Source organism: Helianthus annuus, chromosome 6 (genome assembly GCF_002127325.2).
Source record: "Helianthus annuus cultivar XRQ/B chromosome 6, HanXRQr2.0-SUNRISE, whole genome shotgun sequence".
Taxonomy (NCBI): Eukaryota; Viridiplantae; Streptophyta; class Magnoliopsida; order Asterales; family Asteraceae; genus Helianthus; species Helianthus annuus.
In genome coordinates, this window is record NC_035438.2 from 32,924,383 (window position 1) to 32,996,471 (window position 72,089).

Sequence of the window (72,089 nt, forward strand, 5' to 3'; positions counted from 1 at the left end):
ACATAGCAAAAGATAAGTTTGAAACAATTCCTCATAGCAAGCATGTGATTCAAGATAAACATCTAAACATGGTATGTGTCTAACATATCAAACCAAGGAAACGCAATATGCTCATGACATAACCGAAGATAAAGAGGCGGGTCGTTAATCCTATAGCGCTACATATGTCACGGTTTGGCTCGTACGAAGTTAATGATAAATTCGACACATAAGATTAATCCAAGTTTAAAGCATCAAGCCATCACGTATACAAGCATGTTATAGGAATGTTCATGTGTTTAAGCAAAATGTTCATGTGTAAGTTTGTTGATAGATAAACATGTTACACCCCAAAAGTGGTAAAAGTAAAAGGGGAAAATACGAGTATACTCACAATGATTGCGTTGCGATTTCTTGTAAGTAACGCACGAGTAAGATTGGGTATCCAAGAGAACGAACGAGAGTGTTTATCCTAGATTTTTAAAATATCACGAACTCGTTATTATTCATTGGTTAAAACAAGAAATCCTAATATTTATTGTTTATAAATTAATTACATTTTTAGATCGTTAGAGTAGAATTATAAAATAATCTCCTTAAATATTTGGTGTTATAAAAAGGAACTTAATATAAACCACATCTTAGTAGGTTTTATTATTGGAACTCGTAATATGATAAAAAGAAATATAACAACAACTATTTTGAATTGAAGGAGTTTAACTTAAAAGTGTTAGATATAACCGAATGTGGAATTAACAATAAAACAAAATATAATAATTTTTAAAACAATAACTCCATATTTATTTAGAACTTATAGAATTTATAGATTTATCTTATTAAGATCTTATATTATAAAAAGGATTAGAATAACTCATCAATTATTTGAGTTTTATAAATAGACCAATTGTTGGTGTTATAATTAAATCTTAATCTAAAACTCAAATTATTAATTTATTATTCTAAAGTTGGTTTGGCATGTATATCTTCTGCAAAACCCATTCGAACAGAACCATAAATAAATCAAAATCACAACTTCTGATGTTTGTTTCATTATTATGTGTTATTGCTCATTAGCATAAATAGAAGAAAGAACAAACTCGATTGAATGAATAGAATTTACCGAACAGTCGTAACGAATTCCGACGTGATTCCCGTGTCGAAATCTGACTGAACCGAAACCCAAACCAAAGCTGACTTCGTTGACTTTGCTGGCCTAACCGAGACTGGCCCGAACTGAACGCGAGCCGAGACTGAACCGAAGCCTGACTCGAGCCGAAACTAAACAGATCGTTCATGAAACCCGAACCGAGTTAGGATCCAAAACAAATCAGAAACCTGAACTCAGGCGCGCCAGACCCGAGACGGTCACCCCCTTCCGCCGCCGTCGCCGGCGCTGCTGCCGTTGCCGGTGACTGAGAAGACGACCGGAGTTCTCATGTAACTGCGTCGAGGAGAGAGATAGGAGGAGGCTGCGAGGTGGGTGATGTAGAACGTATGGAGGTGTGGGTGTTTGTGTCTGTGCCGTCGGCGGAACCGACGCCGGATAGGGAGAGGCTTCTGGGGGCGGCTGTCATGTTTTTTTTTTAAAGAATTAGGGTTGAAGTTAAGAGGGTATTAATATAAGTTGGTTGGAAGTATGGAGTCTTAAAATCAACCAATGGCTGATCGAATCGAAGCTGGCACGGATTGCCTTTTTGGGCGTGCATGTGTTGGCCGAGACCAGCTGACTATCCTCCATTTTTTTATTCATTGAATATACTCATCTATATATAGGTTTGTCAATGTCAATTTTTTTTTTTTTGAAAGGCCAACAAATTTTATTAAACTTGGACTAACAAATGTTAGACCACACCAAGAAACATACAGTACATAAAAGATCAAAAACAGAAATTACAATCTCATAGCTGAAACCTCCATATTGCACCATTGAAGCCATGTCACCTCTTGCCTTTTAGCACGATTTTTGAACCATAAGTAGCTCGAATTTCGGATATCTTGCTTCACACCGTCCAGGTTTGGCTCTTTATTCTTGAATATCAATTCATTCCTGCATCTCCATATTCCCCAAAAGGCTACAAGGATAATTAGGTGTATCATCTTCTTCCATTTGTGAGTACCACGGGTATTGAGATGATAATACATGACATCCTTAATGCCGAAAGCAAACATACGTGGGCATCTACACCATTCCGCAATGAAGTCCCACACAGCCAGCGCGAATTGACATCCTACGAATAGGTGCTCCACGGACTCCTCTTGATCGTCGCAAAACTTACAAATGTATGAATCAAGCGTTACGTGTCTCCGCCGCAGTGCAGCCATGCACGGAACCCGCCCTATAATAATCCTCCAAGCCAAAAAATTAACTTTTATCGGGGCCCAATTATTCCACACAAAACCGGCTGCCTCGTTCAAGCTTTCTACCCGTTGCAGTTGTCTTCTGAGGCTGCTAACAGAGAAGATTCCTGATGCGTCATGACTCCACGTCCACGAGTCCTCTACATCCCTTAAGTTCACCAACGTCAGCTCATGAGATAACGTCTCGAGCTGGTATAGTTCCTCTTCGGTCGACGGAGATCTTTGCCAATTAAACTTGATAATTATCGCTCCGTTGTCTTTCACCAATCTCTCAGCCACCTGCACATTTTTATTAACTTCCAAGTTGTACATGTTAGGAAATTTAATACACAACGGTTCCTCAAAGATCCAGCAGTCCTTCCAGAAGGATATACAATGACCATAACCCGCCACCCCTCTAAACGCTCTGTGCAAGTCAAAACCATATTCTTCCAGGTCCTTTGCCACCCTGTTGTAACACCTCGAAATTTTTGCGTCCAATAATGTGCCGACACGTGTCCTAAGTTTACACGTGGCATTAATATTAAATAAAGGACTAATGTTGACAAACCTTGAAAGTATATAAATTCGAGGGTTATAAATGTCAAACAAAGATAAATATACTGTATAGTATCCCTAAACGATGCTCGTACCTTCAAACGAATAAATCACGGATCGTACGGAAGCGGAACGCAGAAGAAAGTGAGAAATTACAAACCACAGGGGTTAACTGTGTCAACATGTTTAATTATACCTCTGAGTGACCCTTTAACGTTCCCAAGGCTTCGTAACAGTATTATACGCTCACTAGAATATACTGTAAAAATTCCGCGAAGTTCCGTTTTAAAACGAGAGGGTTATACTCAAATTCGTATGAGAAGGGTTAAAAGCGTCAATAATGAAAGTTAAGGCTTTCTGAATAATTAATAAACTAACCGGGGACTTAATAACGCGGGTAAATATCACGAGGTCCCTAGTTGTAATTAACCGAGGGCCAAACCGCAAAGTTACCCCTTCAAACCCGAAAGGTCAGGTAAATCATTACGAAAGATTTCGTTATTAATTACCAGATTTTGTCATCATTACAAAAAGATTTAAAAATCCTGAAATTCTAACCTCAGGCGGCCCGCGTGAAGTTTTGGGTTAAGTTGAGGCGGGCCGCGAGCCTCCTCTTTTTCTCGCCTGATTTTTAAAACTCAGGCGGCCCGCGTACAAAAGCATGGATTCCCCCATGCGGGCCGCGTCAGGCGCCCAGATGCAGAAACATGCTTAACTTGGCTGTTCAGCCTTCCAAGAGCCATGATCTGCATTTAAACACCTCCAAATGACCCCTAAACGACCCCTAACACTAAGGACAAGTGTTGATCAGTTGTGGTGTGTGCTAGACTTTGTTGTCAATAAATTGTGGTGCTTGAAACCACTATATAAAGCCTAAGTTGCAACCATAAGTTCACACCCCATCATCTGCATCATTTGGTCATTTCTGGAGCTCCAACTTCCTCTCAAGTGGTCACACTTGGTGCATAGGACCTCAGTAAGTGTTCCACTCCTTTCCCATTTGAGCTTTAACTTAGTTTTAGCTTAAAAGTCGATCCGTCGTAACTAACGGTCGACTTAGCGATAACTCACAAATGATTCAGTGAATTGTCGAATCAAGAATGGTTATTTGTTGGTAATTATGTGGGTAATAAACCTCTAAAAGGGTTCCCACTGATCACCACTCTAACTATGTCAAATGTCGAGTCAAACGTGCACCCAAAAAGTCAACAGAATGTCGTTTTGACGAATCTTGCATAATCTGTAATGTATATACTATGGAACCTGTTTTGATGATCATAAAACATGATATTAAGTATATAAACTTGTTTGCGCTCGTTTGAATCGACCATTTGCTATATTAACCCGGTTCGGAGCCGAATGTCGCAAAAGTTTGACTTTTGCATTGACTTCAGTTCTGACCCGTTTTAGTAAAGTATAGGTATGCCTTAGGACTCTCTTAGGACTAGGTCACGTGATGGTATAACCCTCTGTGACCGGTTCATCGTTTGTCCGAGTCTTTTACGCATTTCCGTTAATCGCCTAAAAGTTGACCGTAACGCCCTTTTTAAAATTAAAACGAGTATTTCGGACACGTGAACGGGCCAAAACCTTGCTTGTTAAATTATAAGCATGTCCTTAAAGTTTCACGTCAATCCGAGGCCTAGAATGAGAGTTATGTTAAAAGGCGCACTTTTAAGAAAGTTTTGTAATTAACGGCGCAATTAGCATAACGCCCATCTAACCCAAGTTTTCGTCACCAAAACTTTTACCCACTGTGGCAAAATAATATTTTGAGATTTTTAAAGATTTTTAATAATTTTTACCTTGCTCATAACCTGCGGTTATGGCTACGGTTCGGTTAATACCGAATATGCCCTTTTTGGCCATAAAATGAGTTCTACAAGGTCTTTTGACCCGATTCCAGTTGCTACTAATTTTAAATAATAAATAAAGTATTTTAGACTTTATAAACTGTTCGGGAAACTCAGATTTCCTGTAGAACTCGAAAAGCTCTTTAAAAGTCTTTGAAATGACCGAAAAACCCCTACGGGGCATAATGTTAACTTAAACTCGTTACGGGCATCACGGAAGGTATCCTAATGATACCGCAACCTCTTTAAGGTATATTGACTTAGGAAGCAAGCGTAGGACTCTCACGGTTACCCGTTACGCCTATTGCGTGCACGGTTCGGCTTGTGTAACTAGTTTACATAAATTAGCCGATACGGGTCAAACCATATCATTTCGACCCCGAAATCCAGAATGTGAATATTAAACCCATATAAAACAAGTCTCCAGACTTGTTGGGTCGGAATCACATTCCATTCACGGTTTTCGCCTTTCCGCGCGATTAAACCGTATCCATCTTTTGAAACCAACCGGTCTAGGCTACGGCTAATATAAAGACCCGTTAGGATTCTAATAGGTTATTTTGAAAACCTTCGTTCCAGAATAAGGAGCCCCAGTAAAAGATATCGGTGATTTAATTGATTAAGGAATATACATTGCAAAGGTAAATACTTTTAACTTATTTTCCCTTATACGGGCTTGGGATACGGTATTTTAAATATACCGCTTGGTCGGGTGTAGAAACCTTTTAATCGGAGATGATTAAATTGCATAATCCCGTTTTAATCTGTATTGATTGATAACAAATAACATTGGGGGTTAATGACCGTGTCCTGGATATCCTTGGCTCATTTTAAAAAGTGAATGGCCACGACGTAAGCACAAGGTGTAGGCAAAACACCTCCTGTTGCATATGTATAACGTATACTCACTCGTGAGAGTATTCTTCTTGTGAGATTATATTTGTGGTGTGTCGATTAATCTTGTCCGGCTTGTATTGTATAATCACCGGCCCTAAATGTTGGACAACCATGTAAATCGGATACAAGATTTTTATTAACAAAATTGTCCCAAGTATAAAAGATTAATTTTGCCTTTGGGCATTTTAATCAACGTGTCAAAATATTTTGTGCCTTGTGCATTCAAATCAATTTTAAATAAACATTTCCAAATGTGTCAGTTGAATGTATTTACCAGTGTAAACTGACGTATTTTCCCCAAAAAGATTAAGTGCAGGTACCTAAACGTAAATTGGCTGGTATTAGCTCCCTAGCGTCGTGATAAGTCTCGCAAGCTTGATTGCAGTATCTGATGGAACAATATTTTATTATTATTTTGATCCGCTGTGGATATATTCGACTTCTGTAATACATTTGATATTACAACCAGAGGTTGAAGTATATATTTATCTTTAAGCTTCCGCTGTGCATTATATAATTGTGTGGTTTGACTATATTGTTGCCAACATCGTCACGGTAATCCCCCACCGGGCCCACTGGTGAGACACGTGGAAATCGGGGTGTGACAGGTTGGTATCAGAGCCAACATTGAGTGAATTAAACACTATCCTAATGTGTTTAATCTCAGTGACACAATTGCACATACTTGAGTCTAGACTTAACATAGGATTACTCCCGACTCTAATCTGAAATTTATTGCTTCCAATTATTTTTATATATTGGATACGTCGCCAAGAGAAGAAGCCGTAATAGGAGTTCTCCACACCCGGGGTCCTGAGATGCTGAGCTTCGTACCGCGACAAAAATGAAACGAACACCCGAGGAGAATGCAGTCAAAAATAATAATGAAGAAGAAACTCCTCTTACTGAAAATCGTTTTCTTATTAGTCCCTATAAGGACATAATTATCCTTCAGTCCTTACGGGCCATGCAAATTTTCATATAAGACAAAAGGCAGTGGTGGTCTATGACTCCCTGTCAGAAAAAAGTAATGAACTAGGTTCAAACCTCAAATACTTTGATTCTCTGAAATCATAACATATAAATTATATATGTCTGTGTGACTAAGCCTTTTGTGCTATTATTAAATGCCTCGATCCCAGACGATCATGGCTTATAAATTAAACTTGTCCACGAGACTAAGCCTTTTGTGCTATTACTAAATGCCTCGATCCCAGACGATCATGGCTTATAAATTAAACTTGTCCGTGTGACTAAGCCTTTTGTGCTACTACTAAATGCCTCGATCCCAGACGATCATGGCTTATAAAACTTGTCTACGCGACTAGGCCATTTGTGCTAATATTAAATTATAAATTAGGATTTATGATAAAATCCTAAATAAAAATAAATATCCTTCCTTCCCTGCCAGTAGGCATTTTTAAAAGGAATCTTAAAGGTGAAATCTAGCCTACGCGGCCAAGAGGGTGAAACCTACCCAAGGGATTCAAATCCTTGTTAACACCTAAAAACATGTTAGCACTCCTGACAAATGTGATTCGATAAAATCACAGCAGTCATCCTTATATTGGATTCTTCCAATTTTCTTATCTAGTCTAGTGATCTTGAGATCATGGCTTGTGTCATCCTATAAGATGATCACGTTATAAACATCCGATAGTGATGAAGTGCCTACGGGCTAAACTTGTTGTCCGATAAGACAACGACAGTGGTGGTCTGTGACCTCCTGTCTGAAAGTGTTGGACCAGGTCCAAGCATAATGGTCGGTAGGATCCATACGATCTCGACTAATAGCATCTGAGAAGATGATCATATTATAACCATCCCTCAGAAGGGAAATGCCCACGGGCTATACCTATTGTCCTAAAAGACAAAAGACAGTTGAAGTCTACAACTCCCTGTCAAGAGAAGGTAATGAACGTGATTCAAACCTTAAATGCCTCGATTCTCTGAAATCATGGCTTACAAAAATTTAGAATTGTCCTTGTAACTAGGCCTTACGCGCCACTTCAATATCCTTAATGTTTTATAACTAGGATAAATTAAAATGGAAAATACTAATTAAATATAACTAACAAGTTAACCAATATGGTTTATATTACCATGGTTGATAAATCGTCAAAGATGATGATTCCATAATAATCTCTGAATAAATCATTGTTAATATTTATGTAGCAATCAAGCTACATGGCTGGATTAGATGAAGCTAACAGTCACTTGAAGGGCAACAATGATGCTACCAGAATTAATGTAACTGGAGCAGAACTGCAGGCAATAATAGATTATGCTGTTACTCGAGCTCTTGATCGACAGTATGATGAACCAAATGATACCCACTCCAAGACTCTATCTATGGCTTGTAATAAGCCCACTCCTAAAACGCATGAGTCGAGGGAGGACGATGTCCATGACTTGTCAAATCAAAGGAGTATTCCGTCTAGACAAGTTGTGTTTCATCAAGAGGCATCAGTTAAGACCTGTTCATATAAATATTTTGTCTCCTGCAAGCCCAGAGACTTTACAGGAGAAAATGGGGCCATCGATTGCATGACATGGCTTGATGAAATGGACGCTGTTGTTGACATCAGCGATTGTGCGGAGCAAGATGTTGTGAAATTTGTGTCACAATCATTTAAAGGAGAAGCGTTGGCATGGTGGAAGTCATTACTCCAAGCCACGGGGAAGATTCTACTCTACAACTTATCTTGGGGCCAATTTGTTGCATTAATCAAAGAAAACTATTGCCCTCAGCATGAAGTAGAAAAGATAGAATCGGACTTCCTGACCTTGGTCATGGAAAATTTGAACTGTCAGGCATACGTGACAAGTTTCAACACTATGTCCCGCCTAGTTCCTTATTTAGTCACCCCTGAACCTAAACGCATAGCGCGTTTCATTGGAGGCCTAGCACCAGAGATAAAAGGAAATGTTAAAGCATCTAGGCCAACCACATATAGGTCCGCGGTGGACTTATCCCTATCTCTCACCTTAGATGCAATCAGATTTAAGTCTGTTAAGGCTTCTAGCGAGAGAAGAAGAGAAAGAGAGGAGGAGAACTCTCATCAAACTAACAAGAAGAAGAAGGGAAGCTCGGAGCGTGGGAAAGATTCTGAGTTTGGAAAGAACTCGAGTCCGCCTGATAACAAACCCAAATGCAGTAACTGCAAAAAGCAACATTTTGGAAAATGTACAATCAACCCACGTGCTAAATTGTGTGGAATTTGCAAGACCAAGGGTCACAAAACCTTAGATTGCAAGGGGTTAAAGAACGCCACATGTTACAATTGCAACGAGGAAGGGCACATCAAAACCAGCTGCCCGGAGCTTATAAAGAAGCCGGGAGAGGCCAGGAAAATAAACGCATGAATCTTCAGGATGAACGCCCAGGGGATAATGCAGTATGATATATATATAGCAGGTACCTTCCTTATCAAACAGTATGCAGAAATTAATTACCACTGGCACATATAACCCTATAATGAATAATGATTGTTGAGAATTATTGTCTCCGTCTGATAGGACTCCTATCGTTTAATCCGAGATTAAAAATTTGTCGTTAATACTTAAGAAAACACTCCAACGAATCCTAGATTGATGTCTGTATCTATTAGGAATCGCTCTTTTCTAATATCCTTATGGCAAGCTTTCGAGCTATCCAAAATTCATCAATATAACAAAGACGGATGTGACATTTTGATCCCCTGTCAACAAGATGATGAATTAGGCCCAAACCTTAAATGCCGTTGATGGTCCCTCGTGACCTAGGCTAAACATAATGAATATATATTTAATAACATTCATTGAGAATGTTAGTACTATATTAACCAATATGGTCTATAAATGCCATGGTTAGTATATGTTAAGGCCATCAGGATGAAGAATAGCAGTTGTTGGATTGCGACTAAGAAATTGTTTTATTGGTGTTAGGAACCCACATCGAGTATGGCAAACTCGGATAAGAAAACAGTCAATCGCGCCATTGATGACGCGACGCATGCTAATGATGCTGAAATTGTAAGCCTTAGAATTTCCAAGGATGTTCTTCAGACCATGATAGACGCAGCCGTTAGAAAAGCTGTGAAGAAGGCTGTGAAAAAGTTAAAGGAGCCCCTTGTGGCTCGGTCCAAGTTTTACCTAGGACCACCTTTCCTTACTCCTAAGGAGGATCTTGTTCATGCCTCTGATGCAAAGGATGAACTAAAAAGGAAAAGGGACGTAGACAACTCCCAGAGTTCCAAGAAAAAGAACAAACAAAAGTCCGACCAGAAACCAGAATGTGAGACCTGCAAGAAGCGCCATTATGGGAAATGCAGGTTCGAACCAAAATCTAAATCACAGCCCAGGACTTGTGGAATCTGCAAGTCTAAGGGACATAAAACGTTGGACTGCAAGGACATGAAGAATGCCGTCTGTTTCGGCTGTAATGAGAAAGGCCACATCAAGACTACGTGCCCTAAAAATGTCAAAGGAAATGCGGCGGAGGAATTAAAGCCTAAAATTGAAGACGCCTAAAATGCCTGAGCTAGTCCATAAATAATGGCAACAGGTATATTCCTTGGCATTTTATCAGTAATTTAAATACTAAGAGTTTATTTTGGTTCGGATACCAGTAAATTCTTCATAAACAGTAATCTTAGAGAACTTTTATATTAGCCACAAGGTATAAGTCATCGAGAAAACCTTAGTAACCTATCCTTCTAGTATCGACAAGGAATCCTTCCGAAAAATCTAAGAGTCCTCTTTCTTCGCATAGAATACAACAACATATGTTATTTTTATTTTCTTCCTTCATTTTTTTTTCTCTCTTCTATCGCCTGCGAATGCCAAACTATGTTTGATAAAAGTGCCATATGAGGATTGGCGTATTCTAGTGTGTTCCATAGATTACTTCCATGCCTGATCAGTATGGAGGTTTAATACATGGAACCCCTGAGATATCCCAATGGTTATATTGTACTAGAGTCGACTAGTAGTATTCAAGGAAGATATCCATAATATAGTTATCTAAATAAATATTCCCTAGTAACGGAATATGAGGACTCATAACATAAATATGTGTCACTTGTTTGGCACAAACAATAATGAATGAACTGGAGCCTGAGATATGAAAAATCTCGGTAGTCTCCCTGTATCTAGATTATCTTCTCTTAAGTTTTCCCTGCTTACCTCCTGGAAGGCAGGTAGAATTAATTTTAACATCCCGCTGTGGGCTGGAGTATTACGAAAACTCCATAATGCTTATAAAACAATCGAAACCTTGATTAAGTAGGATTTGAGATATAGGCTCATATAGCCTGACTCAATATTCAGAAAGTTTTATGTTATTAAATAAGAAAGACGGTTCATATTGCTTATATATTAGTGACCGCAACCCTAATTAAGCAAAAACTGAGAATTGCCATAAGATGCCCAGGATCTAAAGGCAATTTATTGGTGGATAGGCTTGAAAAAGTCTGTAGCCGCCCATGTAGCAAAGTGCTTGACTTGTGCTCAAGTCAAGGCCGAGCACCAAAAGCCATCTGGCTTGCTACAACAGCCTGAACTTCCCGAATGGAAGTGGGAATGCGTAACTATGGACTTCATAACCAAGTTACCCAAAACCAGGAAAAGAAACAATACAATATGGGTCATAGTCGATAGGCTGACTAAATCAGCTCATTTTCTACCCATCAAGGAGACGTATAGCTCCGATATGTTAGCCCAACTTTATGTTGATAAGATTGTAGCCTTACACGGCATACCTGTGTCTATTATCTCCGACAGGGATACTAGATACACATCTCATTTCTGGAAAAGTTTCCAGCAATCTTTGGGCACGCGTTTAAACTTTAGTACGGCTTACCATCCACAGACGGACAGTCAAAGTGAGCGTACTATCCAAACGCTAGAAGACATGCTTCGTGCATGTGCGGTCGATTTAGGTGGTAACTGGGATAAAAACCTACCCCTGATCGAATTCTCCTACAATAATAGCTACCACACCAGCATAAAGGCTGCGCCTTTTGTGGCATTATATGGTAGGAAATGCAGGTCGCCTGTTTGTTGGGCGGAAGTAGGAGAGGTTCAATTATCAGGACCAGAGATTGTTTTCCAGACAACGGACAAGATTGTCCAGGTCCGGGAACGTCTCAAGGCTGCCCGTGATAGGCAGAAGAGCTACGCTGATCCAAAGCGTAAGGATTTTCACTTCGAAGTGGGTGAAAAGTTATTACTTAAAGTATCACCCTGGAAGGGGATGATGCGTTTCGGCAAGAAAGGCAAACTGAGTCCGAGATACATAGGACCTTTTGAGGTCATTGAACGAGTCGGATCAGTCGCCTATAAGTTGAACTTGCCTGAAGAGCTCAATGGAATTCACAATGTGTTCCACATCTGCAATCTCAAAAAGTGCTTCGCCGACGAGTCGTTGGTGATTCCACACACAGATGTGCATATAGATGAGAGCTTAAAGTTCATAGAAAAACCTTTGTCGATTGAAGATCGACAGGTGAAGAAGCTTCGCAGAAAGCACGTACCGATTGTAAAAGTCAAATTGCTCGTAGAGGTCCCGAACATACGTGGGAAGTCGAAGCTACAATGAAAGAAAAAATACCCCTATTTATTTGAGTAAATCTCGGGTCGAGATTTATTTTAAGGGGGTGAGGATGTAACACCTCGAAATTTTTGCGTCCAATAATGTGCCGACACGTGTCCTAAGTTTACACGTGGCATTAATATTAAATAAAGGACTAATGTTGACAAACCTTGAAAGTATATAAATTCGAGGGTTATAAATGTCAAACAAAGATAAATATACTGTATAGTATCCCTAAACGATGCTCGTACCTTCAAACGAATAAATCACGGATCGTACGGAAGCGGAACGCAGAAGAAAGTGAGAAATTACAAACCACAGGGGTTAACTGTGTCAACATGTTTAATTATACCTCTGAGTGACCCTTTAACGTTCCCAAGGCTTCGTAACAGTATTATACGCTCACTAGAATATACTGTAAAAATTCCGCGAAGTTCCGTTTTAAAACGAGAGGGTTATACTCAAATTCGTATGAGAAGGGTTAAAAGCGTCAATAATGAAAGTTAAGGCTTTCTGAATAATTAATAAACTAACCGGGGACTTAATAACGCGGGTAAATATCACGAGGTCCCTAGTTGTAATTAACCGAGGGCCAAACCGCAAAGTTACCCCTTCAAACCCGAAAGGTCAGGTAAATCATTACGAAAGATTTCGTTATTAATTACCAGATTTTGTCATCATTACAAAAAGATTTAAAAATCCTGAAATTCTAACCTCAGGCGGCCCGCGTGAAGTTTTGGGTTAAGTTGAGGCGGGCCGCGAGCCTCCTCTTTTTCTCGCCTGATTTTTAAAACTCAGGCGGCCCGCGTACAAAAGCATGGATTCCCCCATGCGGGCCGCGTCAGGCGCCCAGATGCAGAAACATGCTTAACTTGGCTGTTCAGCCTTCCAAGAGCCATGATCTGCATTTAAACACCTCCAAATGACCCCTAAACGACCCCTAACACTAAGGACAAGTGTTGATCAGTTGTGGTGTGTGCTAGACTTTGTTGTCAATAAATTGTGGTGCTTGAAACCACTATATAAAGCCTAAGTTGCAACCATAAGTTCACACCCCATCATCTGCATCATTTGGTCATTTCTGGAGCTCCAACTTCCTCTCAAGTGGTCACACTTGGTGCATAGGACCTCAGTAAGTGTTCCACTCCTTTCCCATTTGAGCTTTAACTTAGTTTTAGCTTAAAAGTCGATCCGTCGTAACTAACGGTCGACTTAGCGATAACTCACAAATGATTCAGTGAATTGTCGAATCAAGAATGGTTATTTGTTGGTAATTATGTGGGTAATAAACCTCTAAAAGGGTTCCCACTGATCACCACTCTAACTATGTCAAATGTCGAGTCAAACGTGCACCCAAAAAGTCAACAGAATGTCGTTTTGACGAATCTTGCATAATCTGTAATGTATATACTATGGAACCTGTTTTGATGATCATAAAACATGATATTAAGTATATAAACTTGTTTGCGCTCGTTTGAATCGACCATTTGCTATATTAACCCGGTTCGGAGCCGAATGTCGCAAAAGTTTGACTTTTGCATTGACTTCAGTTCTGACCCGTTTTAGTAAAGTATAGGTATGCCTTAGGACTCTCTTAGGACCAGGTCACGTGATGGTATAACCCTCTGTGACCGGTTCATCGTTTGTCCGAGTCTTTTACGCATTTCCGTTAATCGCCTAAAAGTTGACCGTAACGCCCTTTTTAAAATTAAAACGAGTATTTCGGACACGTGAACGGGCCAAAACCTTGCTTGTTAAATTATAAGCATGTCCTTAAAGTTTCACGTCAATCCGAGGCCTAGAATGAGAGTTATGTTAAAAGGCGCACTTTTAAGAAAGTTTTGTAATTAACGGCGCAATTAGCATAACGCCCATCTAACCCAAGTTTTCGTCACCAAAACTTTTACCCACTGTGGCAAAATAATATTTTGAGATTTTTAAAGATTTTTAATAATTTTTACCTTGCTCATAACCTGCGGTTATGGCTACGGTTCGGTTAATACCGAATATGCCCTTTTTGGCCATAAAATGAGTTCTACAAGGTCTTTTGACCCGATTCCAGTTGCTACTAATTTTAAATAATAAATAAAGTATTTTAGACTTTATAAACTGTTCGGGAAACTCAGATTTCCTGTAGAACTCGAAAAGCTCTTTAAAAGTCTTTGAAATGACCGAAAAACCCCTACGGGGCATAATGTTAACTTAAACTCGTTACGGGCATCACGGAAGGTATCCTAATGATACCGCAACCTCTTTAAGGTATATTGACTTAGGAAGCAAGCGTAGGACTCTCACGGTTACCCGTTACGCCTATTGCGTGCACGGTTCGGCTTGTGTAACTAGTTTACATAAATTAGCCGATACGGGTCAAACCATATCATTTCGACCCCGAAATCCAGAATGTGAATATTAAACCCATATAAAACAAGTCTCCAGACTTGTTGGGTCGGAATCACATTCCATTCACGGTTTTCGCCTTTCCGCGCGATTAAACCGTATCCATCTTTTGAAACCAACCGGTCTAGGCTACGGCTAATATAAAGACCCGTTAGGATTCTAATAGGTTATTTTGAAAACCTTCGTTCCAGAATAAGGAGCCCCAGTAAAAGATATCGGTGATTTAATTGATTAAGGAATATACATTGCAAAGGTAAATACTTTTAACTTATTTTCCCTTATACGGGCTTGGGATACGGTATTTTAAATATACCGCTTGGTCGGGTGTAGAAACCTTTTAATCGGAGATGATTAAATTGCATAATCCCGTTTTAATCTGTATTGATTGATAACAAATAACATTGGGGGTTAATGACCGTGTCCTGGATATCCTTGGCTCATTTTAAAAAGTGAATGGCCACGACGTAAGCACAAGGTGTAGGCAAAACACCTCCTGTTGCATATGTATAACGTATACTCACTCGTGAGAGTATTCTTCTTGTGAGATTATATTTGTGGTGTGTCGATTAATCTTGTCCGGCTTGTATTGTATAATCACCGGCCCTAAATGTTGGACAACCATGTAAATCGGATACAAGATTTTTATTAACAAAATTGTCCCAAGTATAAAAGATTAATTTTGCCTTTGGGCATTTTAATCAACGTGTCAAAATATTTTGTGCCTTGTGCATTCAAATCAATTTTAAATAAACATTTCCAAATGTGTCAGTTGAATGTATTTACCAGTGTAAACTGACGTATTTTCCCCAAAAAGATTAAGTGCAGGTACCTAAACGTAAATTGGCTGGTATTAGCTCCCTAGCGTCGTGATAAGTCTCGCAAGCTTGATTGCAGTATCTGATGGAACAATATTTTATTATTATTTTGATCCGCTGTGGATATATTCGACTTCTGTAATACATTTGATATTACAACCAGAGGTTGAAGTATATATTTATCTTTAAGCTTCCGCTGTGCATTATATAATTGTGTGGTTTGACTATATTGTTGCCAACATCGTCACGGTAATCCCCCACCGGGCCCACTGGTGAGACACGTGGAAATCGGGGTGTGACACCTGTTCACCTGTTTCCAAGGCCCGCTAAGAGTTAACCTGCAAGGAATAAAGTTCCAAGATCTAGAACTGTTATGTATGCACCAAATAACCCTTCTCCATAGACTATCTCTATCCGTCTTGAAACGCCACCACCACTTAGCTAACATAGCCAAGTTTGCCTCCTTAAGCGACCCAATACCAACCCCTCCACATTCCTTCGTGATGGTAACATTTTTCCAACGAACCCAATTGATCTTGTCATACTCTGGGGTGGATCCCCAAAGGAAGTCCTTCCGAATCCTCTCAAGAGTCTTGATAACCTGCGCTGGAGCCCTGTATATAGAAAAAAGTAGGTAGGTAATGCATTAAGGACAGATTTTATTAAAGTTAATTTACCCCCGAACGAAAGTGTTTTCGCTTTCCACGACGAAAGTCTTTTTTTGAAGGTCTCGATTACCGGTTTCCAATGCTTGACAAGGTTCATGTTTGCGCCTACTTGTAGCCCCAGATGAATGAATGGGAAAGTTCCTACTTTACACCTGAGAATGCTTGCCATGTCCATGATGTTCGCCTCGGTGGTTCCAATACCAAAAAGACTACTCTTGCGCAAGTTGACCCGTAACCCTGATGCTAGATAAAAGCACCTCAAAATTCTATTAAGATTTCGGGCATTTTCCAAAGACCACTCGCCCAAGAACACCGCATCATCTGCATAAAAGAAATGAGAGAGAGATGGGCCGTTCTGTGTACACCTAATACTTTTGTATACCCCAATCGAGCTTGCTTCTTTAATTACCCCGGATAAAGCTTCCATGACGAATAGAAAAAGAAAAGGTGACAGAGGATCCCCTTGTCGCAACCCTCTATAACAGTTAAACTCTTGAGTTAGGGACCCGTTAACCAGAACCGACGCTCGGGCATTGGTGACAGTAGCGAGCACCCATCTAATCCAAAGTGTCGGGAAATTCATTTGGGCCATTGTTGAAGAAAGAAACTTCCAGTTCACCATACGCCTTCTCTGTATCAATTTTGAAGATGAAACCCGACTTCTTGTTCCTTTTCATCCACGGTATAATTTCATTTAGAACCAGTGGGCCGTCTAGAATGCTCCTATTTGCCAGGAATGCGGTCTGCTCCTCTGAAGTCAGCCCCGATATTAACGGTTTTAATCGATTCGCCAAGACTTTCGAGATTACCTTATTTATACATCCAATTAGACTAATGGGTCTGTAATCCGCTAGACCCCCCGGGTCAGAGCACTTGGGAATTAGAGCTAGAAACGATGATGAACAGCCTTGACTAATCCGCCCCTCTTGGTAAAATTCTTCGAAAACCTTAACGAAATCACCTTGAAGCCAAGGCCAACATCGTTTAAGGAAACGAAAATTGATCCCATCAGGCCCCGGTGCCTTGTCTCCACCACAGTCCCAAATAGCTTTCTTAATCTCCTGTAACGAGAAAGGGGTGGTTAAGCTAGCTGCCTCTCTATCTGTTAGAGTTTGTAGATTCGGGCATTCCAAAACTGGCCGAGACTCGTGAGGCTCCAAAAATTTACCTGCAAAAAAAGCACATACAGAATCTTTAATTAAAGAAGGTTTCGTTACCCACTCCCCATTGATGTTAACCCCGTGAATCCTGTTGTTGCTGGTGTTTGCCTTCAGCACCCCGTGGAAGTAAGCCGTGTTTTCATCACCTTCGATTGCCCACCTAGCCCTCGACTTTTGTTGTACGTCCATAGTTCGGCTTCTATCTACCTCCATAATGAATGTTTTACATTCGGCCCTAATTGCCAGTTCTTGATCGGTCAAAAGCCTTGATTCCGCAGCAACTTCAAGGTTTTCCAATACCTCCATCTTTGAGGAATACGCGACATCTCTAATCTCCTTGTACTCGGCCACCCATTTTTTAATTTTGAATTTTATCCACTTTAACTTCGTAGCTAAGTGCAGGTCTGCCGGCCCATTAAACCTGAAACTTAAACACATTTGCTCCACAAATTCCATGATACCAGGCATTTCCAACCGTGAGTTAAAGATCCTACAAGGGATTGGTCCAAAATCTGTCTCAGTGGTTGTTAATAATAAGGGACAATGGTCTGACACTACATTAGATAAGGCTAACAATGATGCTTGTGGCCACTTATTCATAAAACACCTACAAACCAAGTATCTATCAAGCTTACTCATCCCAATCCCATTGTCCGCATGATACGTGAATTTACGCCCCCCATCTGGTACTCCACCAAGTCAGCCGACTCGATAAACTGGTTAAAAAATGAGGCATTTAACGCTATAAATTCAGAATTGAATCTTTCCGAGGGTTCCCTCACCTCATTGAAGTCTCCTAACATCACCCACCACCCGGCTAACGATCTCCTAAAGAACAGTAATTCCAACCACAGAGTTCTCCTAGCCACCGCGTCATTATATGCATACACGTTCACCACATTCAGCAGTTCACCCGAATGTTTGTCCACCCCAGATACAATTAGAAAACGCTGCCTTTTAATTACGTTTACTTTATTGAAGAGAGACGGGTCCCATAAACTTAGCAATCCCCCCGACCTTCCCACTGCATTGACTCTTTCAGCTTCAAAACTAGACCTCCCCCAAAATTTGTTGACCATGAAATCAGAAGTTTCCCCCAATTATGTTTCCTGAATTGCTAAAAAATTTACCCCATGTGACGTTTTTAAACCTCTTACCCAATCCACTTTTCTTTGGTCCCTGACCCCCCTTAAATTAATAGAAAGAAAATTCATTGTTGACCGTTTAATACACCTTCACCAAGAACGACTTCACTGACCTGATTACTAAATCCCCCAAGCTTGAAACCCACCTTTGACCCTACTGTAATTGTGGCGTTAGTTTCCTCTCTGATTGCCGCATCCATATGAACTTGTGTGCCTCCTTCGTCGCCATTAAAACCTCCATTCGACTCATCTTGCATGTCACTCATAACTTCATCTTCAATGCCTTTGCTCGTGATGTTACAAACTGACTCCTCCTGAGCCCCATCGTTAACCAGGGTATTAATTCCCAGAGGATTGTTTAGGTCAAACGATTGTGCATCATTTTTATCTTCCTCGGTTGTAATTGGCTCAGGGAATAACTCTTGTGGACTAATGGTTATTGGGCTGCGTTGGCTCCAGGTCCTTTTCCTAGTACTTCTAGCTGGGCCCAAATTTTGGCTATTCTCCAGCCCACTAGTTTTATTAAATTGGGGTGTATTATTTTTTGTGGCCCCACTTTCTGACACAACATCCCCAGACCATTGCCTAGTAACCTGCATAGCTTCCATCCTCGCCGCCTCCTTCTCGAGATTCTGGACGTTACCACCATGCACGTTTCGAGATCCGGATAACGACGTTTCTTTATCCGATACTACCAACGGTTCGTCTCCGGTCCCTAAACCCCGGTGATTCTCCGATGATACGATCTGAGGGGAACTCCGATCATTGACCTCCGGTAACTCTTCCTTATCCCTATTGAACTCACCATCCTCCAGCTCCTCTTCAGATCCAGTACAGGAATCCACAGATTTGGCTGGAGATACCCGATGGGTGGAAGACATCTCCTTTACAATGGAGTCGAGCTTTAAATTTTGGTCTTCATATACCCATACCCTATAGCTATTCCCACTCCAAGTTACTGAGATTTCTTCATTGATGCGACATCCCTCCTCCACTAATAACCAGCACCTGCCACACGAATTATCCGACAACGTCCAAGAAAACTCTGACCCACCGACCACCGTCCCGAACCTTGCTCCAATTCTATCGAATAGCCTATTATCACGGAGATGGATTGGAACGCCTTCTATTGTTAACCAGACTAGTCTATTATATATCAAATTCTGCCCTCTCCAAAGAACTGCTTCCGCTATCACACTACTCCATAACGGTGCTTCCTTTTCGATGAACTCCAGAGCTTGCCGCTTTTCTTTAAAAACGATCATGCATTTTAGGCCTCCAAGATAACTTACTGGATTGAACATGTAACCGCCCAAATCCAATAATGTTCGTATTTCCTCTAGCCCATTGACGTCCTTGACTTCGACGATAACCGATCTCATCATACAGTGATCTGGATAAATAGGTATCTTCTCGTCTGCCGCTACAACCATATGCGGTTTCCGGACCGATTCCTTATCGCCAGTGAGGATGTCTCTGTATGTAACACCGCCGTTCTGGACCTTCGGGACATATTTGTAAGTACCCTGATGCTGAAGATTCATGTTCTGGTTCTGATGCTGAGAATACACATTCCTGCTCTGAGTCGCCTGTTTGCTCGTATTCGAGCCCCCATTCGGGTTATTGTTACTAAAACTCTTGTGACCCTTGTCGAACTTTGCCAAGAAAACGCTGAGTTTAGCCTCGTAAATCTTTACCGTATTCATACTTCTTAGCAGTGCCTCCACATCTTTTACTCCTTCAAACCTAACGAAGCCGAAATAATTACCCCTCGCGTCTCGTTTTCGTGCTACATACGCATCTTTAATCACCCCGTGTTGTTGAAATGCATTCCACAGCGTATAGTTTGATACTCCACCAGGCAGCTTAGTAACAAAAAATGTTGTCCATGGTTGTTTTCTTTTCCGGTTGACGGTGTCCGTCCAATCCCCCTCTCGCCGCCACATGGAGAGAATCCGCTTTGAAATCAATCAATGTCAATTTATTTATGTGTACAGTTTATAAGCTTTACACTGCCATTAAATTATTAGAGTTCTGTAGATTTTAATGAAAACAAAAATATATATATCACTTTAAATGTATTGGTTAACATCATCCAAATTGGACATTAAATAATAACCCATACATCTATAAAATAACATACCCTCTCGGTTTATTTAAAATTACTACTAAATCTCTTGAATTTTTTTTTATAATATAAAATAATATTTTTCAAGCTCTGAGTGTTTAGCACCCGATCCACTATTTGAAAATATTTTTATCATTAGGCAACTTTAGTCCTTGTACTTTTGTATTAGGTATAACTTAAGGTATTCTAAGTATGTTAGACATATTAATAGGTATATTATACGTGTAAAAGGATGAATCAAGTGTGGTGTATATTTAAATGAGTAAATGCATGTATAAATCGTATAAAGTCACGTATTGTCGATAGTTGTTTGTAAGATAAACGTATGTTTATGAAAATAACGAATATGTATCACGTACGTATATGATTTGAATATAAAACAAGTACGATTAATCGAGTTATAATTTAATTAAAGTGGTCAAGTTTTACTATGATAAAAGTTGCGAATTGTGAAAGCGGAGTGAACTACGAATATGTTGCGGATGTAAGTTTCTAAAAAAATAGGTACACGAATAATCTTTCTAATTAAAGTAAGTTTCAAAAAGCGAGGCGTTACAGATGGTCCTCGGGATCTTCAGTCCCATCATACGTTCTGATGTGGGTTGGCATCTTGATCTTTGATTGAAAATCATAATCGGCTATCTGCCTTGAGAAGCATGAAAGGTTGCTTGGCTTATAGGGTTTAGCCAAGTCCTCTTCAGGCCTTGTATCTATATTGTTACTATTGTCGTGATTCCCCTGAGTGGCTAGTACTTGATTAATGAAGTGTTGCCATGGGAAGTTGGCCATCATCTGGGTCATCATATTGGGTATGAGGTTGAAGCCTTGCAGGCTTCCTGGACCAACCGAGCAGTTTATTCCGAGAGGGAGGCTAGTAACAGCACTTCGTGCTAAAGGGAGCACGGACAGAGCTTGCTCCCATGTGGTTGTTACAGAAGCTGGATAGCTTGTTACTGGGGACTGTAGGAGCTGGTCGAGGGTTAGCTCGTGTCCCAAAGGAGCACCACTAGTAATCGGTTGGGAAGAGAGGATAGGATGCACCGTAGGATTTGCCATAGTGGACAGATAAGGGTGAGGGTTTGGAGGGTTGCTGGGACCAGCCTCGCTTCTTGTAGTAAAAGGAGGTAGGGGTGGTCCGGGAGACAGCGTTGGTTCAGGTTCGTCATAGTCTAAACGAATCCTTATACCCTTTTCCCTTTCTTTACTCACATGCTGGTTAAGAAGTGATCTTAACTCAAGGAAATTATTTGCGACTCCCTCGGGGGTAAGTTCAACACGTGCTGGGGTGTACGATACACCGACATTGGGAGATGGAGCCCCAGATCTGGACGGAGTTGGTGTGTTAAAGGTAAGGAACTCGGGTGTGCTCCCCGGAGTCGAGAAAGATGTTGGTATAGCCACATGAGCTTGGCCACTACCCGGGGTGGAAGTGTTTGGAATCTGATTTACTTCTCCCGGAGATCCACTTTCAGACATGGTGACTTTAAGTGAAGAGAGCTACACTACTAGGTCTTTTTTGAGAAGAAATAGCGGCGTAGCCCCACGGTGGGCGCCAACTTGTTGATGTAACAAACACGAGACCAAAGATAGTAGCTGAGTTGGTTAGGCAAAAAGGTTGAAGGGTTCAACCTTGCCTAACGCAGGTCGCGGGGTCCCCCCACGTTTGTAAGACGTGGAAGGAGGTTTACTAGTTTGTAATTGTTATTTGCTGAAGGTTCTTTCTCCGAGACGTACTCGGATCCAGAAGTGAGAGCAAACAGAATGTGTGTGGTGGATGTGATAAGGAGTGACTTGGACGTGAGCAAGTACTCCACGAATGACCAGAGATGAGAGAATCTCAACTGATCAGAGGATGTCTTTTGGAGTAAATGAGATGTCTTTTTATAAGGGAAGACATCTCCCAAAGTGGCATGTACAAGACTAGCAATCCTGCTTGCAGTGGAGGGTTTCCCCTTTTGGGGTTGAAGGCTTTTGACCCCTGGGTAATAGCGTGTATTGTGCAGACCTGTTTTGCTTTTGTGGGCGTGGGTTGGTGAAGCGAGCTCCGGATGTGATTGATTACTGTTTACTCCTCGCTTTTCCCATCTTACAGCTTTTCAACCAGTGAACCATTTAACCATTTAAGCATTTGCATATTTAGTCACTTTATTTAATCTTGGGCTACCCCCGTCATCAGTGTCTAAAATTGTCGGCCCAATATATACACATGCATCTAGCTATTTAGTCAAGAAAATAGCCGACCAACGCGGCACTTTCTAGACGAAATGTGATGGTGCAAGATAGTCGGTGCAGAATGTGTGGAGAGGAAGATGAAACATCTCTACATCTCTTTGCCTCGTGTCGGATAGCGGAACAAATTTGGGAGTTCGTATCTCGGTGGTGCAAGATACAACCTGTCTTTGCATTGGAATTAAAAGATTTGGCAAATATACATAAGTGCAACAGAGGTTCAAATAGATGGAAGAAAGTGGTTAATTTGGTGACTCAAGCGATTATTTGGGTTATTTGGAGAAGCCGAAACGAGGCGGTGTTCGAAGGAGAACAGTCTTACGTTAACAGGATGAAGGAAGAAATTAAGATGTTTGGATATATGTGGCTGAAAAGTCGAGTTAAAAATGCTAGCATTACATGGGTCAACTGGTGTAACTTTGATTTAAATAGCTTTGGTGTATGATTGTTTAAAACTGCTGTATGATTTTGGTGATTCATCTGGCTAACAGTTGATTGCTCAGATGGTATGAAATAAAATTTTTGTTGGTCTTTAAAAAAAGTAACAAATATTAAGACCACCCGTAGTGGTAAACAAGAATAATGTCCCCAACATGGGGCATTATACGACACGTGGCATCCTAGTCACACATGGGGCATTATAGCAAAATAGGCGTAGTGGGGCATTATTCCAATAACGCCCATTCAATCATTTGACAATTATTTTTTTTAATATAAAACATAAAGTCTTCATTAATTTAAAATAAAAATTACAATACTTGAAAAAAAATACCAAAAAAAAAACAGAAAATTAAAAAAACCGAAAAAAAAACAGAAAAAAAATTTAAAAAAAAATAGATGATCTAAAGTCCATATTTTTCTCGTATTTTTTGGCGACGCATTTGAGCCAAGATCAACGCGTCGCCTTGGAGGTGGTCGATCGGTTTGGACAAAAACTCAATGTCCTTTTCCATTTGTCGCGCCTCTTGCAACTCATTGAACTTTTTGGTTTCAACCACTCGGTCTTTCATAATCTCCCAACGTTTGTGGCCGAGGTCGCGAATGTCTTGGAGACGACGGTTCATCTCCTCGAAATCATCCTTTAGGTCGAGATCGGAAGACGACTCGACCGTTTTTTTCCCGGTTCCATTTCTTCTACCGGTGGGTCGGACCAACTCTTCTTGAATTCCCTCGTCAACGTCCACCGTTTCATTTAAATCAACATTACGGGCATCGGATGTCGGAGTTGACGGGTCAGCGGAGGATGATGTTTTTGACCTTTTAGCCCGGCGTCTACTACTTGACGTCATTGGATTAACTAGCGCCCACTTTGGACTTTTTCGTAGTAGCTCCCAACACTTATAGTACGTGAAAGGGCTTTTCGTCCTATCGAACTCCTCCAAAGTCTTTGTTAAAACCCCGACGTCACATTCACCGCTCGGGCGATTATCGTAGTTACGTTGGTAAACTTCTTGAAACGCGTGACACTTGTTGTTGATGTCGGTCCATTTGCTAGAAATTGAATCCTTGTCCCGATGTTCGCCTTGACCCCACGAGCTAAAAAAGAGTGCACGCACCCTATCCCAAAAAACGGGGCCGTTTGAAAGTTTGCTACAAATTAAAAAAAATAAAAATATAAGTTGAAATTAAAAATATAAAAAAACAGAAAAAAAAAACAGAAAAAAAAACAGAATAAAAAAAACAGAAAAAAAAAACAGAAAAAAAAATTAACTTACCGGTATCTTCGTCCTCCGAAATATCGAGCCACGCCCGAGTCAACGTGTATTCCTCGTCCTTCGTCCATTTAATGGTTGTTTTTGTACGTCGAGGTTCATCCTTTTCCTTCTTCTTATGCGACCTTCTGCCGCGTTTCGATTTGTCTTGCACCGGTTCGGGTTGCGACTCCGGCACGACATCGACATCGGGTTCGGATTCGGGTTCGGGTTGTGACGGTTGCGACCCGCCGGCTTGACCATAGCCGTAGGTGGGAGGAACAAACGGAGGGGCGCCACTCAAGTAAGCCGCGTAAGTTAAAAAGCTCGGGTCCATGTCTTGTAGGTTGTACGGGGTTTACGGTTGGGTTGTGTTCGGGTTCGTGGGTCTTGCGGGGCCACCAAAAGGGGTCGGTATGGATGCATGCTTGTAAAAAAATAGGAGAAAGTGGATGTTTTTTATAAAGTAATAGAAGAGAGTGGGAGAGAAAGTAGGAGGAATTTTATAAAAAAATGGAGAAAAAGGGTTGATATATATATATAGTGGGTACGTTTCAAAAAAAAAAAAAAAAAACGTTTCAAAAATATATATATAGTGGGTAAAATTTTGAATTAACTTTTGACCGTTTGGCAATGGTCGAATCTCGCAACCCGGAGCAATTTCAGCGTTTTTATAATCACGCCGGACCAATTTTTTTTCAAAAAAAACGCACGGTAACGCCGCATGTAATGGATGTGCGGGCGTTTTCCGGCGTTTTTTTTGAATTTAAAAAAAAAAAACGCCCCATTACGGAGGACTAATAAATTATAAAAATAAGAATCAAAGATTGGCACGTCAAGTTACTTAATCAACAACTTGCAAATGATGGACATTTATCAAGTAATTATTATTTGTAGACTTGTTTTATCTGAAACGTGGACAAACGTGAGGGTCGTGATACACGAAACAACCCAGGCGTAAAAAGGGCCCAAACCCACCTGCAACCAACACTTTTTGCCTCTAGAATTAATTGCATGACCTAATGAAATAAATTCACATCACCCCCTTTACTACCTTTTTTAAGTTTTATCTTTATATGGTTTATAAATATTATTTAAAAGGTCATGGAAAACTTATTTAACCATTACATATTAAAGGTAAATAAGGTGAGTGAAAACTCATATATACGTGATAGTGATCTGATAAACATTTTATGACGTTCCAATTAAAAAAACAGGACCATTACAAATAAAATAAGCTAATGTGTTTCAATAATTATCCTTCTATTAAATTGTGAAGCTTTTGAACAATAAATCCTTCTATTAAGTTGTGAGGCTTTTGAACACCAGCCCTACATGTCAGGGTTGGTTTGTTTTTTTTTTCTTTTTTGTCTTGCGACTTTTCTCTAAAAGAGTTTTGCTCACAGTTACTTCACATCTGGTCTTTTGGTATACTGGTTTATGGTTTCCTCTGCGAATATGAATGTCCAGGGGTGTGATTCCCCCATGTTGTTTTTTTTGCCCTCAGGTTTTTGATAACGTTTTTCATTGCCTACACATGTTCACCTCAGGGTATGAATACATGTTTTATGTTTCACTTCTATAAACCCACGCTAATTCATAATTCCCCCTTTCAGTTATTTTGTTGTTTTCTAATTTTGCTTGTTGAGATTCAATCACTTTGGAGGAATCATATTTTTTAGTCAATAAAATCATATATTGATATTATATATAAAGGATTTTTGTTGAGATTCAATCACTTTGGAGGAATCATATCTTTTAGTCAATCAAATCATATATTCATATTATATATAAAGGATTTTTGGCCACTACCTGATATTTTTTAAACACAAGACAGGCACGTAGAATAATATCAAATAGAGAACTGTGATCCATTGAGGATAGACTAATGGTGTTGATGAGTTACATAAGATGTAGAATAGGTGGAGGTCATTGGTTCAATCTTCATAGCATGCAAATTTAGCCATTCAAAAAAAAAAAATAGAGAACTGTGGTATTTATATAAATCATGAGTAAATACACATAATTTGAGACTTGGGTGATATAGTATGGGTATGAGACCTGTCCTTTATGTTCAATTCAAATAAAAACTTAAGTTAAAGTTTTGGGTCAACAAAGTAATGTTAAAAGTCTTATTTTGATGGGAAGTTTAAAGCTTCTTTTTTCTTTAAATAAAGAAGTTTTAAGCTTTTTTTATAAATTAAGGAGAAAGATTCACTAAAAAGTGGATTTTGCCTAAATAGTCTAAGAAGAATTGTGTTGATGACATATGTTACTTTTTATAAGTAGAAATCAAGGGTATTTTGGTATTAAAACATCTTAGTCCTTATAAGTAGAAGTGTGAAAATGACATGTGACACCTTTTTGTTTTCTAAAAAATACAACAAAAAAATTAAGTACAAAAAATCTAATACAAAAATCTAGCACAAAAAAATCAAATACAAAAAATCTAGCACAAAAAATCCATAACAAAAAAATAAAGCATAAAAAATCCAGAAGAAAAATATAGCATAAAAAAATTAGTATAAAAAATATACAAAAAATCCAGACTAGTATGCCGAAAGCAAAGATGAAAATTAAGTCAAATAGTATTATTTGTTTGTGTTTTAGTATTTATGTAATTTTTATTTATTATAAAAAATATTATTAGTTTTAATTTTTTTAAATAATAATTGGTTAATCATTGCATGGGACATTATACCACTACACTCATTTTAACTTCAAGCCCCATACTAGGATGCCACATGTCGTTTCATGCCCGAGGGAGGGGCTTGAACTTCACCTACCACTACACATGATCTTAGAGATTTTTTTTTTCTTTTAAATGATTTTTTACTTTCGGTCCAAAAGTATTTGATAAAATACTTTAAGACTAAAACTATTTGATTTTTCACTTTTAACCCAAAAATTTCTATCTTTTGTTATTTAACCTCACAATTTTTTTATTTTTAACTTTGGTCTTCTATACTTTTCATCTTTCGCAAATTTTTCGTTTTACGCTTCGTTCTAAATTTTAAGAGTTAACACGACGCAACATGCGTGTGTGGTTCAGCGTTTTTACGTTTCGTTCTATGTTTTGCGAGTTAATACGACAAAACATCCTTGTGTGGTTCAACGTTTTACTCGTCTATTTTTTCCCATTTGACGGGTTCGTGATAATGTGCGGGTCCTAGATCGACTTAGTTATTATTTTCTATATTTTACGTTTCAGTATAATTTCTTCGTATTAAGACGCTACAAATTCAATGTTGGTGGTCGATCGTGACAGTGTGATATTGATGTTATTTAACACAGTTTTATGTGCCCGCCGCAACACGAGAAACTTAATACTAGTTTCACTAAATTGGCAACAATCATCATTTTTAGTATCACTAATATGGCAGAGATCACCGCTTCTCATCTCACCTATACGATATTAATCACCTAGTCTCGTCTCACTAATACTAATACGATTGTGATCACCACTTCCCATCTCGTATATGTTAGTGGTCATCAAAATATCAAATTTCATTTTATTAAAGTGATAGTGATCATGATAACCACTTCTTGTCTCACGTATAGACATATGTGCAATAATAGATTAATAAAAAATAAATTATTTTTTAAGTACTTGTCTTTTAGTGGTTTTAACTATTTGAGTTTAAAATCAAAATGTTTAATGCCCTGAGTCCTTAAACGTTTTTTTATAACTTTTTGTTTCCTTTTGAGTCCAACTTTTAACCTTTTGAGTCCATTTTTTTAATAAAATTGGACTCAAAACGTTATAAAATTAACAAAATTAGGCTCAAAACGTTATAAAATGAGCGATTAGGGACTCAGGGCGTTAAACGTTTTGATTTTGGATTCAAATAGTTAAAACAACTAAAAGATAGGGAGTCAAAAAATAATTTACTCTAAAAAAATATAGGCTAGATTGTACATTATACACGGATCTCATCTTACTACTATAATAAAGAAAAATCCTTTCCTTACACGTGTCACTCTCTCAGCCTATTCACCCTTTATTCTTCCACCTACCAACTTTTCCCTAAAATTTAATTAATAATAATAAAATAAAAAATAACTAATAAAAAACTAACAAATAACGATATCACATAAAAAATTCGGGTCATACAAAAAGTCCCCTTATTATTTACACACATCAAACCCTAACCTTCCAACACCATTTGCGGCAATTGTCGGTGCAGATCCGGCGGTCTTCATCACCGGCGCTTCATCTGGACTCCGTTCAAGTTTCCGACGCAGATCCGGCGGTCTTCATAACCGACGCTTCATCTGGGCTCCGTTCAAGTTTCCGACGCAGCGAAAACATGTCCGGAAAGGTGGTATTCATCACCAGCGCTTCATCTGGGCTCCGTTCAAGTTTCCGACGCAACGAAAACATGTCCGGAAAGGTGGACAGTTCATCTGGACTTGGAGAGGTATGTAAATGATCATAAACCTTAAACATAAGTTAACTCCATCGCATGTATAATTAATTAAATCTTACTACTATAATAAACAAAAATCCGTTCCTTCCACGTGTCACTCTCTCAGCCTATTCCCCCTTTATTCTTCCACTTACCAACTTTTCCCTTCAATTTAATTAATAATAATAAAATAAAAAATAACTAATAAAAAACTAACAAATAACGATATCACATAAACAATTCGGGTCATACAAAAAGTCCCCTTATTATTTACACACATCAAACCCTAACCTTCCAACACCATTTGCGGCAATTGTCGATGCAGATCCAGCGGTCTTCATCACCGGCGCTTCATCTGGACTCCGTTCAAGTTTCCGACGCAGATCCGGTGGTCTTCATAACCGGCACTTCATCTGGGCTCCGTTCAAGTTTCCGACGCAGCGAAAACATGTCCGGAAAGGTGGTATTCATCACCATCGCTTCATCTGGGCTCCGTTCAAGTTTCCGACGCAGCGAAAACATGTCCGGAAAGGTGGACAGTTCATCTGGACTTGAAGAGGTATGTAAATGATCATAAACCTTAAACATAAGTTAACTCCATCGCATGTATAATTAATTAAATACACAAAATTTGCAGCTCATGGCATATGAACATGCCAAAAGAGGGGCGTATGATTTGAAATTGATGCTTCTGGTAGCTCTTGAGTGGTTGTGAATACCAAGGTACCATCACTTAGAACCATGTGTTTTATATAGTAGTTTCCTTTATATTTAACTATTAAAGATTAAAGATATAAGCAGTCCATCCCAGATTTTAGAATCTAGAACAAAATGAAGGAACAAGATGAGTTGTTGATATTTTCCAAATAAACTTTACGCAATGATAATCTGTGTGTTATTTGACTTCAGTTTAAAAAAGTAAAAAAAAAATATTTGACTTTAGTTATTAAAGATATAAGCAATCTATCGTAAACTTTTGAATCTGGAACAACATAATAGGATTTTTGTGTGCTATTTGACTTCAGTATAAAAAAATAAAAATATTATTTGGCTTTTTCACCAATCTAACAAATGATAAGAAGTAATTGGTTCAAAAATCAATTTTGGAGAAAAAAAATAGGAAAATATTTATTTTTCTACACTAAAGATTTAATTATTAATTATTATTTAGTTAATTATAATCTAAGTTAGAGATAATTATAATCAGATTCACAATGATAACAATTTTCATTAATGTTGATATATATGTTTTAAATCTCTATTGGTATATATGTTCTTATTTTTTAATTCTATATTTTTGTTAAATGTTATATAATTTAGTTTGAATCTTACTGAATTAGAAATTCATATAGCCTTATGGAATCACCAAAGATAACATTGCTTAGCGACCTAGATCTTTCAAAGAAAGATTTTACGATAAAATTCTGTATAATAAGATTGTGGATAAGGCGTATGAATCAGAATGGCAATGAAAGTTGCTCCATTGAAATGATACTGCTTGATGAACAGGTTGATTTAATTATTATATAAATCTACGTTACCAAAACTATATATTCTTTGATATTAATGAACAGTTACATTTTTTGATTGTTTTACAGGGTAATAAGATTCATATAGTTGTCTATCCCAAATTTTCCCCATTTGGAGGGAAGGTGATTGTTTTTGGAGCGGATTTCAGACAGATCCTCCCTGTCGTGCCCAATGGAAGTAGACAAGACATTGTAAATTCATCTATAAGTTCTTCCTACATTTGGCAAAAATGTAAAGTACTAAGGCTCACAAAAAAACAAGAGATTAACCTTAGGAAGTGAAGTGTCTGATATTGAACAAACAAAGATTTTCGCACAATGGATTTTGGATTTAGGTGAAGGAAAGGTTGGTTGTTCAAACGATGGTGAGGCAACTATTGATATTCCTGATGATCTTCTCATTGCTGATTCACCGGATCCAATTCCTAATCTAATTGACTTTGTCTATCCTTCTATTGTTGACAATTCAAAACAACCTAATTTCTTCCGAGAAAGAGCAATACTTGCAACAAAAAATGATGTTGTACAAGAAATAAACGATCGCCTCCTATCCATGTTTCCAGGGATGAAAAAGAATTCCTAAGTTCAGACAGTATATGCCAGTCATAGTATGTGAATGATACGGTATATGAAAGTTTATACTCACCTGATTTCCTAAATGGACTTAAAGTTTCTGGCTTGCCTAACCATAAGTTAGTGCTCAAGGTCGGTGTTCCAGTGATGCTCGTAAGAAATCTTGATCAAAAAAGTGGATTGTGTAACAGAACTAGACTAAAGGTGATATCACTTTATAATCATGTTATAGAAGCAGAGGTCATATCTAGAAGCAATATAGGTATATCGCACTTTTATTCCAAGAATTGATTTGACCCCTCCAGACAAAAGGATTCCATTTAAGTTTCAAAGAAGACAGTTCCCATTGGCATTATGTTTTGCAATGACGATAAATAAGAGTCAAGGACAATCATTATCCAGGGTTGGTTTGTTTCTGAAACAACCTGTTTTCACACATGGCCAACTATATGTTGCATTATCTAGGTGAAAAGTAGACAAGGACTAAAACTGTTGATCAAAGATAAAGATAATAGAGTTACAAACATTACATCAAACGTTGTGTACAAAGAAATATTTACAAATTTGTGAGCTATGCAATTTCTTTGCTAACGATTATATACATGTTATGATTCACATTGTTTCTAATACTGCATATACATATTATTTCGCATTCAACCCGTGTATTACACGGATTTAAAAAACTAATGGTTCTTTATTTAAAAATAGTTTTTATTGGCATTTGAATATTATTTAGTTAACAGCCGAGAGGTTTTCCCAAAATATATGCATGTGTTTTATGTAGGCATGCATGCATGCTTTGTCGGGTTGAATTAACTTAAAGTAAATTAACGGGTGGATTAATATTAAAAAATAGACCATTAGGTCTATTTTTTCCCATGGCATTATAGCTTAGTGGTATCTTGGTGGTGGGATAAAGCTTATGACCATTAGGTCATGGGTTCGATTCCCACAAAGAGGGTTTTTCCCAGATTTATTGGGTTTACTCCTGAATTGGTGTATAGACATTATTGCCTAGTGGAGATGGATATGATCGGGTGGTTCTGCTGGTGGCACGATGATACTCCAGTAGTCCGTCAGTGATCCGAATTTACCGTTCAAAAAAAAAATATTAAAAAATAGATTTATAACGGAAACCAGTTATATTAGGGACCACTTATGCCCACGTGAGTTAACTGAACATAACGTGGTACGTTCAAGTTACAAATAAAGAATGTTTTAAACATTGATTTACTATGTTTTGTTTAATAACTTCTAAAGATGTCAGCTTAAAAAGATGCTTCCAAGATACTCTTTAGTTATATACCCTTTTACTTATTTCTATTTGTTTAATGTACATTTGGTGATGAAACATACCGAAACTATTTACTTTAACCTTTGTATTTACTTTTATAATTATTTATTGCTAAAATAGACATTTAAAAAAGAGTAAATTACAAAAATCGTCCTTTATGTATGTTACTTATTACAAACTGTGTTCTTTATCTTTAATATATACAAGAAACGTACTCGATGTTTACAAACCCTTGCAACTTATGTCCTTTAGCCTTAACTCAGTTATTTTAGCACTTTACATAAGGGTATTTTGGTCATGTTACTTTGATTACTAAAACAAACAATTATAACAAAGAGTAAACTGCAATTTTACCCCCTGAGGTTAGGGGTCATTGGCACTCTTACCCCCATAAGGAAATAATTGCAATTTTACCCCCCACTGTTCACTGTTATGTCGCAACCTTACCCCTTAAGCTCAATTTTGTTGACTGATCTGTTGACTTGGTGGTGAAATGACTATTTTACCCTTTTATTTTACCCCCTGTGTTTTGTTTACTCTGTAATTTTACCCCCTGCCACCACTGCCATCGCCATTCACCACTGCCACCTCCAGCCACCACCCTCAACCACCACTGCCACCGCCATTCACCACCACAACCACCACTACCATCTTCTTCCTCCCCCCCCCCCCCCTCTCTCTCTCTCTCTCTCTAAAACCCACCACCCGCCTTCATCTTCAACAATCACCACCGTCATCTCCACACCCCAGCCACCAATCATACACATACATACAACCAAACCATTCATAATCACCACTGTAAGACAACAACCACCTCCGCTGCAACAACATCCATCTCTGCAAACACCTATCTGCTTTTATAACTCAAACATGAAGAGTCAAAACCCAAACCTACCAATGTTCTTGATCTTAACAAACACTAACAAATCCTATAGAATCTTAACAACAGTTGTAAAAAGGTAAGTCAATGAAGAAGAAGAATCAATCACAAACTATTAAAGTTCAAAACTACTAGAACACCAAACATATAAAATCCTGTTGATGATATAACAAAACCAGATAACTAAAGCAAGAGTCACAAAACAAAACAAATAACAAACAACTGAAACCATAACCCTCCTACCAAAACACCTTGATGATCATGAATAAATCTAATCTTGAGGAATCTCAACATCACCATCCGCAATCTCCTGCTGCAAATCCTTTAGGTCTTTCCCATCAACCGTACACCCAACGGAAACACAAGTACCCAATATCTCCTTCACAGTCCCCTGCAACTCCTTAGCCATAGACCTCGCTCGCATAATCTTCGCTGTCTCAATAACATCATCAAGCGATATGTTCCCACTATGCTTAATGTTCTTCACCTTCTTCCGGGCCCGTTCCGGCTCCTTCAACGCCTTGATCACCAACGCAGCCGCTGATGGCACCACCGACACCTTCGCCTTTCCAGTCTTTTGTTGTTTCTTTTGCACCAAAATTGTATGTTTCTAGTTGTGGCGGCAGTGGTGGTTGTGGCGGTTCAGATGGCGACGGTGATGGTTGAAGATGATGATGGAGGTTCAGATCTAGACTTATCAATAACGAAGAAGACAAGACTGGTTGTGGCGGGGGTGGTGATGATGGCGACGGTGATGGTTGTGGCGGCAGTGGTGGTTGTGGCGGTTCAGATGGCGACGGTGATGGTTGAAGATGATGATGATGGAGGTTCAGATCTAGATATAACAATAATAATTGCAGTTTACTCTATATATAATAAAAATAATAATAAAAATAAATATAGGGTAAGATTACCAAAATACCCTTACATATAATGGTCAAACTACCATTGACTGAGCTTAGGGGGTAAGGTTGCGACATAACAGTGAACAGTGGGGGGTAAAATTGCAATTATTTCCTTAGAAGGGGTAAGAGTGCCAATGACCCCTAACCTCAGGGGGTAAAATTGCAGTTTACTCTATAACAAATAATAAATAAATGAATAATTTCCCCCTTTGTTGACCATTATTAACCTTTACTCTTTACCCCTGTTTTTCCATAAACACTTTTATTTGATCATCTCTTCCAATTTTGTTTCCAATCAGTTCACAAATTCCCAATATAGACTTCATTTTATTCGATCCCTGAACAAACATTGATCAGTGGCATCTACTTCAACGTTATCCACTCACAAAGACTTCAAGTTTGATGTGTATTTGAGTTTCATGGCTGAAGACACCTCAAAAAAAATTTTTGATTCTCTGTCATACACTTCACCAAAAAGGTATTATAACATACAAAGATGAAGAAAGAATCGAGAAAGAGGAAAGGATCAATGAGCAGCTCATGAGAACAATTGAAGACGTAGATCTGTTCGAAGTCTCTTCGTCTCCATTCACAAGGAAGAGGATGATGATGCTGGAAGATGTAGATCTGGTAACATCTTTATTTAGTGAACTAATTGTGTTTCAAAGTAGAAGTTTCTGATTCAGAGATTTATATACTTGTTGTGTTAGATAGTGTTTTACACTTTGCCAAACAGGAAGAGGATGCTGGAAGAGGGAGTTGAAGAACACTTTCGATGGGTAATTCCTTCATTTTATATATATGTGAGTAAATTTGTGGGGCTGAATCTAGATTGGGTAATTCCACCACCCGTGACCACAGCTACAGCCCCGTCGGTCTTGTCCCCGTTAATCAATTTCGCTCACCCACTTCAAAATTGGTTCAATATAGTGTTCAATGATGGATGAGAACAAACAGGGGCTTACGAAATGGGGCGAAATGGGTGTTGCAGTGAAGTGGTGGTGGTGGTAGGAGGGTGGCGGTGGTGGTGGCGGCGGCAACAGGTGGATTGTGGTGGTGTTAGGATTGTTAGAGAGAAAAGGAAAATGAGGGGGCTGTGTATTTGATGTCTGCAAATATACACATATAATTTTAAAGATAAATTCTTTTATTTATAGTTTATTTATTATTTATTTTAGCATTTAGGTAAAATGACCAAGATACCCTCATATGGGGTCCATTTGGTCAGATTTAACCACACAAAATTAACTGAGTTAGAGCTAAAGGACATAATTTGCAAGGGTTTGCAAAGATCGGGTACGTTTTCTATAATTATTGAAGATAAAGGACACAGTTTGCAACAAATGACATATATAAAGGACGATTTTTGTAATTTACTCTTAAAAAACAAAAATCTTACTATATCTTCTTCTAACATAATGACTAATAGGGTTGAAACTGGTTACGTGTATGGTCAACAAGCTCAAAAACAGGGTGCGGTATGGCAATACCCAGGTCAGGTTAGGAATCAGGTTTTGTAGAGGAAGTGATTAGGTTTTTATGGTTCCGCTTCTTCAGATTTTACCGCTTTAGGCCGGGTATACTTGGGTTGGAAGCGGTTTCGACAGGGGCGGACCTAGGTGAAGCCTAGGGTGGGCGGGCGCACCCCTTGAAAAAAAAAATTAGTGTATTTTTTAGGCAAAAAACCCGACCGCACCCCCCTGAAAATATGCTTGAACCACTCATCCGTACCCTAGCAAATAATTTCTTGGTCCACCACTGGGTTTCAAATCATCATCGGTTATGGAACCAATATATAACCGGTGGGTATGGAACTTGAACCAACATATAACTGGCAGGTAGAGTCGGGTTTCGGGTTTTTTGTCAGGTTGGGTTGCGTAACCGGTTCCTGTTGTGCGTCTCTAAATGGAAGGATGTTTTTGGTTTGGTTTTTTGTATGGATAAATACAGAATGTAAATTCAGCCCATCAGTTTTAGAAGTTTGGACTTCTGAGTTCAAATATATATTTGATTTAGCCCAATTTGAAGAGCCCAGAAGACAAACCAACCTATACTTGTCTAGACCAGAACCAAAGGGTCTATTACCAGCCCAGTGAGTAATGGCTAAAACCTTATATTAATCAAACTACCCGCGGGTTATTGTGGGGAAGCTACAACAATGTAAAAATTTGCAGTGCCTTGACCAAGGAAAAAGTTACTATCATGTGGAATATAGACACAAATCTGGATTTGATTTAAGTCACCCTATATTATAAACATACTGGAAAAATAGTCTAGTCAGATTAAGTACATCCACTGTTCTTAGCGTTGGTTTTGGCTATTTGCAGCTTCTCTCAGATAAATTTAAATGGCATAAAGCTAAACAAGAATGCGATTGATAGCCTTTTTAATCTCATCAAAAGCTCATGTTTGTCCCATTTGATGATCGGAGAGACAAGTATTAGAACCGTGAGAAACCATTCCCGTCTCGTTTATTAACATAATTACCGCTATGCTTTGCGGCTTGTGTTGATCAGTTCTGTTTTAAACATAATGAAAAACATGTAAATAATACCTGATACAACAGACAGGTCAGCAGAGAATCCAGTCAGAGACGCAGCCATGGAGTTCGACATAGTTGTCAGCTTGATCTGGTTCCCCTTTAGGATGTTTGTTCATGATGGTAGTACCGAGTTCTTTAGGGTTGAAGAACGCATAGCAATGGAGAGAGAGGAGGCAATTTTAGTATTGATGTTATGAATGTCTAACCCTAATCCTTCTCTAGTAATCTCGTTATATACACCCAAGGGGAAACCCAATTAGTTAATAAGGGTAATTTGGCCCATCAACAATTACCAACTAATTATATTATAGGTTTTAATATATTTTGATCCAAATAATATAAATGATTATAATGGCTACATAATTAAATATAATCTAATAATTATATTTAATCTTACATTCTCCCACTTAGCCGAGTAATCATTTATCATGAGTATTAGATTAGTCTGATCAGAAGTCAATACTCATTTTAGCTTTAAACCAAGAATCGTAGCAGAGAAATACAGCCGTTGAATCATCATTCGACTCAGGACCCCTATTAATCATACTACAGCCTCAATTTAAAACCTAACAGTTATGATCAAAATAAGTAAACCCTTTAACGTTTGATTTGTATTTATATTTGTCTATTTGTCATTATCCTGGCAGAACATATGTTAGAGACATACAAAAACAAACTGATGAGGAAAATTAATTAATAGTTAGTCATTTATAGTACGATATGCAGTTGTACATAGTCATCAATAAACTCGTCATTATTATAAGCACTTACATAATAGTTATGGGTGATAGACTTTTATTTATAGGATCCTTAAGCATATCATGAATGCATTCGATACAAAAATTTAGTTTCCTCAATTCGTTCATAAATGAATAATTAATTTCGTATCGAAAATTAATGCAGCACCTCTCGAACTGTTACTGTTTAAGGAGACATGGCAGCTGACTTTATCACAATAAGTCTTCAATATAATTTATATGGAGTTAATAAATTTATGAGTCCACTGATAAATTTTAACAACATTTAGTGACTATTGCTTTGTGATAAAAAACATATTACGTCATTATAACTTATGTTGTTATTATCAGTTTATTATGACTCCTCCACGAGATAGGTTTTGTCTGCTGACATAAGGATATACCCGAAATTACATTTTGTCATCTTTGAATATCACAAAGTTAGAGTAATCAACCGGTTTGAGTTCTCACTTCTTCTTTAAATTATAGCCTCTCGTTTCTTTTAAAGATATTGTAATACTCTATTAGATGCTTCACATAAATCTAGACATATCTAGTGTGTTGCAATGTGAGTAATATATAAACGAGTATAGATTTGAACTTACTTAAGGCTTCTAATTAATGAAGTGTAAGGAAATAATCTCATTTATCCTATTATCCTCTAAAGGAGAGCAGTATTGTTTGTTACATATGTAAGGACCCATTTAAGGTTAAACTTATGGAAGGAAACTAATGTCCCATTAGGTCTATCTCGGTATATTATGACATCTATCATGTAAGGTGTCACACCCCAACCGATGGCGGAAACATCGGGGCGTGGCACTGAGCGAAACAGATTGTTCAAGAGAATCCATAACAACTATTAATGTCATTATATTTAACGTTTAACGTCCCATACCATCAAACATATAAAGCAAACAGTCATTACAGATATAGTCTCAAAAACAAATAAGTTGTTCTGACAACTCAGATTTATTTAGTTTTTTTCTAGACCTCCTACTTCGTTTCAATACAGCAGACCAAAGCATCCTATCAACCTGTCACATACGTTAAAATAAAGTCAATACACAGAGTGTAAAGGTGAGTACACAAGTTTAAGCATAACCAGCATGTATGACGTAACGGGCGAACTATCAAAATTATGTTCACACTTAACCACAAGACTGCGTTGTAGAGTATGCGCGACACATGTCCAGCGGACACGTGAAGTAAAGAGATGTGATCCCTAGCAACCCCTGTCCATGACAGGTGCTGAGTCCAAACTATAGTACTATCGTTGCTAGAGGCGGTACCGTGTAACACTGTCTAAGCATAGTAACAAGCATTCAAGTTCACGTATAACATGCGGGAGCGGTTAGCGTTAAAAGAGTTTGCGTGTGTGTTGGTGTATGTTGCTATAGCGAACGTATGTAACACCCCAAAAGTGCGTTAAAAGAAAAGAGGTTCGAGTATACTCACAGTATGTGTTTAACAAAATAAACACAGTCTTGGATTAAAGGGAACGCGTTGGAGATTAGCCTGAGCATAGAACAGTAGCGTGAGCGTTGAACAGTGTGTAAACAGTGCGTTGGATGAGTGTCGAATGGTGAGTCGATCGGATGGTCATCCAGACGGATGACCATTCAAACGGTTGATCATTCGAACGACTGAGTGAGTTTGTAAATCGTTTTGAACTTTTGAAGTTTTTGTTGTAGTATAAATCAAGTCATCCGGTCGGATGGTCATCCGGATGGATGGCCATTCGATCGGATGGCTATTTGACTAAGGGTTTGATAATTATGAAGTTTTGATCAAATCGTTTCGAAACATTGGGAGTTTATAAAAGAGACTGATCACCTGGTCGAATGGTCATTCGATCGGATGGTCATCCGATCAGATGGCCACTCGAGTGGGCGACCAGTTGGTTTGAAATCTCGTAAAATTTTTCAAGTTAAAAGTTTTGAAGTTTAACGGAGATAGCATGATGACGTGTCAAACAATGGAAACCCATATCAAGTCCAGCTCATTCGATCGGATGGGAATCACCCCATTCGATCAAAATAACGTTCTTGATGGAACTTCATGTTTAACCCGTGAATCGGTCATCTCTCCGGTGGAATTCCGTTTTCAGACCGGTTCTCAACTAAAGAGTGAGTAGAGAGCCTGAATGAGTCTAGATTCCTTTGGTTTTGTGTAGATTGTTGAAGAAAAGTTTGAAAATAGTGGAAGAATGATGAAATATGTCGAATTCTGTGGAAATCTTGTTGAGATTTGTGTTGTATAGTGTAGAAATCCTTTAGATCTGAACCAAGCTTGACAGGATGACGTCACACAACCGATTGCATAAGCAACCTTGATGATGTCACCTTCAAGAGGTCCAAATCAGGTGATTTCCAGATGAAAATGAGTGATTTCAGTGGAGAAGATGATGAACAAGTGTGTAGTGATGATGGAAGTACAAGATTTAGGGAGAAATACTTACAGAATAGCCTTGAATCGAGAGAAAAGTGCTTGAGAACGAGCTGGGAGCGAGTTGGTCGGATAGGGCTGTCACATCAGTGAACAGTGATGTGTGTACGGGTATTTATAGTGTGAGAGAGAGATTAAGGCGGTGGAGTAGTGGGTCGGATGGCCAGTCGATCTGTTGGTGCATCCGTCTGTCGACTACGTCTTGTATCGAGTCTTGAAGTGTATAAGTTAGAACAGGGCACGAAATCCAAGAAACATGTGTTAGAGGTGATTTCGCCCATGTGTCATTGTTCTGATTTCGCTCATGTGTCATTTTAGAGATGATTTCGCTTATGTGGTAGTTTACTGATTTCGCTCATGTGAACATGGGTTGTAAGAGCGAAATCAGAAACATATATATAGGTTGTATGAGCGAAATCATGAACATAGTTGTAGATGTTGTCTTCCGGTAAGCCACGAAATGCTGCCGAAGTGTTGTCAGAGCTTGTAATCGTTATCAAGGTCAATACAACAACAGTTAAAAGTGAATCCAGCTGAAATCGCACCAAAGCATTAGTTTCCGCCTCTTGTTTTGGATAGGAATTCTTCTGATCGACTCATTCAGGGCCGAAAACGATCCTACAAGTGGTATCAGAGCTCAGGAGGAAGAGTTCTTGCCATTTCAGCTGCTTATTCTGATTTTCTACACCTTCTTTGTCATTTTTGAAAATTTTTCACGGTAAAACCAGCTCAATTTCACACACAGCACTCGTAATCATGCATTAATAAACCCTTGAAAGTTTCAAAGCTAAAATCGACCTAAAACTTAGTATTTTTGAGGTTTCGCTTATAGTGACTCGTGAAAATGATGATGTCATGCCTGATTTCGCTCCTGGATCATAGCTGATTTCGCTTTTGAGGACCAAAAGATCTAATTTCGTTCATAGGACACTTGCTGATTTCGCTCTTGTGGACCATTAAATTGGGATTTCGCTTTTGTGGGCAATTCAAGAGTGATTTCGCTCACAAGGCACAGTGTGATTTCGCTCCAGTGTCACTTGGGATTTCGCTTTTTGTGACACTTGGGATTTCGCTTATTGTGACAATTAAGATTTTGTTTTTGTGACATTTGGGATTTCGCTCCAAGAACCTGATTTTGCCTAAGCTTGGAAATTTGTGAACTTCTGGACAACTGAACAATGGACACTGAATTCTATAATGCCTTTGCTAGCCCAATCACAATCACTCAGAATGCTTTGCTTGAGAACGAAACCGGGACGTCTCAGAAACCGCCTAAACTCATGGATATTGATGATTACAATGCATGGTCCGAACGGTTTGGAAATTGGGTTGAGGCGTATCATTTGGATGCTTGGGAACACACTGAAGAACCATATGTTAGGCCCACAAGGAATAATGCTCAGTTAACAATTAGAGAAATGAGTACTGAGGATAAAAAGAAATATAGGGATGAGAAATTGATGGTGAGTCTGCTTCAGCAAGCGATAAAAGAAGATATCTTGATACTGCTTCAACATGATGGAACTGCTTATTCAATCTGGACAGAATTGGAAGCAAAATTTGTTGGAAGTGATGATATGCTCAAAAACAAAATGTCTCTCATGAAGAAAGAATTTGATTTGTTTCGTGGTTTAAAATCCGAGAACACCAAGCAAATTATCGAGAGATATTGTAACCTGGTGAGAAATATGTCGAAACTTGGTATTAAAAAGGATACTAATGAATTGATTGAAAAACTTGCAGATGCGCTACCACATGAAACTTGGGGAACATTTCTGATGATTCTAAGATCCAACAGAAAGGATTATAAAAATTTGACACTGGGAGACTTCATCAAACACCTGGAAGCTCAAGAGATGGAGCAGAGAAAGATCGCCAGGATGAAGAATTATGATGGAGAGCAGGACATCAGCTTGTACTAAAAGAGTGGTGTTACTGGAACAACAAATCATTCTCCAAAAATTGAAACTGCTTTCAATGTGAAAGATTCTTCTGAAAAGAAATCTCAGGGATCAAGCAGCACAAGATTTTCATCGTTCGATCCAAACATTTCTGCAACAAAGAATGGAAGAAAACTTCAATGCAATATTGTATTAAATCTTGAAAGTGATCAAGATTATTCTGAAGAAGTAGCTAAAAATCAAATGTCTTTGTTGGGAATGGTGTTGGAATCCTATAGTAGTTTTGTGGCCGGAAAGATCGGTAATCCAATGCTCACGAAAGAGGATTACGATCAAATCGATGCTGAGGAAATGGAATTAATGGATATTAAATGGTGCATGGCCAGTGTGCTGAGAAGAGCCGAAAAGTTTAAACAAATTACAGGCCGAGATGATTTTCGTGAGGCTCATGTTTCTCCTTTAGGTTTTGATAAATCTAAAGTTACTTGTTTTCGTTGCAGGGAAAAGGGGCATTTCAAGAGAGAGTGCACAAATCGAGAAGCAAGTGGAGCTCAGAACCCTTTCGGAAATAACGATTATCACAAAAAGGCGATCTATCATCAAATCACACCACAAGCATCGCATCAGGCACAAACTGCACACGGGAGAGATGTGATTGAAGGTTTAAAAAGAACATGTCTAGTTAATCAGGGCAAATATGATAATTTTAGCTGGGATAAATATCTTTCAACAAACAGCAAAGTGTGTTTGGCAGAACAAGATGATGAAAAGTTGGATGAAGGTTTCTGTTGGGACAATTTTTGCCGAGATCAAGAACTCATGGCCAAAGAGATGTCCAAAAACACTTCAAATGTTAACGCTTTTATTGCAACTGCCTACGATTTAAAATGTGCCGAAAAGTGCAGAAAAGTAATGGAAGCTGCTGAAGCAAGACGGAGAAAGCTTGAAGAAGAAGAAGAAGAAGAGGAAGAGAGATTAAAAGCTGAAGCTGAAGCCGAGAAAAAGAGAAGAGCTGAATTTTTACGATCAAACAGAACAGTCAAGGATGTTCCTGAATTTGAAGTCAAAGTTGATGCAGAACCTGTCAAAGTTACTGAAAAGTGCATAAATTGTGATTCTTTAATCAAGCAGAACAATGAGTTGCTGCATAACATAAACAGATTGAAAGAATCCTATGATACAATGAACAGAGAAATCAACAAGTATACTGATTCAAATGGTGAACAAGTTGTGGCAATGAATACACTGAAGAGAGCTTACATAGGACAGCTTGATAATGTAAATTTTCACATAAAGAAGTGTGCTGAGCTGAAATTAAAGCTGGAAACACAAAGAATCGAAACTGAAAGAGTCAACAAGTTATTAGAAAGTTACTCATGTTCTACTTTTGTTGTTGACAGGATTTATCCGTTTGTGGAGAATTTGAAGACTTTTGAAGAAGTAAAGACTTCAAAAGAAGAGAAATCTGTGATAGAAGACGAAGATAAAGTGAAGATTTCTGGAAAGAAACCAAGTGTGGTCTACAATAGATGTCCACCCCCGGTCGAAAATGGATATTCACCTCGAAATCCAAATTCCGAAAGAGTCGAAAAGGCAATAAACCTACAATGGGAGTCTGGACCGTCGGATAACTTGCGAGAAAATATTGATGTCACATACACGTCATCCGACACTGATCATGAGTCAAAGTTGATAAAAAGTGTGGTCGATCAGGTGTTAGATAAAGATGACATAGAGGAGTCAAAACCGGAGTCCAAATCCAAGTCAAAGTCTGAGTCCGATACGTCAAAGTCAACAGTCATAAAGGACAAACGGGTTTATGATAAAGATTTTTTGCTATCAAAATCTAATTTGAATGATTAATCATTCAAAGTGGCATATACTTTGAAAGATTCTGACAAATTATATTCTGATGAAGCTTTTCCAATAAGAAGTGTTAGATTTGAAATGATTCAAAAGGTTTTCAAAATTACAGAAATTAATATTTCTGAAATAAAAGATTTAAATCTTATTGGAAAACCTAAACAATACACTTCAAGAGAACAACAAAGAATTAACAAGAAAATGGGTTACAATTGTGGTTACAGTTTCCAAAAGAAACCAAACCATAATCGTAATTTCAAAAAGAAAGGTCTTGGTTTTATTCAACCGAAAAATTATAAAAATGAAAAAGTTTATAAACCAAAAACTGTGTTTGTTTCAGGAAAAACGTCAGAAGCTGAGAAAGAACAAGCATTCAGAAAGCAGACAAATCGAGAATTCCTTGCCAAGAAGCAAGAAGAGTTGAAGAAGAATGACGTTCAGAAAAGGATTGAAAAGAGAACTTGTTTTCAGTGTAAAACTATTGGTCATGTTGCTAGGGACTGTCCGAAGACATTCAAACCAAAACAGGAAGTCTCTGGTAAACTGAAAGAGAAAGTTGTTGAGAACACTGAACTGAAAACCCGAAAGTTTACTGGCTTTGAAAATTCAACCTTTGAAAAAGGAGAATGTTCAAAGAGTACTTTGAAAAGCAAAGAAAATTTGAAAAATAAAAAATGGGTTGTGAAAGGTTCAGGTAACAATTCTGGTGATGAATCTGATTCCTCAAAATCAGAGGAGCCACGTGATGAGAAAAAGAGTGAAAGATTTGTTCCAACTATGAATGATGAAAATTTTCCACCTTTGCGTGCTGAAAATTTTATGAAGAAAGTTGGAAAAGTTGAAATTTCAAATCAATTTTATTCTGACAAGAAGAAATTTGATGTTGAAAAGACTTTCAACGGAAATGTGAAACATATCTTTGGACAAATGGTCATTGGTAAGGCCAAAAGTGTCAAAGATTTTTATGCTTCTAAAAGACGTGTTCACAAGTCCATTGAAAGCAAAGATGAAGAAAATGAGGATGATACACCCAAGGAAGGTCAGGCTTGGGTGGATATATTTTTCAAAGAGTAAAAACCTGACTTGCCGGAGCTCCCAAGTTGGTAATCGTGGAGCATGAATCGGCATCATTCTAAATTTTGTTTAAATATTTGAGATTGAAAAGCAGGACTTGCCGGAACTCCCAGGTTTGTAAGCGAGGAGTAGGAATCGGCACCTTGAGAATTCAACCAACAGATGGTAATTGGTTGAAAAACAGGTTTGAAATGTTTAATTGTTAATCCTACAAGTGGTATGTATGATTGTTGTTTTTACAAGTGGTTCAGGTTGCTCCTTCAAGTGGTTAAATCAAGGTCATTAAATTGAACTTGAGTTAACTATCATTCATAAAATTGGCAAATAATGCGATGATTTGATCCACAATTTTACAAGTGGTAAAATCAACAAAACTTATTTTCCGGAAAAACCATTCTGATTAAAACAAACTTGAGTGTTTTGAAATCATTATGGGAAAATAGTTTGTTGTGAGGGGGAGTTCTGATTGTTTAAGCCAAATGGATGGAGAATTGAAGCGATTCGATATCAGTTGTCACATTTCTGTACAGTTTGTTTTCAATTTTCATTAGATGTTTTTGAATTTTAGGGGGAGTAAGAAATTTTCAGAAAATCCAAAAACATTAGAAAATCTGAAAAAGCCAAAAACATGATAAAACTGAAAAATGAGTTTCTGTTGCATAAAAGAGGAAATGATAGTACATCAGTGGACTATCACAGCATGCTAAAGAAATGTAAAGTAAAAATGTGATAAACAATCTTACTGTGGATGTGTCAGTAGGTTTTCGCACATTCAGTAAACTGTAACGAGATATAAACCTAAATACAAACTTGCTTATTCTGTGGGTTAACAACTTCTTGGATATATAGGTAACCCCTGAAATCTTGTTTGAAAGGTCCTTATTCTGAGATACTAGGTCTTTATGCTCAGTGATATCTGGGGTATTATCCCGGGACTTCTGCTGAATGGAAGTTCTGACCTAGTCCCCGGATAATGCTTTCCGCAAAAGCTTGTATAAGCATCGCCCTCAACAAGCTGATGAAACAATAAAATTGATAGTCGCTGCTGTTGTAATCAAAAGATCCTCTAAAGGGGACACACCAAAAGACGAAGCCGTCATCTCTTTGCGTATACGGAAGTATCGACCTGAGCTCTCACGGCCCTCGCACATAACCCCTTTACAGATATCATCTGTGGTATACTCACCTGTAAGACTGAATATTGGGATCCGGATACGGGAGTATATTCAAGTGGTGGGACACACGAATAAGTTTAAGTAATTAAGACACTAATTGCGTATCTCGAAACAGTTGAAATGTGTGTGAAAGTTTAAGTGGACAAACATACTGACAATCTAGGTGAATTGTTTAGAACTTAAAATGTAATCAAGCTTAATGGTGTTGATGATATGTTTCAGAAACTGATATGATCCTCTTGCACGAACTCACAAAAATATTATCTGTAAATATTTTGTTTCTGTATTTACTTTCTTTCAGAAAATCCAAAAAGATTTTAGTGTGTTTTAGCATAAATTTTTGAAAAATTCCAAAAGATTTTCGACAGCTGGTGTTGAGAAGCTGATTTTCAAAATTCTAAGTGCTAAACATGAAGAATAGGTTTGGAAGAGAGTATGTGAAGTTGTTAAGTTTGCATGATAAGAGCCAAGAAAAGATTCTGAATGAAAAATTATTTTTAATGCTTTTTACAAAAGTTTCAAAAGCTTAAAGATTTAATCTTTGAAGAAACTTATGTGTTGGTTAGAGATTGTGCAGGTAAATGTGTGCCAGGTGACGATCCTGAACCAGATGAGAGCCTGATCACGATCTTAGAATAAAGCTGTGAATTCCAGACTACGATCCCAGCAGATTGAGAGGGGGAGTCTGAAGACACTGTGTTAAAGCAGGGAAAGCCAGTATTGATTCTGGATTTGCTGATGCTGATGAAGTTTAAAAGATTCAACATCCGAGAGAGAGGAGTTTGTTGATGATGAAGATAGAGAATGAGTATTCTTGCAATGACAAATATTTCAGAGGAAGATCGAAGACTGATAAAGACTAAAGGTTGACAATCAAAGACTCGACACTGAAGACTCCGTCAACATCCGAGGGGGAGTTTGTTGGTGCATCCGTCTGTCGACTACGTCTTGTATCGAGTCTTGAAGTGTATAAGTTAGAACAGGGCACGAAATCCAAGAAACATGTGTTAGAGGTGATTTCGCCCATGTGTCATTGTTCTGATTCGCTCATGTGTCATTTTAGAGATGATTTCTCTTATGTGGTAGTTTACTGATTTCGCTCATGTGAACATGGGTTGTAAGAGCGAAATCAGAAACATATATATAGGGTGTATGAGCGAAATCATGAACATAGTTGTAGGTGTTGTCTTCCGGTAAGCCACGAAATGCTGCCGAAGTGTTGTCAGAGCTTGTAATCGTTATCAAGATCAATACAACAACAGTTAAAAGTGAATCCAGCTGAAATTGCACTAAAGCATTAGTTTCCGCCTCTTGTTTTGGATAGGAATTCTTCTGATCGACTCATTCAGGGCCGAAAACGATCCTACACAATCGGATGGTCATCTGGTCGGATGTCCATTCGATCGGGCGGTCATTCGACCAGCCGAGTTGCGTTTCATCGTTTTCCGACTTCCGTTTCGTGTGTCGTTGCGTTGCGTGTAAGCGAGTTGCGAGTGAGCGTTGCGATGAGATAACCACATAACACTTAAACAGATAATCACACAAATAACACATAATCACACAAATAACACATAATCAAATAAATGCATAAAAGTAAATCTGCGTTTCGAGTTGCGTTGCGATTGCGATGTGATAGCGTTAGTATAAACAAGCGATGTAATATGCGATAAAATGCGTTTAAATAGTATGCGTTGTAAACTGCGTTAAATGCGATAAATGTGTTTTGAATAAGCGTTGTGAATGCGTTGTAAAACATAGTTTAAAATATCGTTTAAACCCATAGCGATAATCAGAATCTCGAGAGTACAAGGTAATTAAGCAATAATTAAGCAAGAAATAACTAATACAAGTAATGACCTGGGAAGTCGGGTTGTTACATAAGAGATATCTTTGAGATCTATTATATCAAAGTTTGTGTTAACAATGTTTTGACGTATGTAACATATACTTGTCAAAAGAATATCATCAATATAGAGACAAGTTTATTCTAGTTGCTCCCACTCATCTTGAGGTAGGTACATTAATCCACTTGGTTCTTGATGAAAATAACTAAATTAATATTTCATTACATTTTGATGTTTGCATTAACCCATACATAGATTTTACCGGCTTACAAACAAAGTGTTCTTTAACCTTCAGTTTAGAACTTTCAGGTTGTTTTATGAACATGTAAATATGTAAGTCAGTTGTTAAGGAAAGTTGTTTTTAATGTCCATCTAATGTAGCTTTAAATTGTTATAAGCTACTAGAACAGTGATGATCCTAAAAGAAATCTTTTGTAAGATAGGTAAGAAAGATCTTTGATAATTTATCTCTTTTGAGTATACCTTTTAACATTCAATTATGCTTCTTCATGTCTTAACATTTATATTAAGATTTGGTTTGGTTATGAACACTCTTAGGTCATTTAATCAAATCCCAAACGTTATTCGAACACATAAAATCAGTTTTACTAGAAAACAGTTTTATTCCATATAGAAGATTGATTGACGCTAATGGTTTAATTAGAAGAGACATGATCAGTAAACTTTTCCAAAATCTATTTCAACTTTAGTTAGGGAGGTTATATAATCATCAAAATTAGTAGGTTTTTAAACCTAGATGACCTCTTAAGTTGATTATTGAGTTTATTAGAAGTTTCAGTTTTATAGAGTAGCTATTTGTTCGGTTGCTATCATTTTCAGGATTCTAAGTTTGTAAGAGTTGGTGCAGTATGGTTAACAAGAGGTGTAATCATAGTTAAATTTGGAGTAAAATTTAATGACTCTCTTCCCCCCCACCTCTTGTATTCCTTGCAAGTAATGATAAAGACTTTTACTGCTTCCACTGACCTTAGAAGTCTTAAGGAACTCGGCATGCTTAGGATCAATATTTAACGACCAAACAGATTCTAATAGAGAAACATATTAATGACGTTAGTTGCTGTAGTTTTTCTTGTTGAGGATTATGTTAGTTTAGGTATGAAATCTAAGTGTGCCCACAATTAAGCAACAATGAAACTTTTGTAAGAGTAGCATTAGATTTTAAGGTGATAGGTTTTGATGGAATAGTGTCAAGATGGATTAGTGTCTTGTTCAAGAGGTGTAAATTGAAGTAATATGAGATTTTCACTCCCCCACCTCTTGCAACTATTGCAAGTTATTATTAAGACACTTAATGCTCCCACTGATCTTAGATATCTTTAGAAATGCTACAAGAGAAGTTTCAATGAGGTACGTGACGTGGGAACCTATCATATATATGTTAGACTTTATTTGATTTCCTTAACGTCCAGATGTCATAAGAAACTTAGGGACATATTTAATAGAAATCTTATTAAGTGTAAATATCAATAGATTTGTTTTTAAGACCGCGGGTCATATGAGACAAATTTAGATACAAGTAGATAATATTTAATTGATAAATGAATTATGTCTGATACGATACGTCACGATACTGTAACACCCCGTGTTTTCCAAAGTCAAAGTCAAAGTCAAGTGTTGACTGTTATTGGAATTAAAGACTAATAAAGATTAATTTCATTTTAGTTTCATTTTGATTTTCATATTATTTGGAGTAAGTGTTGTATAATCAAGCTAATCGACCGATAATCGAACTGTGAATCAACGACCGACTGTGAATGATAGGAAGTAACAACGCAATAAAGCTAATCAATCAATAATCAAGCTAATCAAATCAATCATCAAACTCAAGTGTGGGGATTTTAGTACTTTTTATACGTGTGTGTGTGCCTTATGTGTTACTTGTGCATGTTTACTTTTATGTTAAAGTGTGTGGTGAATCAATCAAATCAATCAAGACTCAAAGGTGAATCAAACTCAATGGAAATCGAACCCGAAATGGTTGAAAGGATGCTTGTATGTTAGATATAGTAGTTGGAACTAAAAGTAATTTGATTAGGAATTCTATCATTCTCAAATCATCGTTCATCGAACTCGAAATATCAAAAATCGTCGCGAAACACTCAAAACCAGGGCAACCTGATCGAACAGGGCAACCTGATCGAACAGGCTAGCCGATCGAACAGGGCAACCTGATCGAACAGGCTAGCCGATCGAACAGGGCAACCTGATCGAACAGGCTAGCCGATCGAACAGGCTGTTCGATCAGGAATGCTGTTCGATCAGGGATGCTGTTCGATCAGCTGACCCTTTCCTCTTTTGGAAGCCTATAAATAGGGCTGTCTTTGTCAACCTTTCCACTTTTGGAAAAGCTCTGACCGACCAGCCTCTTCTTCTCACTAAATTTCAGATTTCTCTCAAACCGGTAAGTATTTCACTCTAATTCTTGTACGTTTTTGTTCATTAATCGATTCTCCATCTTTCTATCTTTCAAAATCTGAATTTCATCCATGAAATCACCAAGATCTAGGTGTTCTTGAGTGATGTCATCATGGTGTTCTTGGTGTTCATCAAGAACTTCATGTTCTTGACTTCATTCAACCATGAATAAGCTAGATCTAACCGATTTCCACATAAATAACCTAAAATCTTCCAAAGATCTTAACATTTCACGGTGGAAAAGGATTGGAAGATGGGTTTCATCTATCTTTCAACCCTTCTACACTCAAACCGGTGAAAACGAAGCTCGAACCGATTTACAAACCAATCTAAACAAACACATGGTTCAAGATTCGGGTTCTACCGAGAGATATACCGATTTCAGGTTAAACGTTAAACTTAGGTTCTAAACCGTCTCTGACCGAACTTGGGTGATTCCTGCTCGAGTCAGTAGACTAAGTAGGGACTTCAGTTTGTGGTTCAACTCGTAGTCAAAACATCTCTAAAACATCAACAACTAACGGGAATAACCAAGTGTTAGGTGAACGGCTAACCATGTCAGAAGCTGGCCGAACGGCTAGGCTGTTCGATCGAACAGCCCAACCGAACGACTATGCCAGCCGATCGGCTAGGCTAACCGATCGACTAGCACTTAGTCCCACAAACTCATGAAGTGTAGTATTGACGAGGTACTGTTCGATCGACTACACCACTCGATTGTAATCATTACTACTCGAATCATGAAATACTATACTTCAAAACACTTAGACTTTTCGAAACATTGGAATGTCACCCGATCGAACATGCCAGCCGATCGAGTGACGTATTTGAAAACATTGCAATGCAAACCGATCGGTTGGACTAACCGATCGAACAGCTGTTCGATCGGCCAACTTGAAAGGTAGTACAAACTATCATACACAAACACATCCTTCACATCAAAGGAAGAAACAATCCACTTGAAGGAACCAGCCGATCGAGCCAGCCAGCCGATCGAATGGATGTTCGAACGGACTTTCCAACCAATCGAACAGCCCACTCGATCGAACTGCTGTCCGATCGAATGGCCTACTCGATTCAAGTACATTGTTTACTTTTCCGCGTTACTCATCGTTGCGTTATCGAACTATTCAGGCTAACCTATTCTCAGTGCTCCCTTCAATCCACGATCAACCACTGTGAGTATACTCGATCCCTTTTTGCTTTCAGCACTTTTGGGTGTTACATACGTAATCTATCAAAATCACAAACAACACAAACTATTTGAACGCTAACCTACTTGCATGTATTACTTGTCTAAATGATTGCTGTTTATTATGTTTACACGTGGAGTGCTATCTACCTGCTTTAGCAACATAGTACTATAGTTTGGACTCAGCACCCGTTCCCACGGGGGTTGCTAAGGACAATTACTTGCATGGATTACGGTGGTAATCATGTACTGCGAACTGTCTCGGACAGTCAACTCGAAGTCATTGGTATCGATGGTCCCATGTCGATAATTTACATGCATCGTTTGCCCTTGTGTACGTGCTTGGTTATGCGTAAACTATTCGAACTCTATATGCTATATCAAACTTGTGTACTCACCTTTACATTATATGTATTGACTTTTATTTTAACGTATGTGACAGGTGTTTAAGCTACTAGCGTGCTAGGGAAGCGAGGCAATAATAAGCTTCTAGGAGCCTGTGACCTTAGGACAGTGTCCACGTATCTGTTCCAGGGCCATAATTATCTGTAGATCTTGTACTGGCACCTGTAGTCAGTAAGATTTACGGATAGCCGTCTAGAGGTCTTAAAACAATATTTATTTCGGTCTGTAATAATTAAGAACATGAGTTGTCGGAACAGTTCCCATATTGTTTGGTTGATTTCTATGATAACTTGTTATTATTTGGGACACGGTATGGGACGTGTTATATAACTGAATTGTATGATAGTTGTTGTGGAAACTTCTGAACAATCTGTTTCGCTCAGTGCCGCGCCCCGATGATTCCGCCATCGGTTGGGGTGTGACAGATTGGTATCAGAGCCAGGTTTCGATCCTGGGACCTGTGGGTTATGGGCCCACTGCAACGTTTACGGGCATTTCACTGCGAGTTGCCGCTATGGTCCTCGTCAAACGCAAGCTCAAGCCGCTGTTAACCAGGCTCTACTCCCTGCTCCTCAAGCTGCACAGGCCCCGGCAAACAATGTTCGGACCTGCTTTGCATGTGGTGACCCTAACCACTTTGCAAACCGGTGCCCGAACAGGGTAGTCAAGCAAGAAGCTCAACAACAACAGCCTCAACAACAAGCCGCTCACGCCAGAACTTTCAACATCAATGCACGCCAGGCTCAAGCTGATAACAACGTGGTCAATGGTACGTTCCTTGTGAATGGTATATATGCATCATGTTTGTTTGATACTGGAGCCGATAACTGCTTTGTGTCATTTGAATTTGAGAAGCTTCTTAGACGTAAGCGTTCTTATCTTTCGACACCCTTCGAAGTAGAAGTCGCTACCGGAAGAACCATTGCTGTCAATTCTGTACTCCGTGATTGTACTCTCGAGCTCAACAATCATATATTCCCGATTAATCTCATTCCAATGCAGCTCGGAAGTTTCGATGTCATAGTAGGCATGGACTTTCTTCGTGAAAACCATGCTGAAGTTGTGTGTGCCGATAAGATGATTCGTTTTGTGCTAGCTAGTGGTGATATTCTATGTGTTTATGGTGAAACTACTGCGAAAGATCTTAAGCTCATGTCCTGTCTTCAAGCTCGCAAATATCTCCGCAAGGAATATCGAGCCTTTTTGGCCAACATTGTTGTAGCTGAGACGGACAAGAAAAGGAAAGTTGAAGTCAAGGATGTTCCTGTTGTCCGAGAATTTCCTCAGGTGTTCCCTGATGATCTTCCTGGATTACCTCCTAGTCGTGATATCGACTTTCGAATCGACCTTATTCCAGGAGCCAACCCAGTAGCCAAAGCTCCGTATCGACTCGCTCCATCTGAGATGCGAGAACTCTCAAACCAACTCCAAGAGTTACTTGAAAAAGGCTTCATTCGCCCGAGCACGTCTCCATGGGGCGCGCCAGTCCTTTTCGTCAAAAAGAAGGACGGGTCGTTCCGAATGTGCATCGATTACCGGGAATTGAACAAGCTGACCATCAAGAACCGATACCCCTTACCAAGAATCGATGACCTGTTTGACCAACTACAAGGTGCTCAGTGTTTCTCCAAGATTGATCTACGTTCAGGCTACCATCAGTTGCGGATTCAAGAGGAAGACATACCCAAAACCGCTTTTCGAACCCGATACGGCCACTACGAATTTGTTGTCATGCCTTTTGGTTTGACCAACGCACCCGCGGTCTTTATGGATCTGATGAATCGCGTGTGTAAACCGTTCTTAGACCGTTTTGTCATTGTATTTATCGACGATGTCCTGATTTATTCCAGATCGAGGGCCGAACATGCGCAGCATTTGCGATTGAAGAAAGAACGAATCTATCACGATGGAACTCAGCTCGTGAGCAAAGCCAACGGAATATTCTATTATCTGGACCGAATCTGGGTTCCGAGGAGGACAGATTTGCGAAAGATTATCATGAACGAAGCCCACAAGTCCCGATATTCCATTCATCCCGGTGCGGACAAAATGTACCAGGACCTTCGCTACAAGTACTGGTGGCCTGGGATGAAAAGGGATATTGCTCTATATGTTGGTAGCTGTTTAACTTGTGCAAGAGTCAAGGCTGAACACCAAAGACCGTCAGGCTTACTCGAACAACCGCCGATACCCGTATGGAAGTGGGAAAGTATAGCTATGGATTTCATAACTAAGCTTCCGACCACGCCATCAGGTCACGACAGTATTTGGGTTATAGTCGACCGTCTAACCAAATCAGCCCACTTTTTGCCAATACGAGAAGACTACAAGGTGGCCAAGCTAGCCCAAATCTACACCGACGAGATCATTAAGAATCATGGTACGCCTCGAGACATTATTTCGGATCGCGATGCTCGGTTTACATCGAGATTGTGGGAAACTTTTCAAGCAGCTCTAGGTACGACGCTGAATTTGAGTACCGCATTCCACCCGCAAACCGACGGGCAGACTGAAAGAACGATTCGTACTATTGAAGACATGCTCCGTGCGTGTGTTATTGATTTTGGTGGTAGTTGGAGCAAACACCTACCGTTGGTCGAATTTTCGTACAATAATAGCTATCACTCCAGCATCGAAATGGCACCTTTCGAAGCCTTGTATGGTAGGAGATGTCGCTCGCCTATTGTATGGCACGAGGTCGGTCATTCACAATTGACTGGACCCGAGATTCTGCAAGAAACGACTGACAAGATCCACCAGATAAGGGAAAACTTGGTAAAGGCCCGGGACAGACAAAAGATGTACGCCGATAAACGACGCAGGCCCCGCGAATTTGCAGTTGGCGACTACGTGCTCCTAAAGGTATCACCTTGGAAGGGAGTAGTCCGATTCGGCAAAAGAGGGAAACTTGCGCCTCGATTTGTTGGACCTTTTAAGATTCTGGAAAGGATCGGTAAAGTTGCCTACAAACTCGAATTACCGGCGGAACTCAGCAATGTCCACCCGACTTTCCATATTTCAAACCTTCGAAAATGCGTAGCCGACCACGACGCAATAATACCACTCGACGATCTTCAGGTCAATGAGACGCTACACTTCGTGGAAAAGCCTGTCGAAATCATGGACCGACAGACCAAGCAACTCAGACGCTCTCGCATTCCTATTGTAAAAGTACGATGGGAAGGCAAACGAGGCGCAGAGTTCACTTGGGAACTCGAAAGTGACATGAAGGCCAAGTACCCGCAGTTATTCAGATAGATCTGAAGCATCAAATAGGTAAAATCACACGGCGATGTACGGTACTCGGCCTAATTTCGGGACGAAATTCCCTAAAGGAGGGGAGACTGTAACACCCCGTGTTTTCCAAAGTCAAAGTCAAAGTCAAGTGTTGACTGTTATTGGAATTAAAGACTAATAAAGATTAATTTCATTTTAGTTTCATTTTGATTTTCATATTATTTGGAGTAAGTGTTGTATAATCAAGCTAATCGACCGATAATCGAACTGTGAATCAACGACCGACTGTGAATGATAGGAAGTAACAACGCAATAAAGCTAATCAATCAATAATCAAGCTAATCAAATCAATCATCAAACTCAAGTGTGGGGATTTTAGTACTTTTTATACGTGTGTGTGTGCCTTATGTGTTACTTGTGCATGTTTACTTTTATGTTAAAGTGTGTGGTGAATCAATCAAATCAATCAAGACTCAAAGGTGAATCAAACTCAATGGAAATCGAACCCGAAATGGTTGAAAGGATGCTTGTATGTTAGATATAGTAGTTGGAACTAAAAGTAATTTGATTAGGAATTCTATCATTCTCAAATCATCGTTCATCGAACTCGAAATATCAAAAATCGTCGCGAAACACTCAAAACCAGGGCAACCTGATCGAACAGGGCAACCTGATCGAACAGGCTAGCCGATCGAACAGGGCAACCTGATCGAACAGGCTAGCCGATCGAACAGGGCAACCTGATCGAACAGGCTAGCCGATCGAACAGGCTGTTCGATCAGGAATGCTGTTCGATCAGGGATGCTGTTCGATCAGCTGACCCTTTCCTCTTTTGGAAGCCTATAAATAGGGCTGTCTTTGTCAACCTTTCCACTTTTGGAAAAGCTCTGACCGACCAGCCTCTTCTTCTCACTAAATTTCAGATTTCTCTCAAACCGGTAAGTATTTCACTCTAATTCTTGTACGTTTTTGTTCATTAATCGATTCTCCATCTTTCTATCTTTCAAAATCTGAATTTCATCCATGAAATCACCAAGATCTAGGTGTTCTTGAGTGATGTCATCATGGTGTTCTTGGTGTTCATCAAGAACTTCATGTTCTTGACTTCATTCAACCATGAATAAGCTAGATCTAACCGATTTCCACATAAATAACCTAAAATCTTCCAAAGATCTTAACATTTCACGGTGGAAAAGGATTGGAAGATGGGTTTCATCTATCTTTCAACCCTTCTACACTCAAACCGGTGAAAACGAAGCTCGAACCGATTTACAAACCAATCTAAACAAACACATGGTTCAAGATTCGGGTTCTACCGAGAGATATACCGATTTCAGGTTAAACGTTAAACTTAGGTTCTAAACCGTCTCTGACCGAACTTGGGTGATTCCTGCTCGAGTCAGTAGACTAAGTAGGGACTTCAGTTTGTGGTTCAACTCGTAGTCAAAACATCTCTAAAACATCAACAACTAACGGGAATAACCAAGTGTTAGGTGAACGGCTAACCATGTCAGAAGCTGGCCGAACGGCTAGGCTGTTCGATCGAACAGCCCAACCGAACGACTATGCCAGCCGATCGGCTAGGCTAACCGATCGACTAGCACTTAGTCCCACAAACTCATGAAGTGTAGTATTGACGAGGTACTGTTCGATCGACTACACCACTCGATTGTAATCATTACTACTCGAATCATGAAATACTATACTTCAAAACACTTAGACTTTTCGAAACATTGGAATGTCACCCGATCGAACATGCCAGCCGATCGAGTGACGTATTTGAAAACATTGCAATGCAAACCGATCGGTTGGACTAACCGATCGAACAGCTGTTCGATCGGCCAACTTGAAAGGTAGTACAAACTATCATACACAAACACATCCTTCACATCAAAGGAAGAAACAATCCACTTGAAGGAACCAGCCGATCGAGCCAGCCAGCCGATCGAATGGATGTTCGAACGGACTTTCCAACCAATCGAACAGCCCACTCGATCGAACTGCTGTCCGATCGAATGGCCTACTCGATTCAAGTACATTGTTTACTTTTCCGCGTTACTCATCGTTGCGTTATCGAACTATTCAGGCTAACCTATTCTCAGTGCTCCCTTCAATCCACGATCAACCACTGTGAGTATACTCGATCCCTTTTTGCTTTCAGCACTTTTGGGTGTTACATACGTAATCTATCAAAATCACAAACAACACAAACTATTTGAACGCTAACCTACTTGCATGTATTACTTGTCTAAATGATTGCTGTTTATTATGTTTACACGTGGAGTGCTATCTACCTGCTTTAGCAACATAGTACTATAGTTTGGACTCAGCACCCGTTCCCACGGGGGTTGCTAAGGACAATTACTTGCATGGATTACGGTGGTAATCATGTACTGCGAACTGTCTCGGACAGTCAACTCGAAGTCATTGGTATCGATGGTCCCATGTCGATAATTTACATGCATCGTTTGCCCTTGTGTACGTGCTTGGTTATGCGTAAACTATTCGAACTCTATATGCTATATCAAACTTGTGTACTCACCTTTACATTATATGTATTGACTTTTATTTTAACGTATGTGACAGGTGTTTAAGCTACTAGCGTGCTAGGGAAGCGAGGCAATAATAAGCTTCTAGGAGCCTGTGACCTTAGGACAGTGTCCACGTATCTGTTCCAGGGCCATAATTATCTGTAGATCTTGTACTGGCACCTGTAGTCAGTAAGATTTACGGATAGCCGTCTAGAGGTCTTAAAACAATATTTATTTCGGTCTGTAATAATTAAGAACATGAGTTGTCGGAACAGTTCCCATATTGTTTGGTTGATTTCTATGATAACTTGTTATTATTTGGGACACGGTATGGGACGTGTTATATAACTGAATTGTATGATAGTTGTTGTGGAAACTTCTGAACAATCTGTTTCGCTCAGTGCCGCGCCCCGATGATTCCGCCATCGGTTGGGGTGTGACAGATACGCTATAATACGATATTAAGTTAAAAATGTGATACGATACGGCACGATGCGCTATAATACGATACTTAACGATAAAAAAATAATAAAGATTTTAAAACTCATTAAAACAAAAATAACCAACAATAAACACCAATAACAAACCCAAAACACCAAAAACCAAATACAACACACCAAAATTCAAACCTCAAAGAATCAGTGCCTTAATACGGATCGTATAGCCCTATACAATCCGTATTACCCAGCCGCCAGGCAACCCCCGTACCTGTCAGTCTGCCATGTCTTAACTTTATCCAATACGGATCGTATAGGCCTATACGATCCGTATTGAATTGTCAAAGCGTGTAGATAGAATGGCTGGTGTGCCAATAGAATCTTCCTTAAAAAAAGAATATTACATACATATCTACATCTATATTACTAAGGGTGATAGGAGTGGTTAAACACTTGAGAGTGGCAAACTAAAAAATCAACCAATGAGAGTGTGCCATGTCAATCAATGAAAAGTGTTTAAACTTTGGTTAAAAGTGTTGACAATGGTTTAGACATTTGGTGAAGTGGTAAACTTTTAAAAAAAAGGAAAAAGGTGTGATTTGTTGAGAGATGGAATGGACCCCACCCACACACCCCCTCTCTCTCTCCTTCCTCCCCTCACCGCGTCGGCTTCCCCTCCCCGATCCAAGCGTTTGTCGGCAACGACAAAGTGTAGGCGGCGGTGTTTGCCGCTCGGCAAAACCGTTTGCCGACCACTTTGCCGCTCCACTCCTAACACCCTAAATAATGCATACTAGATGAGCAACAAGCAATAACATTATATATTCAGTTGTTTTATTTATAACCATGTGAACCTCGTCAGCCTTTTTTTTTGTTTTTTTCTCAACCGGTTCGGGTTTTTTAGGAAGGATTAGAACCGATTTTAGCCAAACAGGTTTGGGCTAGAAACCAGATTGAACCTAAAATAAACCGAATCTCCCGGAACCGATTAGGGTTGGGGAAACTAAAACATTTTTTTATTTAATTTTTATTTTGTAATATTATAGTTTAAGGTTTTTTTATTAGTGTCATTTTTACTATTTCGTCTACATTTCCATTAAATTTCATTCAAAATCGGCATGTCCCTATCACATAGCGCAACCGTGACTTCTAGTTTATTAAAAAAATGGGTTATCTAAAGTCTAAACATACCCCACCTCCCTCAATTTTATTGTAATCAATGAAAACAACAAATCATATGGTTTTCATGTAGCTAAAAGTATGGTTTTCATATAGCTTTTAGCCTTTTAGTGTGTAAAGGAACAAAAATATTACTTACAGACTAGTTAAAGAGCAAGTAAAAAAGAAAATTAATATGTTTAATAGAACCAACTACGTTAAATACAACCCTTATAGAAAAGTGTATAAAAGCAAAAAGTGTAGTAATATCGAAAGTTGCAATTTGGACATCTGCCCGATAATTACAAAACAATAAAAATGCCATATTGCGTGCCTGTCTGAACCATTGAACCAAATACTTTTGAAAAAGGGACCAAAATGATACTTTTGATAAAGTGCTTGTTTTAACCCGAGCCTATTTTGCTCATAACTTGGTTGACCTGGTACTCGACCTGAGCTCCCTGTTTTGCTAGGCTTAGCGACACGGCAACCTTTTTCTTCCTTTTTAAATGACTAATAAGTGACGCCTTTCATTCAAGACGGGTCAAATTACGAAGCAGGAAGGTGGTTAGCAGACCCCATCACCCCTTTGCAGATAAAAGAATGACCGTAAACTGTAAATAATTCAAGTATTGCAGTTTATAACACAACTTAACATACATATTCAACACTAAACCATAAAGAATGTGTATAAAATACAACAAATCAATTGCAGATCAAGAGTTATGAATACAAGTAAGAAAGAGAAGACTCAAGTCCATAATAGCAGCAGCAGCAGCAGCAGAATGTTTAAGCTTCTACAGACATAATTCATAAGCACCAACCACAATTCACCCTGGACACCACCATATGCTTCCTCAAGTAAAGAATGCACACCCACAAACAACCAACTTTCTAATCTAAAAAACTTAATAAGGCTACGTATTGTATGAGTTTTTATAAATAATCCGTAACATTCAAAGATCCTCGGTAGTACATCAGAAGTTCAGGTTCATTCCATTTACCTTCTGCAACCCTGGTCAGATACAACATTCATGGTGTTCATCGACTGTCTTCTGGGCAGTCCAATTATCTCCCTCACTTTTCACAGACAGTTTCCATGCTGCACACCAAGACACAAACCATTAATCCTTCGGAACTTGAAAAAAGAAAAACATCTTCTGAAAACTCTGTTATGTTACTTTCTTGTAGGTCCAGTTACACATTTAAGTTTACTGGTTTGACATTCTACAGTCAAAACACGAACCAATACGAATACAGACACATCAACCCTGAAAATATTAACAACTCCACAAATACTATATGCATGGGTTATTTGGTAAATCGCCAAAAATACAGTCTAATTGTTCTGTAACACCGTAAACATATGACCAAACAATTTATTTATCTTCAAAAACAAAATGATCCAAAACAATCTCTCTGTGCATAATCCACACCAGAAAAGAAAAGAAAAACATGATACTGCTTATTTCAAATCAATCTCTATTCTGTCAAAACAAGCAACTGAGGTAAAAGCAGTGTTGTAAGAATTGGTAGACGCTAGTCGGTCGGTGGGCTACCGACTAGCGATTAATTAAGATTAATGGGGATTAATCGGATTGGGATTTTTAAATGTATTTTTTTAGTTTTATACACACACACACATTTTTATATGTAATTTTTAAGTAGACATGTTTTAACCCCCTCATTGACCCATTTTTTAAGTAATCGAAGGGAATTTATATAGTTTGGTCGAAATTTGGCCGGAATCTGGTCGAAATTTGGCCAGAATAGGGCGACCGTTGACAGCCTAGCGATTAATCGGCCATTACTCGATGAACCTCCAATTAGTGATTAATTGGAGACTAATCGAAGCCCAGGCGGCATTTTTACAACCATGGGTAAAAGATCAAGACCCAATTCAGAGATACATGAACTATCATAATCAAGACTCGTACAATGTAATCTCCTATATAGCGATGTATTAGATATCAAACAAGCACACAAAGTAACCAACTAACTGTACAAATATCTACATAACAGACTACAATTAACTGTAACAATGTTCAAATCATGCAAGTATATAAGTATTTAGGATTAGTCTAGTTTGCTGTTCAAAATAAAAAACTGTAACAATATCTATAAGCCCCACCCTTGGGCGTTGTCCGCCATGTGTCGTCCTAGTCAGCCAAGGGGCGTTTTGAAGAAAAGGGCTTAGTGGGATAATGCCACCACCCTTGGGCGTTGTTCGACACGTGACACTCCTATAATTACCCAATATTTTTTTTAATTATTAAAACAAATAATATTCAACTAAAACAGTGATTGGTCAGTGGTTTTCATCTTGGGCGTGGAAAATACAACGCCAAACAGCCAAAATTCAAAAAAAACGCCCCGGGGGCCATGGCCGGGCGTGTTTGGACGTTTTCGGGCTTAAAAACGCCCCATATTCTAATGACTACATACGGTCTAACAGACTAAAACGATAACAATATCTTAATAGACTGTAATAGTATCCATAACAGACTACAACTAACTTTTCAAATATCCTTAACATCAGCTTCTAGAAAAATGAAATAACTAAAAGCTCAATACAAATACAAACAAGAGAATCATACCAGGAACGCTCTTTCTAGGGGAATATGGAGGCAAAGTATGACCGAAAATCGCCCGACCGAGAACCGACAAACTCGAAACAATTCCAGCCACATAAAACAACATAACCAATCCAAGAACCCACGGCATCAACAAAAACCCTATAATAAACGTTATCGAGCCACACAACATCAACGCCAACGATATACCTAACAACATAGACGCGAATCCGGCCGGAGTAATCTGCGAGAGCGGCGCCGGCCGCGGATGCCGCCGTGAGGCCACCGTAGGGTCGCCGGAAAAGTGAACCGGCGTAGGATGGCGGATTAAGTTGAGGATTAAAGCGGATAACTCGTGGAAAACCCTAGAGTTTTGATCTTGGTGATGGTGAGGTTGTGTTGTCATTATTTTGTTTAGATCTAAGAGGAAATTACTCGTCATCAGGAATTTATTATGGAATAATAATAATACTCGATTTGAATGAATTATTGGCGCAAATCGAGGTCAGTTGAAAGTGAATCTGATAATTCTTCTGCAAGTGGATTTTGATGTTGCTTTTGGATTACTACATATGCAGTGATGAGGATGAGAGATTTCAAGAGTTGAAGTAACGTTTTGGACAGGGGAAGTTTGGGGAATTTATGAGGACGGGTTATCTTCGTTCAAAGAGAACAAGATAACGTAAAAAATGTAAACAAGTATGTTACAAGTTTGGTCCTTATGCTATTCACCACGCTTCAGGTTTAGTTCATCTTTTTTGTGTTGCTTTTCTTATCCATAATTGATGATGTCCTCTTGTGGTTCATGTGGCTTATGGTATCCTAAATGGATGAACATGTTAGAGAATACCACAGAAATATTAAATTCACTTTAATAAAAGAACTTACTTTATCTCTATGTTATTACCGAAAGAGTTGCTTATCTCTTTGATGGTTAGGCTAGTTTTTCTTTGTTATGGTTTGCACTTGAATCAACTTTAGGATCTTGACTAAATATTGTATGGTTTGTACACTTGGCTTACATCCGACCATGTTGATGTCTAGTTGTTGTCCATTAAGATATTCATCAACCTCTAAACCACATGGTTTGCTATATCCTTAAAAGCGATAAATTAGAGTCTTAATGATGTGCTATATACAACACAAGACCTTTAACTAGATATCACCCCCCCCCTCTGAATTTTCTACGATCACCATCGCAACTAAGTAACTATCGTCATTATCTAAAGAACAAAAAGAGGTTTAGAAGTGAAGCTATAAAATATAGGTTATGTGAATCTAGGAACTTCAGTGGACACTCTATATAAGGTGTTACATAGAATGAATTCACTTAATTTTTAACAGGTAATTGTTTCGAGTCATTGTTCCAAATCATTGTTATCCTCATTTCAAATATTTTGATTTATTGACTTCGTTTATGCATTTATTTCTTCACTATATAAAAATTAATAAAATAAAAAATAGAACACATAGTGATATAGATAATGTTCCTTTATTTACGGCCTAGTGGTAAGAGGCTTGAATTTTCCAATGGAGACTCAAATTCAATTTCTAATTGTGTTATATGGGGTGGATATAGGCAATGAATGATTAGAACTAGGCCTTGTGTGAGGTTGTCACTTAGATCCCCGAGCCCAACCGGGTTTTCGTCCTACCGTGTGTTACGCCAGAGAGTTCTGCTCTTGTGGTGGCTCAAGTGACAGTTGACGGTATGGTTTCCAAAGGATCGCCCAAGAAAAGACAAACTTTGAAGTCGGCGTGGGTCTGGTTAAGACAACATAGCATGGCCAAAATGGGGTAATACGGGGCTCTTCGATTTAAAAAGTGTGGTAATCTTCTACATGAAGTTCGTGGTTAAAAAAAATAGTGATATAGATAAGCAAAAGCCAATAAGTTGAAAAAGGCACAAATTTGAATGAATAAAGCATAAAAGATATCTTAGTGTGCTCAAAGTGCAACTTGATGAATAGTACGAGGACTGGAATTTAAGGTTTTCAAAGGAAAACAGATTGGATAAGAGACGGAGCGTGGGTAAACGCGCCAGTCATGTTGGACCAGTGTCGGCGATGATGGATGACGTAGAACCTTATCTAACTTGAGCCTGCAGACCACACGGTTACGATCGTCGCACCACGGTAGCGCGTGCGATTCCACCGCCAATTTCATTTTCATTTGCTCCCAGAAGTCAAAAGTGTACATTTGTTCGACTACATGCGGGTTCACGGGAAGAATTTGAGGAGCAAGCTAAAAGAGTTGCAATTCAAAAAAAAAAAAAAAAAACATATATAAAATTTTTATCGAAAAACTATTATCCTCTCATATATCCATCTTTTTATATGTGTATTGATATAATCGGGTGGTTTCGCTGGTGGTACGATAATAATTCAGTGATCCAAATTTATCATTTAGAAAAATAGATATATATATATATATATATGTATATTTATAGAGGCCGGTTATCATACAAATACTCTAATCGTACATTATGTACGCTTCGTCTACAACCGTCGGATCATCTTCCTTAAACAGCGCGTTTTTCTATTAAATTTATCAACATAGGATTCATAAAAAAGAAACCGCCAAGGTTAAAAACGTCAAACTTAAGATCAAAACACCTGATAACGGCAAACAAAACCTCAAAAATCATAACGAAAGATCCTAAATCAAAACCAAAAACGAAATTAGAACAATTAACCAAAAATCGATCGATTGTTATTCACCAAATCGATCGATTCCTATTCACCAAAATCTTCTGAGAAAATGAACTTCTGATGAATTTAGAAATTCTGTATGCACTGACTATCGAAGAAGATGATGCAGTTTGTCAAATCATGTGCGAAAGCATCGACAATGCAAATGCGAATTCGGTATAAAAAAGAATTCTTTGACATTTCATATAGTTTGCAAATTTATGGGATGCATGTGCGATATCAGGTAAAAAAGTTAAGAATTCTTTGAGATTTCATATAGTTTGCGAATTTCAGGATAACGCACATGCGATTTCAAAACCTTACAAAATCTCTTCATATAGTTTGCGATTTCAGATAAATTACACATGCGATATCATAAAAAAATGATATTTAAATGTTTGTTTCTTACAGTTTGCGAATTACTTTCGAATCAAGTGCAATTTCGAATAAGGAAGAGTGCAAAAAAAAAACCTTAAAAAAATACTTTGTAATAAAAATACAAAAAAAAACTACCAATCTTAAAAGCTAAAAATGATATTATTTTATATAAAAAAACTTAATTTATTAACGATGTGACTATAATTTGACATGTAATAATGAATTTTACAATAAATACTACTGAACTTACCATCCTACCTATATAATAAATTTACTATATTAATATAAAAAACCTTGATAACTACCTTCCATATTAAGACATAGAAGACCAAATAAAACACACATAAAAACACAGACAACAAAAATGGCATATGAAGATATAGAAAAAATCAAAAACATTGCAATCAAAGAGCTATTGTCAACTCGCACGTTGACAGAAATAAGCACTGATGTCACCTCTTCTCATCTGGTTCTTGATGTGCAGGGCAAAATCCTTGAACAAATCAAGAACAATCAAGCAGTATGGGAAAAGCTACTTCAAGAACCACCATCAAGCTTCAGAGACACAGCTTTGGATCACATAAAAGAGCAATCTCGAGCTGATGACTTAGCCTTCTCTTTCCTGGCAGATGCTCTAAACACTGTGAAGGAGAAGATGGAGTTCAGCTCTACTGAACGTGACAAAATCTTTGCTTCAAGTAACTAAATTTCTGTTTATTCGTTTTATGGTTGTAGTGTTGGGTGTCGAATCCAGCAAATAAAATAAAATAAACCTACTTGACACACTAAATAGTATGAGTGGAAGTCAGGTTCGTGTCCACAGGGATATAGATTAACGAATTATGCCAAAACGTTTTAGACACAGATACGGCTGTTTTGAAAGGGGGTTTTAAATTTAAACTAGAATGTAAATAAAAAAAATTAATTTTAGATTAAAAAGAAAAGCTAATTAAAGTGGTTGGAAAAATTCAGATGTTAAAAACGAATTTCAACACCAGGGCAATTTCTTGATTCGGTTCGACTTACGATCATTAACGGTCACGGTGCAATGATCCTTTTAAATAATAGTTTGTATCAATACTAGACGTCACGCAGTTCGGACATCCACTCTATCTAATGTCTAACCAAGCGCAGTTCGTTGATTAGAGCCAACCCACTACTCTAAACTCACGCCGTTCGGATTTTAGCTGTGGGTTGCGGGATAGAAGTATCAATTACAATCAAACACTCACGCCGTTCGGAGTGTTTAACTATATTGTATGATTCTATAATAATTTTGGGTTCATAGACAAACTCAAAATATTATTTGTTCCTTGTATCAAAAATTAAAACTTTATTAGGGTTCTAAAAATTGATTGAACTTTATTAGAAAAATTAATAAGTTGATCAGGTTTATTAACAATCTAATATTTTCCGGATCGAATCCGTATTAAAAACAAGAATCATATAAACAAACCACTAAAATAATTGGATCTAACGTGCTCGTTTCACATAAGTTTATGAACCAAATCAAAGAAAATAAACGATGTCGAAACTATAAGAGTCTAGCCGGACATGATGGCTAGAACAATCAATACTAAAATGAAACAAAACATAGAACTAACAACGTACGAAACCAAAAATACTTCCCAAAATCCCAACTCTTGCTTCTCTCTGGATTGCAGCCGTCTTCGAAGTCGTCCAGAATTGTTGCCTTCTTTTCGTCCAGGTTGTTGGGTGATGATATATTGTTCTTTCTTTTCTCCTACTTGCCAAACTTCATTTTTCTTTTCTTTCGTTTTTTTTTTCTTGGCAGCCCAAAAGGAATTGTTAGTTCAGCCCATCTTCACTAATTACAATTCACCAAAACCATTTTATTTAATGAGCCCAACTCATGGCCCGTCTCTAGTTTAAGCTTCTTCATCATCTTTCAATGCTCATAATCTACTCGACCTTTTAGTTATTGCTCGCAATCACTCCGCCCCTACAATATCAACCAAAAACAAACAAAAGTAGATTCCGTTCCACAAAAATAATCGTTTCGCAAAATAATGAGGTATGATTATGAAATATGCATGATATGTAGTGAATTTTAACATAAATATGCTATAAAAACGTGCCTAAAAATGCAACTAACAAATCTCCCCAAGCTTAAACCTTTCCTTGTCCTCAAGGAAGTCAAGAATAAGAATAAACCGAGAAATAAACACGAAAAATAATACACATATGCATGCTATATTTTTTCTAACTCGCTTCTTTTATTCCGGAAAACAAACTTGTAATGAGATCACATCAAACATTGTCAACTCCTATTACATTCATTCGAACCCGGGAAATACTAACACGTGTAACCGCGATTGTTGATATTTTGTGTCCCTTTAAACTCGAACCCACTTAATCACGACCAAATGCTTTCTGCTTAATAATATACAAATTTACCAACATGGTTTAATCGTCCCCACGCCCAACACCTATGGCAACATCTACCCAACCTCACGACTTTTTGAAGATTTCCAAAACCACACTTGATGCGACCATGCACCCAAACCATGACACGATAGTTATTATCTTTTTTTTTTCGTTTTTCAAGGGGTCGGGACTTTTCTCCCTAATTTGCTCAAATATTTTTTTTTATTTCGATTTCGATTTTTTTCAAATTTTTGGCATACATTGTGCTCTTTTACCCCTTCCTTTTTCTCTTTTTTTTCTTTTTTTTCAACTATAATAACCTATGAGGTCAATTTTTCACCTCTTTGAGGTCAATTTTTCACCTCTTTATTTTTTTTCAATGAAATTACGGAGGTGTCATGATATGGGGAACATGGTGTGTGATAGAGGATATGCAACTCAACCGATTTTTGGTCGGGATCAATTTTTAACCACAAGCATCAAGATGGGAAACTAAACACATATATTCAGTTAAGGTTATTGCATACAACATTGGCGTTCCTAAGTTAGGGCTGAGCCTATCAACATATCCCAAATTATCTATGTTTTCTTCCCCGAAGTTACCATTTCACGCATAAGCTTTGACATGCCAGAAATCATATCATATCTCATTTTTTCACAAATCATTCTCAACGGAATAGAAACGGTTTTTTTTTTTCTTTTTTTAGGTTTTCTTTCAAAAATGAATACTAATGCATGTATATACAACCTAAATGCAATGCAAAGAAAAAATGCTATGTAATACATGATACAATGAGAACATAAAAAATTACCTCAAATCACAACCTCCCCAAGCTTAAGATATAGTATCGTCCTCGATGCTTGGAGATGAATGTGGAATGCATCTACTAAACCAGTGGAGGCGCAACAGTTGGGACTACATTTATTTTCTTTATGTGTTTTACCCATATGTCCACAACCTGATGTTCGCTAAAAAGTACCATACCTGATGAATTTGCCTCGAACCCATGATACACATCTATAAGCCAATAAACTCAAGATAACATAATCATTCAAACAATAGCAACAATCAACCAATTCGGATGCAAAACTAATTCATTAAAATGCATGTCAGTGAACTGAACCAATTTTTTGCAAACCAAATTCCAATTCTAAGAACTCCTTCCCTGATAAAACATTAATTCATTTAAGTTCAATTCCAAGCAAAGTGGGACTGTTCAATTCAAGTAACAGAGGTTAGGGCTTGAATCAGTAGCAGGTCTCATTCAAATTGACGAGGTGTTAGGTTACTTGAAAGGGTTTCAATAGACAAAGGACCTAATGTCGATATGAGAAAAGAAACAGAAACGTACCTGAAGGCGGAGACCAGTAACGACGACAATCAGAGCCGGTTCGGAGTGGTGTCACAGGAGCAAGAGTGACGGTTGTTCCAGGATGTCGCTAGGAAGAGAACGAAAGATAATCGAGACATACCTGAGTTTAGAAGCGGAGGAGCACCGGTTGTTGCATAATGACGGCTGAATACGGTGGTGGTCGGAACCAGCGACGGGCGGCGATGGTGACTGTCTGCAGCGAAAGAGGTGTCCGATGGGGGTGGGGTTCAGGTGACGACGTCGAACCAGCGACGGGGATGTGGGTGACGTCGGTGTGCGACGGAGATGGAAGATGAAGGCCGGCGATGTTGTTGGAGTAGATGGGGATTCAGGATGATGATATAATGCAGTACGGTGGTGGGTGATGTTAGGGTTAAAGGGGAAAGAAGGGGCTTAGAAGATGATGAGTTTAATTTATTTATTTATAATTTCATGTGATTATTATCAGCTCTAACTCTAACATGCCATCCTACCCTTTTTTTTTTTTTTTTTTTTTTGCCACAGAATGTTCACCCGGCCGGGTGATGGCTTGACACGCCCGGGTCGAAGTTCTGAATGTTTTTTATAAAATTTAACACGACCGGGTCACTTTTTATAGAATTTTTAACACGGTCAGGTTAAGGTTCTGAAATAAAAACTCACTTTCACACGACCGGGCCATTTATTAAAAAAAATATCCAACCGGTCGGGTTAAACTTTTGACTAAAAAAAACATTTTTTTTTGTTTTTATATTTTTTTTGTTTTTGCTTTTTTTTTTTAATTAAAATGAAAGAGAACAATACGAAATCACGGGTTGCCTCCCGCGAAGCGCCTTTCTTTCTCGTCTTTGGCTAGACTTGTACCTTATTTCATTAGTCCGGTGCTTGCTCAATGCACGGAAGAAGCTTTCGGATAATACTTGGTAATTTCATTTTTGATGCTCTTTCCCTTGCTTTCTTCTGCGGGTCCATGAGGGTCATAACATCCATTAGATTCTCCCCAAGCTTGAACTTTTCAGTAAGTTCCTTTGCCTCGGCTTCATCAATGCTTTTGTTTGACACTAATGCTTGAACATCATGGTTAGACAACTCAAAACGTTCATTAGTTAGTGGTTCAATGACATCTATATAATTCAAAGACGAGACATCACTTGGGTAACGCATCGCATCATCTATGTTGAAATTGATTACCTCCCCATCAAATTCCATAGAAAGGGTGCCGCTATAAACATCGATTTTTGTCCTTGCGGTTTTTAAAAATGGCCTCCCTAATAATATGGAACTTGAATTTGGGGCTTCATCACCCTCCATATCTAGCACACAAAAATCAGCTGGAAAGACCAATTCATTCACTTGTACCAATATATCTTCTAATACACCTTTTGGGCGTACTATGGATCGATCGGCCAATTGAATGACTACCCCGGTCCTCTTTAACGGTCCTACATTAAGTGTTTTAAAAATCGAGTATGGCAGGACGTTAATAGAGGCTCCAAGGTCTAACATAGCTCTAGGCACAGTGATATTCCCCAATTTACAAGGAACGGTGAAAACACCCGGATCCTTGCACTTTTGTGGTAGTCTTTTTTGTAAAACAGCCGATATGTTTTCACCTACCTTAACAGTTTCATTACCTTTTAGCTTTTTCTTTGAGGTGCACAGTTCCTTCAAGAATTTTGCATATCGTGGAACCTGTTTAATAGCATCAAGAAGGGGAATGTTTACCTCTACCTTCCGAAAGGTCTCCATGATTTCCTGTTCCTCTCTTTGCTTTTGTGTGCTTCTTAGTCTTGAGGGGAATGGAGGAGGAGTGGTGAACTTTGCCTTGACTTCATCTGATTTTGGAGCCTCGGGTTTCTCCGTATCTTTCTTCTCAACAACGACCTCTTCTTCCTCTTCTTGCATTGTTGGACCATCATAACTCTTCCCGCTTCTCAAGGTAACAACACAAGCATTATGCTTAGGATTTGCCTCGGTTTGTGGAGGTAGTTTACCTTGAGACTCTATCTTACTCACCGAGGTGGCGAGTTGAGCCATTTGTTGTTCCAGATTCTTTATGCTAGCTTTTGTCTCTTGTTGGAACGTATGTGTGCTGGTTGCCAAACTTTTCACAATATCTTCCAAAGACATTCCCGAGTTACTCGTTTGTTGTTGGGCGGGTTGCTGTTGTCGAGGTTGAAAGTTTTGTGGTTGTTGATTACCTTGGAAGGTTGGGCGTTGTTGATATTGTTGAGACCTTTGCTGGAAATTCATGTTGGGTGGATGTCCCCAATTTTGATTGCCTTGAGGTTGTTCATATTGTCTTGAATTTTGCCCCGGATAACCTCCAAGTGCTTGTGCTTGTTCAACATCATCTTGCAGTGTGGGACACATATCAGTGGGGTGTCCAAATTGTAGACAGATTCCACAAGCTCGGGCTTGTGGCTCAGCACTCTTGTCCTTAGTAAGTTGCATGACTGCTTTGGTTAACTCAGCTAGCTGGGTTTCGATGTGAGGAGTGCTCACTTCCTTAACTGCTCGTGGGACATCCGTGTACCACTCTTCATCCTGTGCTGAGTGCTTGGTGTCTTCAGCTATGGAGGTAATCAAGGCTCTAATTTGAGTAGGTGTTTTGTCGAGTAGAGCCCTTCCACTAGATGCATTTATCAAGCGTCTCTCCATTGGTGCCAATCCTTCACAAAAGTATTGAAGGTGTTGGTGATCAGTTATGCTGTGTTGTGGGCAGCGAGCACACAACTTTTTAAACCTGTCCCAATAAGTGTGCAAGGCTTCTCGTTTTAGTTGCTTGATTCCAATGATCTCCTTGCGCAGGATCGAAGCTTTAACTTCTGGGAAGTATTTGTCTAGAAACAGCTTTGCAAGTTCGTTCCAAGTAGTTACCGACCCCGGTGGTAGGTAATATAGCCATTCTTTTGCTGAGTCTTGAAGAGCAAAGGGGAATGCCCTTAGCTTGATTTGGTCTTCCGTGACATTATGTGGCTTCATACCGGAGCACACAACATGGAACTCTTTGAGGAACTTGTGTGGGTTTTCATTCTCTAGCCCGCGGAAAAGTGGTAATAGGTGAATGAGTCCGGATTTCAGCTCAAAGTTTTCCACAGTAGGATAGTTAATGCAAAGGGGCTGTTGTGGGACATCACGAGTCGCCCACTGTCTAAGGGTTTGTTCATTTGCCATTGTAACTGCGGGAAATTGTGGTTTAGGTGAGTTTGGTTCTTGGTGGGTATGGGTAGGTGAGTGTGGTGGAGTGATGGGTGTTTCTTGATGGGATTGTGATTCCGTTTCGGTTTCTGATTCACTTGACAAAAGTATGTCTTGCCAAATGTTGGTGACCGGAGGTGAAGATATAGAGGATGAGGAGCTTGCTAACTTCTTTCGTTGTTTTGCTTGCCTCCTTAATCTCTTTGTTGTTTTCTCGATCTCCGGGTCAATCTCGAGTGGTGTACCTGTACGCAAAGATCTTGGCATAAAACGATTAAATTTGCCGTATCCCCGGCAACGGCGCCAATTTGTTGGGTGTCGAATCCAGCAAATAAAATAAAATAAACCTACTTGACACACTAAATAGTATGAGTGGAAGTCAGGTTCGTGTCCACAGGGATACAGATTAACGAATTATGCCAAAACGTTTTAGACACAGATACGGCTGTTTTGAAAGGGGGTTTTAAATTTAAACTAGAATGTAAATAAAAAAATTAATTTTAGAT

At 38.6% G+C, this 72,089-nt stretch overlaps 4 protein-coding genes and 1 long non-coding RNA gene across 6 annotated transcripts; 1 reads left to right on the forward strand and 4 right to left on the reverse strand.

Moving 5' to 3' along the window:
• Positions 1–1,869: 1,869 nt before the first annotated feature.
• LOC118479539 lies at positions 1,870–2,649 on the reverse strand. Its single transcript, XM_035974100.1, has one exon. The coding sequence runs from the start codon at positions 2,647–2,649 to the stop codon at positions 1,870–1,872; it is 780 nt and encodes a 259-aa protein (XP_035829993.1).
• A 26,440-nt stretch (positions 2,650–29,089) lies between these two features.
• LOC110863901 lies at positions 29,090–31,502 on the forward strand. Of its 2 annotated transcripts, XR_002549460.2 has the most exons (3): positions 29,090–29,399; positions 29,478–29,563; positions 30,439–31,502. XR_002549460.2 is itself a non-coding variant. In XM_022113124.2 (2 exons), exons 1-2 carry the CDS (start codon positions 29,160–29,162, stop codon positions 29,553–29,555), a joined length of 318 nt encoding a protein of 105 aa, XP_021968816.1. In that variant the 5' UTR covers positions 29,090–29,159; the 3' UTR covers positions 29,556–29,642. The 2 variants fall into 2 exon arrangements, 1 of the variants encoding a protein (XP_021968816.1); XM_022113124.2 differs by lacking the exon at positions 30,439–31,502 and having other exon boundaries at positions 29,478–29,642.
• A 1,729-nt stretch (positions 31,503–33,231) lies between these two features.
• Positions 33,232–33,723, reverse strand: LOC110944598 (60S ribosomal protein L12; the record flags this gene model as incomplete). Its single annotated transcript, XM_022186254.2, has 1 exon — positions 33,232–33,723. A coding segment is annotated over one exon (336 nt), but the record flags the coding sequence as incomplete, so codon positions are not given.
• Positions 33,724–59,622: 25,899 nt separating this feature from the next.
• LOC110865151 lies at positions 59,623–62,467 on the reverse strand. Its single transcript, XM_022114371.2, has 2 exons — positions 61,599–62,467; positions 59,623–60,103 (listed from the first exon to the last, which is right to left on the reverse strand). Exons 1-2 carry the CDS (start codon positions 62,014–62,016, stop codon positions 60,021–60,023), a joined length of 501 nt encoding a protein of 166 aa, XP_021970063.1. The 5' UTR covers positions 62,017–62,467; the 3' UTR covers positions 59,623–60,020.
• A 3,617-nt stretch (positions 62,468–66,084) lies between these two features.
• On the reverse strand, positions 66,085–68,811 carry LOC118479756. Its single transcript, XR_004860470.1, has 2 exons — positions 67,843–68,811; positions 66,085–66,605 (listed from the first exon to the last, which is right to left on the reverse strand). It is a non-coding gene; the product is annotated as an uncharacterized LOC118479756 (long non-coding RNA).
• Positions 68,812–72,089: the final 3,278 nt, after the last annotated feature.

Bases quoted from the DNA above. Each gene is read 5' to 3' on its own strand.
- LOC118479539 (XM_035974100.1), bottom strand. From the start codon at position 2,649: ATGTACAACTTGGAAGTTAATAAAAATGTGCAGGTGGCTGAGAGATTG.
- LOC110863901 (XM_022113124.2), top strand. From the start codon at position 29,160: ATGCAGATCCAGCGGTCTTCATCACCGGCGCTTCATCTGGACTCCGTT. The intron at 29,400-29,477 runs GTATGTAAATGA...CAAAATTTGCAG, and splicing joins GTTCATCTGGACTTGAAGAG to CTCATGGCATATGAACATGC.
- LOC110865151 (XM_022114371.2), bottom strand. From the start codon at position 62,016: ATGACGAGTAATTTCCTCTTAGATCTAAACAAAATAATGACAACACAA. The intron at 60,104-61,598 runs GTATGATTCTCT...CTTGGTGTGCAG, and splicing joins CCCTAGAAAGAGCGTTCCTG to CATGGAAACTGTCTGTGAAA.